The sequence below is a fragment of the Carassius auratus genome, chromosome 6 (assembly GCF_003368295.1).
Source record: "Carassius auratus strain Wakin chromosome 6, ASM336829v1, whole genome shotgun sequence".
Lineage (NCBI taxonomy): Eukaryota > Metazoa > Chordata > Actinopteri > Cypriniformes > Cyprinidae > Carassius > Carassius auratus.
The window spans coordinates 300,001-365,000 of NC_039248.1; the positions used below are offsets into that span (position 1 = coordinate 300,001).

The 65,000-nt window shown below is 39.1% G+C and overlaps 4 protein-coding genes across 4 annotated transcripts in view; all 4 read left to right on the forward strand.

Annotated features, from left to right (window-relative positions):
- The window catches only part of chchd6b (coiled-coil-helix-coiled-coil-helix domain containing 6b), a 17,322-nt gene extending 14,400 nt beyond the window's left edge, over positions 1-2,922 (forward strand). Inside the window, exon 8 of the mRNA XM_026256004.1 lies at positions 2,556-2,922. Within this exon, the coding sequence (XP_026111789.1) occupies positions 2,556-2,576 (21 nt within the window). The 3' untranslated portion in view covers positions 2,577-2,922. The remainder of the gene's footprint in view (positions 1-2,555) is intronic.
- A 14,490-nt stretch (positions 2,923-17,412) lies between these two features.
- On the forward strand, positions 17,413-34,227 carry LOC113105140 (plexin-A1-like). Its single transcript, XM_026266295.1, has 3 exons — positions 17,413-18,599; positions 33,943-34,125; positions 34,207-34,227. Exons 1-3 carry the CDS (start codon positions 17,424-17,426, stop codon positions 34,225-34,227), a joined length of 1,380 nt encoding a protein of 459 aa, XP_026122080.1. The 5' UTR covers positions 17,413-17,423.
- A 9,976-nt stretch (positions 34,228-44,203) lies between these two features.
- LOC113089412 (plexin-A1-like) lies at positions 44,204-48,273 on the forward strand. The gene is made up of 3 exons (XM_026256006.1): positions 44,204-44,514; positions 45,697-45,797; positions 48,120-48,273. The coding sequence occupies exons 1-3, from the start codon at positions 44,299-44,301 to the stop codon at positions 48,256-48,258; spliced, it is 456 nt and encodes a 151-aa protein (XP_026111791.1). The 5' UTR covers positions 44,204-44,298; the 3' UTR covers positions 48,259-48,273.
- A 2,921-nt stretch (positions 48,274-51,194) lies between these two features.
- Positions 51,195-65,000, forward strand: part of LOC113105141 (MICOS complex subunit mic25a-like) — a 22,097-nt gene continuing 8,291 nt past the window's right edge. The window contains exons 1-2 of the mRNA XM_026266296.1: positions 51,195-51,206; positions 63,011-63,094. Of these exons, the coding sequence (XP_026122081.1) occupies positions 51,195-51,206; positions 63,011-63,094 (96 nt within the window). The remainder of the gene's footprint in view (positions 51,207-63,010; positions 63,095-65,000) is intronic.

A 65,000-nucleotide genomic window follows, 5' to 3' on the forward strand; every position in this document is an offset into this window, starting at 1 on the left:
GTTGCAGTTTCCAGGGCGGTAGGTGATTGGTGAAGTTGAATCTGGTGAAGAACAGCGCCCACCAGCCCTGCCGGGGATTCAGTCTTTGGGTTTGGAGATTTTTATGATCTGTGATGACAGTAAAGGGGTGGTTAGCTCCCTCCAGCCAATGTTTCCATTCATCCAGAGCGCGCGCTTGATCGCTAACAGCTCCCTGTTCCCGATGTCGTTATTCTGCTCCGCTGGTGTCAGTTTCCTGGAAAAGTAAGTGCAAGGCTGGAGACCGAAAATGGAGACTCTGGATTTGAGTGCGAAAGATGGGAGCCATGCAGAAAGCTTCCTTCAGAGCTTTAAAGGCTTCGTGGGTGGTGAAAGTCCAGGACAGGGACTTGGGCTTACCTCGAAGTAGAGAGGTCATTGGCGCAGTTTGTAGACTGAAATATTGAATAAAGCCTCAATAAAAGTTAGCAAATCCTAAGAACCTCTGGAGTTTCTTCACGGACTGTGGAACTGGCCACTCCTTGATGGCGGTTACTTTCCCCTGGTCCATCTGGATACCTTCTGGGCTGATGTTATAGCTTCAGAAAGAGATGGTGTTGTCGTAGCTTCTGTAGGACCTGCGTCACGTGATAGCGATGTTCGGCCAGGTTCCGGGAATATATTAGGATATCGGCCATGTATACTATGAATGACTTGTGGAGGAATTCCCGAAACACCTTGTTCATGAATCCTTGGAAGACAGAGGGGGCGTTGGCGAGTCCATATGGAATAACGCAGTATTCGTAGTGTCCAGAAGGGGTGATGAAGGCCGTCTTCCATTCATCGCCTTGACATATGCAAACGAGGTTATAGGTGCTGCGCAGGTCCAGCTTGGAGAGGGTGTGGGCTCCACGGAGTTCCTCGAGGGCGGCAGGGACCCCCGTCCAGTTATGACTTGGTATCTCATAATTTAGACTTTTTATGTCATAATTCTCCAAAGATTTTTTGTTCTTATGTGGGAGAAGTCCCAGACTCCGAACCAGAGACTGGCACCACTTTTCCTTTATGGAGCAACAGCTGCAGAAAAACCAGCTTACTTGTTTGCTTTTTTGCACCATATTTTTGTTGTTGTTTGATATGCATCATGTCAGACTGTACCACTTTACTGTGGTAAAACCACACACACAACCTCACACAAGAGATTACTCTTTTATCCAGATATATCCGGCTGTTTAAGATTGTGATTCCAGATCAGGTTCATATGCAGACTGTCAGTGTTAGAGATCTTGCTGCGCTGGTGATTGAAAGAGCACTGATAACAAAGGAAACACGTGTCAGGACGATCCTGAGATCATGAAAGCATCTGGCATTTCTGCAGCTGTGTGATTGATTCAGACGATGAAGATGACAGCCATTGTTTCCTCCAGAGCTGTTCTCTAGACCGAGATGTTCATATCTCTGAGCAGACAGTAGACGTCTGCTGACCTTCATATTTGTAAGACTTTCACGCTGAAGCAGCTGATACCCGAAGCTGAAGATGACACATGAACGCCTCGTTCTGGAAATTTCCTATTGATTGCCATCAGACACAAAGACTGTAACCAGAAGAGAAATGCCACATTAATCAAGTCTCTTTATTGTCATTATGTCATTCACCATCTTTTCTAGTCTGTGCCACCTCTTCCTGTCTGCCACTTCCTGTTTGCACTTTTTTCCCATTTATTCCAGAATATCTGAATGTTGTTTCATCAGATCAATGAATCTGCAGCTCGGGTCATTAATGTGCAGCAAACACATTTAAACTCAGACGCTGGCTTTACTGTTCAAATCATCTTTCTCTGAGAGATCCATGTAGTGTATAATGTAGTTTACTGCATTAATTTAGCGTGAATATACAGTGGAGGTCAAAACCATTAGAACACTAGTGTTTCAGCAACTAAAAAATTGGTTTTAAATCAGTTTCTATCTTTCGCTGTAGTGTGCCAGTTGAAAATATCAGATTACATTTCCAAACATTTATTTTGCCATTAATAGTAATAAAAGTTAAATAAATGAATTAAAGGGGTTAGTCTTTCTATCCTAAATGAATTAAATCTAAATCTGTTTCAGAGTGTACTCACAAACAGTTCATGATCTGGTGTATTCTGCAGCTCGGTTCTCTCTAAATAAATCTCTGTAAAAGTTTGACGTACCTTTGACAAAACATGCACCAGACCATCTTTACAACATTTGTAAAGTGCAGTTTTACATCAAAATAAAATGTTTAAAAATGAAGGAATTAAGACCGCAATAATTAATCATATTAGTTCATATTGTCAAAAAAATATATATTTTTAATTTATTTTTTTATTGCAAAGCCCCACAAATAAGTAAAGCAAACTTATATTAACTGTGCAGCCCATGTTTCAGGAAAAGATAACAGGAAAAGCAGAGATGATATAATCATCAGTTTTTGTGTATGTGTGTGTGTGTGTGTGTGCTGCTTATAGAGTAACTAAAGTCAGGAGGTGAACGACACACGAGTGCTGCATCTGATGAAGGAGGTTTATTACGGAAAGCAGCTCTTGTTGACGTGACTGTTTGTTCATTCTCTGCAGAACTTGGTGAACCACGGATGAAGATGATGATGATGGTGCTGAAGAAGAGGAACAGCATTAGAGGACGACTGTGTGTGTGTGTGTGTGTTGAGCTGATCTTCATTTACTGTGAGCAGATAAAGTCTCTTCAGCGTCTGTTTCTCTCTTCAGTCTCTCATTACTCTGTCAGCTTTCAGTGACTGTGAAGAGTGTTCTTCAGTCTGAAGCTCGATCTGCTCTGATGAATATGATTAAACTCAACCATAACGGAGATAATAAACATCTTTGTCCACTGCTGTGTGCTTTGAGAACATGTATTTTCACTGAACATAAAGCACTATTTCACTGTAGTTGATGCATTTTTGAAAAAATATGAATCTCTAATATTTCAGTATAGTTTATGCATTTCTGAACATAAATCGAATATTTAGTGTAGTTTATGCATTTTTAAATCACTAATATATCAGTATATACATTTTAAACAAATCTCTAATATTTAAGTGTACTTCATGCATTTTTAAATCATATTTCAGTACAGTTGATGCATTTTTGAACATATACATCTCTTAATATTTATGCATTTTTAACAAAAAATTCTGTAATGTTTCAGTATAATTAATTAATTTTTGTAAGTAATATTTGCTTTGGCTATGAGATAATAAAAGATCTCCAGGAATTGGCATTAAGATCATTTCTAAGATCAATCTTTGCATCAGATTTATGTTAAAAAATCTGATGTTTTCTCTCTCCATCAGTTGATTTTTATACTTTGACTCACTTTTTCTGGCCCGGACAAACACAGGTGTGAGTTTTGTGTGTTCTGTGATTACTGAGTGTTTGATGAAGTCCTGCGAGAGCTGGTTCCTCAGGGATCAGGAACAGATCTCTGGATGCATTGTGTCTCTGTGCTTGTAGTTCTGGTCCCGCTGGTGGAGACGGATGGAGTTAACTGGGATCTGGCGTTCTCGATGTGTCGTACTGATCTCCATCACTGCGTGTGAAACACAGAAGGAGAGTTAAACACTGATTCATACGTGCAGCTGCAGAAATACAGTTTACTCGTGTGACTGAACATACGACTGTGCTTTATGATGTTTGCTGAGCCCATATTAAAATAAAACCGGGATATGAAACTGTTGTCTTGTTTGAAGTAGAATATTAAATGATATGAAGATGGTCAGACTTCAGGGTCAGAAACACTCAATAAAAGAAAGATCAGACTCTTTCTCAGGAATTGCTGCCATTTGTGTCACGTGACCAGGAAGAAATCCATATTTTCATTGTTTACACTCAATATTTCAAATCTGTTATTAAAATTACATGAGTTCCGTTTTTTTGGCAAAAAAGTATAAAAATATTATGATTACAAGGATTTCTAAACTATTCAGTCAGCTGACCTTCTAAAATATTTATTTAATTTTTATTAAAGATTTTTCATTTTAGGTACATTTTTTTTAAAAAAAGTCTAAGACTGTACTGATGGATCACTAATGTGAATGATATACTGCATATTAAAGGGATAGTTCACCCAAAAATTAAAATTATGTAATTAATAACTCACCCTCATGTCGTTCCAAATCTGTAAGACCTCCTTTTATCTTCGGAACACAGTTTAAGATATTTTAGATTTAGTCCGAGAGCTCTCAGTCCCTCCATTGAAGCTGTGTGTACGGTATACTGTCCATGTCCGGAAAGGTAAGAAAAACATCATCAAAGTAGTCCATGTGACATCAGAGGGTCCATTAGAATATTTTGAAGCATCGAAAATATATTTTGGTCCAAAAATAGCAAAAACTACAACTTTATTCAGCATTGTCTTCTCTTCCGTGTCTGTTGTGAGAGAGTTCAAATCAAAGCAGTCTGGATATCCAGTTCGTGAACGAATCATTCGATGTAACCGGATCTTCTTGAACCAGTTCACCAAATCGAACTGAATCGTTTAAAACGGTTTGCGTCTCCATTAACTTTTTAAATGTGGCTGACACTCCCTCTGAGTTCAAACAAACCAATATCCTTGAGTAATTCATTTACTCAAACAGTACACTGACTGAACTGCTGTGAAGAGAGAACTGAAGATGAACACCGAGCCGAGCCAGATAATGAACAATAGACTGACTCATTTTCGAGTCAAGAACCGGTTGCATCGGTTTTTGAAACACCAGTAGTTCTTTCGGACAGTTTGATGCAATAAACTGGTTGAAGAAAACGGTTCACCGGTTCTTTTGCACTCGCCGCAATGGATTCATTGGCGATGATTGCCCTTACTTGCTTGATTCAAGCCTTCGGTTTACCCGCACCCATAACACTAGCACAGAATCAGTTCAGAATCAATCAACAAAGGAATCAGTTGTGTGTCGGTCTGCTTCATACTGAATCACACATGCGCAGTATCATCAGCTCCCCGGTTCACGAATCGGACGCGTCTGACAGAAACGGTTCTTGACTCGAGAACAGTCTTTCGTTCATTATCTTACTCGGCTCGGTGTTCATTATGTTTACATGGACAAAGGCATTCCTATTTTAAAATGACTAAGACAATACTCTGATTAAGAATCTACCACGTAAACAGAGATTTTTGACTAACTTAATCTGGCTAAAGTCATACTCAAAGTAAACACAATTCGATTAATTTAGAGTATTCCTATTTTAGTCACATTATCGAAGTACAGTATAGACATGTACACGCTTTAATCACACTATTACCATCGAGGAGGACATTTCACAGCATTTTGAATAAAGAATATTCTAAAAGCAACTAAAGTAAACGCCTTTGTTATAATTTTGCCTTATTTAGAATAAGATACAAGCAGTTAGATCACCGATGTTCATGTCAACGTAGTTTTTGTTTTATGTGACATTTAGGCCTCAGAAAATCTGAACAGATGGAAGTGAAAAACAGTCGATATCACAGCAGTCCAGGGTACACAGAAACATGTCACAAACATTGTCAAATCCAGTGATCATGACGTTCCCTCGGCAGTGTTCAAGTCCCAGCTGTGTGCTCGTTCTCGTGGTGTTAAACATCTGGGGATTTGTGAGCTGAAGTGACAGAGTTCACACAAACAAACAAACAACTACAGAGCAGCAGATTTTGCAGAACTGCAGGAAAAGGGTGGCAAAAAAAAGGATTTTTGTGCATAATTTACAAACTTCAATATGTGTTATTTTATAGGTTTGATGAGGTTAGTTTTAAAAATAAAAAAGGAAAACCTTTACTTTACAAATGTAATGTACAGTAATTGTAATACTGTTGTGTTAGATTTTGTTTCAGCTGTATATTTTGCTGCATTGTATATTGCATTTTATGTTTTACTACACTGTCAATGTTGGGATAATTTCTCTGCATCAAATTCCTCCAGTTGTACTTGAACTGATTTGGGAAATAACTTCAGCTTCACAAGAAAGTCAGACGCCGCGAGGTGGCGCTCTAGAGCAGCATCCGTGCGCGCACCTCGCCAGTAATTGATCGTTTCCAGCTCAGTCAGTCCTCGCGCTGCTCAGATCGAGGCTGCTCTTCTTCTGAACGCGGCTCGCGCCACGGAACGGGATATTCTGGTGAGTTTGGGAATTTAACTATGACTAGGACATGCCATCCAAAGATCACTCTAACGTGTAAGTGCCGTACACGAATTACCTGAACAGTCTTTTTTAAAATGGTTAAAAATGTGGGTATAAATCTTCATGGCAGTAGAAAGCAGGATATTGTAGCCCTTAGATCTTGGTTCAAACCCGTATTTTTTTTGGATGTCCGTGGATGTATCCACCCGTCTCCCCCCCACGTTGTCTCTCGTTGGCTACAATCGTACCTAGAAGCGCGTGTTGGGCTTTAAAACTCATCAGATATCACCGGTAGAGTCATTAATGTCCTGATAACTGTATTAATTTTGATGACAATTGTGGAAGTACATGAGGGTGGTTTAGAGTAAGAATAACTAAGGTGTGATAACTTGTTGATGTGAGTGCGATAATTCCAAAGAATGCCCAAAAGATAAACTAAAATCTCTGTTATTTTTGCTGCTTCAGGGACACTGTCCCTGGATAGTGTTCAAATATGAGAGTGTCCTGGCTGGTTGAGGTGCCAAAAGGCAGGGGTGGTAAAAGTACTCAAAAGTTATACTCAAGTAAAAGTAAATGTATCTAAATAAAAAAATGACTCCAGTAAAAGTAGAAAGTCTTCCACTCAAACATCACTTGAGTAAAAGTAAAAAAGTATCCGATTTAAAACATACTTAAGTACCGGAAGTAAAAAGTAAATATTCAAATTAACTGTAAATATCAATAATTAAGCAGGTCAGTTGTTTTGGGAGTGATATGCAGTGTTTTAATTGAACAAATGATGAGATTAGATACTTAAGAATTTGTTAGATTTACAATCAAAAGAGACAATGAAGAACCTTATCGCAGTAGGGATTGAACTTTCAATAGACATGTTCCATAACATCATAGCTGCATCAAACAGAAGATGTGCAAGATACAAGGTAAGACTGTTTCAGAATATCAATGAGGAAGAACCACCTCTTTAAAGAGTTAGTTCTCCCAAAAATAAAAATTCTGTCATTCGCATTTTAGGGGCTAAATATTACGTTATTGGTATTGTCGCTTCGACCTGCGGACATGAAAAACAACCACAGACTTGGCAACACTGGTTGGCATATACTACACAGAGCCGAAATCACTGACAATCTACACAAAAACGATTTTTTTTCTCGATTTTGAAAGCGATTTTGTGTTAGTTGTCGGTGGACTACGGCTCTGTGTAGTAACTGCCACTCCACCTGAACCAGTGTTGCTAACCCAATCCCAATAACTTGATATTTAGCGCCTAAAATGTGAATTTTACCAAGGCAACCCTTCCAATAAACGTATATTTGAACCACGGGACGCATTTTTTTTTTATCAGGGAACCTCCTGGAAGCGCGATTGGACTAGTTTTGAGAAGCAACTGGGCAGGATTTGTTGTGAAAACCTGGCAACCCTGATCTGAACGCATGTGCTGGAGATATACTTCTAATTACAGGAGCATCTTTACTGATGAGATGAGCATGAAAATCGCATTCGACACAGCCCTACTGAAATTTCATTCACCCGTGGCAGGCAAAGAAGACATCTCAGCCAATCAGAATCTCCCTTGACTTCAGTGAATTCAAACATCTCCTTGAGATATGTCCATGGGTGATCCCTGTCGGGAACCTCGGGATCATTGCGGGCAGCAAGAGCTGCACTATCACCTATTTTAGCGGTCATCTTCCACCTCCAACTAACTGCTGCGTGAGCGTATGTTGGCAAAGAACTCGCGAAGTCGCACATTCTTTTTTTCAAAAGAAAACTAAATTTTTCATTGGTTTGTAAAATCAGTGTAATAAATACTTGAAGCGGGCATGGGGAAATGTATCGGAGTAAAAAGTAAACTTTGTCTTTAATAAAGTAGTGGAGTAAGAGTGAAAGTAGATGCAAATAAAACATACTCAAGTAAAGTACAGATCCCCGAAAAAAATACTTAAGTAAAGTAGCAAAGTATTTTTACTTCGTTACTTACCACCACTGCCAAAAGGACCTGACAGTCAGTGACAACGCTAATACCCATCTTTTCAACAACATCATATGTTTACAAATAGTGATTTGGAGTGAATAGAAACAATTGCAGCAGCATATGATAGAGGGAATAATTAAAATAATTAATTTAGTACAATATCTGCATTGATACATGTAACAGAATACATAGGCATACTGTTTTAATTATTATTATGCCTAATAGTAAAGATATATTTATGTTGAAATGTAGATATATATATATACAGTACAGACCAAAAGTTTGGAAACATTACTTTTTTTAATGTTTTTGAAAGAAGTTTCTTCTGCTCATCAAGCCTGCATTTATTTGATCAAAAATACAGAAAAAACAGTAATATTGTGAAATATTATTACAACTTAAAATGATAGTTTTCTATTTTAATATACTTAAAAAATAAAATATTGCTGGAAACAGTTCTGCTGTCTAATATATTTAATGAATAAAAGGTTAAAAAGAACTGCATATTCAAAATAAAAACAAAATTCTAATAATATATATTCTAATAATATATTTTCTTTACTATCACTTTTTATCAATTTAACACATCCTTGCTGAATAAAAGTATTGATTTTATTTTAAAAAAAAGAAAGAAAATGACCCCAAATTACTGACCAGTAGTGCATATTGTTATTACAAAATATTTATATTTTAAAAACATAGCTTCTTTTTTTAACGTTTAATAAATAATTAAATAACGTTTGTGTCGATGGCACTGTTTCACCAGTAGGTGGCGACAAGAAACTTAAAAATGTATTTGTCAATGAATTAACTTTTCATTCAAGAGAATCGTTCAAAAACAATGTTTTTTAAAGTCTCTTCTGCTCACCAAACCTGCATTTATTTGATCCAAAGTTTTTGTATTTTAAAGTGTAATGTATTCCTGTGATGCACAGCTGAAGTTTTAGCACCATTACTATAGTCTTCGTTGTCACATGATCTTCAGAAATTATTTTAAAATCCTGATTTGCTGTTCAAAAAACATTATTATTATTATTATTATTATTATTATTATTATTATTATTGAAAACAGATGAGTAGATTTTTTTCAGGTTTCTTTGACAGAAAGTTCGGTGAACAAAATTTATGTGAAATAGAAATCATGTTATAAATGTTTTTGTCACACTTGATCAATTTAAAGAATCCTTGCAAAATAAAAGCATTAATTTATATACTTGTGATAATGATAATAGTAATAATAATAAATGTTCTTTAGCAGTAAATCAGCATATTATTCTGATTTCTGAAGATCATGTGACACTGAAGACTGGAGGAATGATGCTGAAAATACAACTTTGACCACAGAAATAAATTACATTTTAAAATATATTCCAACAGAAAGCAGTTTTATTGTAAAAATTTATCACAGCATTACTTTTGCTTATATATAAGTGTATATTAAAATGTTTAATAATTCAATCAGATTAATTAATCTCTTTTAAATAGACTGCAGCAATAATATTTTGTCGCACATTATTTTATTTAGTTCAGAATCGTGGCAGAATCGTGATCTCTATATGTGACCAAAAAAATTGTGATTCTCAATTTATCCAGAATCGTGCAGCCCATTTGCATTTATTTATAAAGACTTACAACTAAATATTAAGATTCACCAGCACCTAAACTAATTAATTAATACTAGTACTTACCTTTTCTTTTCTTGTCTATCATATTATATTAAAAACATCTGGCTATGTGTTCTGTACTAGACTAACTGAGACTTGTCATGGCACTTGTAAACTGTTGTTGTTCTCTTGTTGGTCTGATTGCTTCTATTTTTCTCATTTGTAAGTCGCTTTGGATAAAAGCGTCTGCTTAATGATAGAAAATGTAAAATGTAAAAAAAATGTATTCAGAATTCTAATTGTATATTCAGATTTGCATTTATATATTCAAACTATTCTCTGTGCTTGACTGAAGAGATTGGATCTGCACATTTTTCAGATAACGCATCAAGAACCGGGTTGACTGGGCACTCAGTTCCACTGGTACTTGAAAAAACCTGGTACCTTAACGTTACATTTTTTTTTTGACAATGCTAATTCAGACATGTGACGTGATATATTCAGAATAATAACTATATTCACAATTTACAATTACATATTCAGGCTTATAACTAATTTTTGTATAATTATTTCCTGTTTGGCACCTCATAATACACAGACAACACATCTACTCTGAGCGAGAACACAACATCTGTCCAGTAGACAGAGGGAGATGGAGAAGTGAATGTTTATTAAACTGTAATTTATTTCTGTGATATGCAGCTGTATTTTCAACATCATTCCTCCAGTCTTCAGTGTCACATGATCTCCAGAAATCAGTCTAATATGCTGATTTATTATCAGTGCTGAAATCTGTTGTGCTGCTTAATGATTTTTTTTTGGAACCTGTGATACCTTTTTTTTTTTTTTTTTGGATTGTTTGAATAAAGTTAAAAACGATATATAGTAGTGTTGTCAAGGTACCAAAATTTCAGTATTCGATACCGCTACCAGTGAAAATCCATGGTTCTCGGTACCAATTTTGGTACCAAGGCAAAACACAAAAATATGCTAATTAAAAAAAAAATAACTTTTTAGCACTAAAAATAAAACCAATGCCATTCTTTATACTTCTTTACAATTGTGTTTAAAGTTTTTCTATACTTATTTACAATTGTGTTTAAAATTTTTCTACAAGTTATATAATTATGAAAAACAGTAAACAAGTTTCACCCAAATTTAACTTGTCTTTTAATTTTTAAAATTTAAACACTTTTTATTTTTGGTAAATAAAGGGGATTTGCTATTAAAATTAAAACTTTGAAGAAATATTGTGATTTATTTCTTTAAAAAATAAAGTTTTATAAATGTTTTCAACAGTAGTAGCAGTATCACATACATTCTGCTAAATAATAGTAATATTTCTAGCACAATGCCTTTATGTAAAAGTTAACTTTTAGGCCTAATAAATGCATGTTTGTCATTTTAACTAAACTTAAGACTGGTGATGATTCTTGATATTTTTAGTCATTGATGGTTTCTGTAAAAAAATAGTAATACTTATAGTATTAATATAGTAGTAATAATATAGTATTTTACTATCATTATTAGGTGGCCTACTATAATACGGCTACCAAACTGCTCCATAATTCCATTTCAGCACTGCATTCACGCTAGCCCGTGCTCGCAAGGATGATTTGAGCCTGTAGGCAGTGAAGAAGTCTGAATCCACAAACAGACGTACATTGTCTGCAGATACAAGGTATTTCATTGCACTTTAACAGGTAATCTGATATGTGCAATATTTTAAACGAGCCTCACTAATGAGGTTTAATGCCACAGTTACGTTAGAATGCATCTCATTCTTGTTTCTCTGGCGGTGCGTCGGTCTCATCTTGAGTGCATCTGAAGTATATATTTTTTAGACTATTGGTGATTCCATAGGCTCTCTTTTGTTCACCTGCATGGTTTAAAACGGCAAACAGTCATGCCATGACAAGAACAGAATCTCTATCTTACTTCACCCAAGCACGATTACATCGTCGATCGTTGATCGATCTCACAAGCTGACCAGATGACGAATTTACAAGGACCATATCGCAGATTCATAGCACTTATTTGGGGTACACTGGCACAGGAAATTCGATTTATTTTTTTGTATGCTTAATTTTCGAATACAATGACTGCACCAAGATTTTCTGACTTGTTATCGGAAGCAGCTCATTGGATTTGTTGAACAAAATTGTTCTTAGTATTGAACCCCCTGTCAGGTGCTGCAAGAGTGCTCGCAGTTGAGCCAACCTTTGCCTTTTCCGTTCAACTACCAGCAAAGCTTGCTCATCTAACATCGCGAGTATTAAACTCCTATCAGATGCTGCAAAGAGCTTTCCCAGTAAAGCAATCTTGGCCTTTCTGTCTTGCATCAGTGAGGCTACCCGTTCGATGCAGTGAGTATTGAGCTCCCATCGGATATCGGTAAAAGCTTCCTGGCTGACTTTTTCTTCTCCAATCCAACCATACTAGTCCATCTTCGAATATCTCCTCCTTAGAAATTCTCAGATGCAATTCTCCCATGAACCTCTATTTTAGACAAAAAAAAAAAAAAACTCCTTCACTGTCTGGCCAAATACTGGCTATTCAACTTTACCTTTCCGTCTTACGTTCGGAGAGGCTTTCCCGTTTGATGTCGTGAATATTTACCTCCCATCAGACGTCAGCGACAGCCTCACTTCTAGACAACATTACTTTTTCCTTTCTACGGTCGGCGAGGCTTACCCATTCAATGCCGTGAGTATTGAGCTCCCGTCGGACGTCGGCGAGAGTCTCCCAGCTAGACAACTTTTTTAATCCTTTGGTCAAAAAAGGCTAACCCATCCGATGCTGTCAGTATTGAGCTGCCATGGGATGCTGGCGCGAGCCTCCAGGCCAAACACCCTTACCTTTTCCTCCCATGGTCAGCGAGGCTTACCCGTTTGATGCCTTGAGGATTGAGCTCCCATCGGACGGCTGCGAAAGCCTCCTGGCAACACAAGTTTACCCTTTCCGTCTTGCATCCGGAGAGGCTTACACGTTCGATGTTCTGAGTCCTGATCTCCCATTGGATGCTGCGAGAGCCCGCGCAGTCGGGTTTTCCTGTTCTTGCTCTCCAGCCGGCGAGGCTTACCCGGGAGGAGCACGTCAGATACTCCGCCTAATTAGCACAGGTGGAGCCACTTAAGATAATCAACCTTAGGGTATAAATACAGCTGACTTAGCCTACCTGTCTCCATTGACTGTTTATCAGCATCCCCCCTCCACCCCATCTCCTCCACTAGAGTTCATTTTACACTTTTATATACTGGGGGGGGGGGGGGGGGGTTACTCTAGGTAAGGGCCATTCCCGAGCTCGGAGCCCTTCCCCGGACAGCACACCAAATATGCATTATATAGAGGGAGAGTGATGAGTGACAGCTGCTGCTGATGTCAATTAACGGAGACGCCCACAAGCTAATCAGTGCAGAAGCGAAACACAGACTTCACCACAAAGTGGAAAACCCAGAGATCACGATTGGTATTCACCCCCTCCCGGAACGGTGCGTCCTCGCACCACAAGAGGAATACCAGCGGGGGGAGGGTGGGTGTTCAGGAGGCGGACATGGGGCAGGCAATGGAGAGGACCCAGGATGGAGTAGGAGGGAGGAGCCAGGGGGGGAGCCCGGAGCAGGAAGAGCCAGATGGTGCACCAGAGACCAGCCCGGATGGAGATCCAAGGTGGAGTCGACGGCGGGAGGAGCCATGGTGGAGGAGAAGCCGACGATATATATATATATTTATATATATGCTGTAGTCTGCACTTTGAATTCCCAAAGCAGGCAATATTTGCCATGTCACAAATATATATGCATATACACACACACACACACACCAACACACACACACGTTTGGTTTTGTGAAAAGTGGGGAAATCCCATAGGCGTGATGGTTTTTATACAGTAAAAACTGTATATTCTATGGCCCTACACCTAACCCTAACCCTCCCAGGAAACTTTGTGCATTTTTACTTAATCAAAAAATTTTATAAGCTTTTTGAAAATTGGGGACATGGGTTATGTCCTCATAAGTCACCCTCTCCTTGTAAAACCTGTGTCATACCCATGTCATTATACAGAGTTGTGTCCTGATTTGGCACAAAAACAAGAGCACTGTCACACACACACAAGCTGGACCACTTGCTCACACATGCACATACACGCGCACACACACACACACTAGTCAACATTTGAAGTGGATCAAAACCTTTCATCGGAATTGTCCCAAAACCAAAAGGACTTCTTGTCTTAGCACAACTGTGAACTTTTTTGATCCATTTCAAATGTTGACTGCTATATATTTATACATTTATATAATATTTTATTTATTTATTAGAGGTGCTCCAATCAGATGCCGATTACAGAAAGCAGTGGCATATCAAATCTGCAAATCCGATCACTGATAACGATCTTTTTTTATCATGTAGAATTTTTTTTTTGTGATGATCCAATCAAGATTTTTCAGGGCCTGAATTTCATTTTTGGAAATTAATTCTTCTCTCAGGTGACTCTTGTGAGAGCATTTTTTTTTTCATTTGAGGGGTGAAGGGGGCCATTTTTTTCAAAAATATATATTTATTTCACCTAAATGTTTGATCATGCATTTTGAAATTGTATTTTGGTTTTTACAATCATGTAATTGTTGCACAATGGCTTACACAGCACGACCCGGATTTTGTGAGCTGTATGTGAGGTTAACACATACTGTTTACAGTGCGTATTGTGACGAGCGTCCTCGGAGGAATCAGCGTCACCCTGGCAACCAATGGAAAACACCTGCACGTCCTCACCACCGGCTGATCGGTCACAGCTGCTCCCCATCAGCCTGCGCTCTCTTAAGCAGCACACACTGCACTCAGAAGACGGTCTCGAAATGAATGCAATGCTGGTCTAATCCCTCTCTCATTTCTCCGCAGAAAGCAGCGAGTGACCGACAGCCCACCCACTTTGGAGCACGTCAGGACACCAACTTTCACTTTGGTTGGAACCGAAGAGCACGCAGAACACACGGGAAGCACCAGCCACTAGGAAGTGGCTCACCTCACTCCACCAGGCACCCTACACTGTTAAATAAATCCACCCTCCAGGGCATTTAATTCACGAACCCTTGTCGAGTGATTCTTCACCCTGTAACAAGTGGTGGAGAATGCGGGCAAAGTAGTGAAGGATTACCGACAAGATCACCGCCCCAACTTCTAATTTTTTTTTCTCTCTTTCCTTGTTTGTGTCACCAGCACCACGGAAGGCGGCGCACGCGTCCCCGCGATGGAAGGCATCTTACAACGCCTCGTTGAAGTGAGTATCCGCCAGCAGCAGATAGTGGAACACCTCGCCACACGCCTGGGCAGGACGGAGGATGAACTCCCCGCCGTCCGGGACACTGTAGCCCAGCGTGTTCCGCTACATGAAACTCTTGCACAAGCCACCTGCCTCTTACCAAAAATGACAGCTGATGACGATGTGGAGGTCTTCCTGCAGGTCTTCGAGAACACCGCCCACCGTGAGGAATGGCCCGAGGAGGAATGAGCACGTGCGCCGGCACCCCTCAGAGATCCTGACTGACCAGGGAACTCCGTTAATGGCGGACCTCTGCAGGCTGCTGCGGGTGAAGCAGTTGAGGACCACAGTCTATCACCCCCAGACAGATGGGCTTGTAGAGAGATTTAACCAAACCCTCAAGCAAATGCTCAGACGCATGGCGGCGGAGGACAAGCAGGATTGTGACCTCATGATCCCCTACATTTTCTTTGGAATCCGCAAAGTTCCTCAGGCCTCAATTGGCTTCACCCCCTTCGAGCTACTGTTCGGCCGTCAACCCCGTGGCCTCTTGGAATTGGCCCTGGAAGCGTGGGAGCAGCAGCCTGTACCATCATCGAGCACGTCCGACAAATTAGGGAACGGATCAACCGAGTGATGCCGTTAGTCCGGGAACACCTCACCAGGGCCCAGCAAGTGCAGCAACATCACTACAACCAGGCAGCCCAACCACGTGAGTTCCAACCCGGAGACCGCGTCATGGTCCTGGTCCCCAGCTCTGCCTGCAAGTTCCTGGCCTCCTGGAAAGGACCCTACTCAGTGGTGGAAAGGATTGGGCCAGTCACATACCACCTGAGACAGTCGGGACGACCAAGTAGCTGCCCTGAGCCTCACCGAGCCCATGGTTGTGGATGTCAACCCCCACCTCTCGGCTGCCCAGAAGATGGAGCTAAAGCACCTGGTCAGTCAGTTCCAGGATGTGTTCTCCTCCCAGCCTGAGCAGACGAACGTGCTTCAGCACCACATTAAGACACCCCCAGGAGTCGTCATCAGGCAACGGCCATACAAGGCCCCGGACAAAGACCCAGGTACAAGCCTTCTTGGGGTTGGCGGGCTATTACCGATGTTTTATCCCCAACTTCTCCTCTTTAGCCACCCCCTTGACAGACCTGACCAGGAAGGGGCAGCCGGAGAAAGTATTCTGGACTCCATCAGCGGACGAGGCTTTCGCCCAGTTCAAAGTGGTTCTCACGTCCTCACCTGTGCTCTGCGTCCTGCTGCAGATGGATGCCTCCGACATAGGACTGGGAGCGGTACTCTCCCAAATTACACTATTAAATAAATCCACCCTCCGAGGCATTTAATTCACGAACCCTTGTCGAGTGATTCTTTACCCTGTGACAGCAGCAGTCCATGTGTGGTACAGACATGCACAGACAGTACTTTCACACAGGAGTCTGCTAATGATCCATGGCTGTTTACCAAAAACACAACGTTTATCCATTATTTTGATTTTAAATCAAAACATTGTTACTTAAAATGCTTTTTCAAAGTTGTGATTCTTTATTTACTCAGTACAGTAATACAATCTTTGATCCATTATTCAGTGCTTTTAACTTTTGCATTTACTTTTAGATTTATAATTTGCTAAAAAAACATTTAAACTACTTATGTTATCACAAACATTCTAAATTATAACTTACCACTGACAAAAAATGTCTGCAAAAGAAAAAGCTATACTGCCTTTTCATTTGCATTTAAATCTTTATTACAAGCAATCCTGCGGTTCATAAAGAAGTTTAATGAAGAACTTTAAATACTCTGTTTTTCGAGATTCGAGTGCAACTGTTATAGATGATATCTCTAGAAAATCTACAAAGTATGCATTCTGTGTGAACGGCTATGTTTCAGTTTTGATGTAAACAAGATCTTCTCCACATTAATGTTCTCTTTTTCTGCAATATTTTGAAAGAACACTGCAATTGCATCTCGTGCGTCACTGATAAAGGCCAAGGCCCGCCTGCAGGGAATTTTTGAGACCGCCCATACAACAGTGCATGCACAAGGTGAATGATGAGCTCGTCCACCTTTTGAAAGCTGTGTGGACGTTGCTGGGTGCAAGATGGAACAGAACACGGGATATAAAGTATACCCAGGCGGGGCCTTAAAGCATCTTCCTTAATGAAGACCTAAACTTCGAATGCGACTTTTTTCTACGTTAGACTGAAAAATGAGGCCCATTGTCTTTACTCTCTTTCTTCTCTGTTTGACTTTGTGAAATGATTCATAATGAATTGTATATGTTCCATTTGCACTCATAATGTGTTTTTTTTTTTTTTTTTTGCCCTGCAGGAGACCCAGATGAGGAATTGAAGTGGATGCTAAAGGGGATGACTATTTTGTGAGAAGGCAAGGAAGCGTTGAATCCGTAAACCCTGTGCTGCCTCCCTTCTTTGTTTGTTGAGTTTGTTTAAAAGCAACCAATTGAAAACTTGTGAGGGCCAGCGCAGATATGTGGCCTCAGCAGGGGCCGCAATGCTTTGTAAGCCCAAGGACTGCAGTTCTCCTTGGGCTTCTGACTGTCTGCATCTCCCCTCACCTTTCTGAAGGATCCTCAGAGCCATTTAGGTCCTTCTCACCTTCTGAATGGGGTCTAACGCATTTAGCCATCCATAACAAGACAGGGGATGTGTATGTTGGTGCGGTAAACTGGATCTACAAGCTTTCTAGTAACTTGACCAAGTTGAGGAGTCATATGACGGGTCCCGTAGTGGACAACGAGAAATGCTATCCACCTCCAAGTGTACAGTTATGCCCCCATGACCTTTCCCCAAATAGTAATGTGAACAAGCTGCTACTAATAGACTATTCCCAAAACCGACTCATTGCTTGTGGAAGCACCTTGCAAGGCATCTGTCAGTTTCTGCGCCTGGATGATCTTTTCAAGCTTGGTGAGCCACACCAACGTAAGGAACACTACCTCTCCAGCGTCATTGAGTCGGGAACCATGTCTGGGTTCATCATCTCTGAGGGTCAAATCAGCAAGCTATTTATTGGAACTCCCATTGATGGTAAATCAGAATACTTCCCAACTCTTTCGAGCCGTAAGTTGATGGCCAATGTGGAGGATGCTGGCATGTTCAGCTTTGCCTACCAGGATGAGTTTGTCTCATCCCAGCTGAAGATCCACTCGGATACGCTGTCCATATTCCCGACGTTCGACATCTACTACATATACAGCTTTAGCAGTGAACAGTTTGTCTACTTCTTGACCTTGCAGCTGGATACCCAACTTACTTCTCCTGATGCCAGTGAGGAACCGTTTTTTACCTCGAAGATCGTACGACTTTGTATCGATGATCCCGAGTTCTACTCCTACGTAGAGTTCCCAATCGGATGCACCAAAGACGGCGTAGAGTATCGACTGATCCAGGATGCCTACTTGGCCAAACCCGGAAAGCAACTTGCAAACTCTTTAGGAGTGTCCGAGCAAGAGGACATATTGTTTACAGTCTTCTCTCAAGGCCAGAAGAACCGGGCCAAACCCCCAAAAGAGTCAGCACTCTGCCTGTTCACGCTGACGAAAATAAAAGAGAAGATTAAGGAAAGAATTCAGTCGTGCTATAGAGGAGAGGGCAAGCTGTCTTTGCCCTGGCTGCTCAACAAGGAGCTACCATGCATCAACTCGGTAAGTCCACTCTCTGATAGCAGGCCATTAAGACACACTGCATGGCTACAACGATTGATTTCTTGGGTTGGAAGAATGGGTGTGCTTAAGTAATGTCCCCTGCCAGAGTTCAACATAGAGTTCAAATAGCAGAAGATGGGCACAGAACAATAAAAAACTCAGACCTTTACAGTTTTTAGCTGTATATTATATTATAAAGAATTTAACTGCTGATATCTTTTTTAAATAATTTTTAATCTAATTTCTTGGTAAGTAACACAGTACTGTAAAATAAAATAAAATAAGTTTCATGTAACCTAAAATGTGCAAATCAAATATAAAATATAGCTGCAAGCAAAGATGGCAGCCCGGTTATAATTATAATTAACATTATAATTATTGTTCATATAAATTAATATAATTAATGACATTTATTAATGTGATTCTCTCTCTCAATCTGTCCCCTCTCTCTCTCTCTCTCCCACACACACACACACAAAGAACAATACATGGACACATTTTTATACACTTTTTAATAAAGTTTTAGTTTTTAACATTAAAAGTAAATACATCGAGTTTGGACATGAACATGAATATTTTAAATGATAGGATTAATAAATGATCTGAAAAATAGATTGTTCATTAGTTCATGTTAGTTAATGCCTTAACTAATGTAAACCAAAGAGAGCTTATTTTAAATTGATGCCAACACCTTTCATGATCATGATTTTTGAAAAAAAAATGTTATGGTCTGAAATAATTTTATAAATCTATAGTACCAGTAAAATTCATATTAACTTTTTAAAATAAATATTTGTCTATAGATTTTTATAAATTATTTAAATGCTCTATAAGCATTTATACAATAATTATTTAATTATGAAAAATGAATTTGGGTGGTCATCCTTGCTATTACAGTCTTCCACTTTTCACTAGGTTTCTGATAGTTTTAATTTTCAAATGGCCCCTGAGAATGTTTAATTTTGTGAAATTATTTGGCTAGACCAGAAAGTTTGACTACCATTGGTCTGAATTTATCAGACTGTGTTTAAAAAGTGCAGTCCACGTGTTTACATATGTTTATTACAGTGACTTTGAATTACTTAAAGTAGAGTGGTAAAGCAACAGATTTGTTTATACATATTTCTGCAATCTACTTTAGTTTTTGTGATTTGCTACTGACTTTTATATTAATGTTTACACCAGGCTTATTTGTCAGTGCTTTTTCATAATTATTACATGCTTAAAAGGTTGGAATTTCAACAAATACATCAATATACTACTGTGTTTGTAGTTTATTAAAAATGTAATTCCTATCAATTCATGCATCACTGTCATGAACAAGACTCCAGTGGTTCTTCCCGCTTACCACCAGAGGGATCTCTTGCCTGAGTAGTGATCTTCATTCTGGACTAGACACATACACACATGCCCACATAGGTGACTTTATAAGCAACTCCCAGTTCCTTCCTCGTTACGAAGTTTTGTATTGCCCCGGTGTACACTTCTGAGCATTTTCTATTGTGTTTGCTGGTGTTTGACTTTGCCTGTTTACCACATTTTGGAATAAAGCTGCAGATGGATTCTCACTCTGTTGATGCTTCGTTACAGAAGACTTCAACAATCCAGCAGCTCTGGCTCAACTTTCCACAGAAGTTTCAGCTCAGGCAAATCAATTTGCTGCTCATCAGCAGCAGCTAACTCGACTAACAGTGCTTTCGGAGGAGCTAGTGAGTGCACTTCTGAGTATTTATCTGTCAACTTCGCAGTTGACGCTTAGCCAGCCAAGCGTGAACACATCACCTTCTCTCATTCCTTCGATGAATCCTCGCCTGGCTCTCCCCGATAAATTCAATGGAAACCCCATGAAGTGCAAGGGATTTCAACCACAATGCTCTCTGTTCGTTAACCAGCAGCCAGCGATTTATACCAGGGAAATCAGTAAAATTTCATTCATATGCTCTTTACTGACCTATAAAGCTTTGGATTGGGCCACGGCAGTTGTAAAGGAGGATGGATCAACTTTCCCCTTATTCAGCACTTTCCTCCAATGTTTCTGGGAAATATTCAACCATCCTGAGGGAGGTAGAAGTGCGGATGAACAGTTACTTGCTTTATGTCAGGGCAGAAACACCGCAGTTGGGTATGCCTTATCACTTTGCACTCTCGCCGCTCAAATGGATTGGGTTGAGAGTAGTTGTTTTTGGCAGCCTGTTTTAATTTTAGTTTTAGTCTAATCTTTTTGTCATTTAGTCTTTGACCGGCCATCTGTCCTTTTCTCTGTGTCTATGCTGATTTATACCCGATGCGTCTCCAAGTTCCCGAGTGGGTCTTGAGGAAGTGTGACCTGATGGAGCCCCAGAAGTTAGACACAGGAAACAAAAATACTGTAAAATAATAATTATAATAACGTGACTTAAGACAAAAACTTAAAAAAAAAAAAAAAAAAGTTTTTTGGACTCAACTCTTAAAGGCAAATCCTTAGCTGAGAGCCAGACCCTTTGTCCAATTCTGAAGTATGGGGTCACCCTTCTTCTCCTGTCAGCATATTTCTTGTAGCGAGTTGAAGCACTTTTCAAGGCCAAGTGAGCCATTTTCCATGTCTTTCTGCACCGTTCAACAAACGTTTTAGCATTAGGGACTCCAACCTTTATTTCTTGACTGAAGAACAATGGTGTCTCAAATCCAAATTGACACTTGAATGGGGATAATCCAGTGGAGGAGCTGCGTAAGGTGTTGTGTGCCAGCTCTACCCATACCAGGAACCGACTCCAAGAGGATAGCTGATGGGATGTGAAGCAGTGAAGGTATTTCTCCAACTCCTGATTCACCCATTCTGTTTGGCCATTTGACTGAGGGTGGAAACCTGAAGAGAGACTGACAGAAGAGCCAAATAGAGACCAGAATGCCTTCCAATAACGAGACATGTCCACAGGAATTCCATGGATCCTTACAACATTTTGATGAACAATGTCAGCAGTTTCTTTAGCAGAAGGAAGTTTAGGTAACGGAATAAAATGTGCAGCTTTAGAGAAGCGGTCCACCACCACCAGTACAATAGTGTTACCTTCAAATACTGGCAAACCCGTGATAAAATCCATGTATACATGAGACCAGGGACGCTGAGGGATTGGCAATTGGTGCAGAAAACCGTCAGGGCGCTGATTAGAAGACTTCTGTTGAGCACAGACTGGGCAGGCTTGTACAAAAGATCGGACCTCTCTTGACAACTCTGGCCACCAAACCGTCATTGAAAAAAATCCAATGTCCTCTCTACTTCTGGATGTCCAGCAAGGGAGGAGGCATGACCCCACTGAAGGACCTCAGATCTTGCTTCCTTGGAAACAAACAAGCATCCTGCTGAAACCTCATCAGGAATTTGCACGCCATGTAGCGCCTCACGTACAGTATCTTCGATGGACCGGAAGAAAGGTGCCAGAATGCAGTCTCTGGGAATGATGAATTCTGGGAAACGGTCTTTCTGGGAGCAATCATACTACCATGATAAGGCAGCAGCCTTTACATTCTTTGATCCAAGTCTGTAAGAGATCACAAAATTGAAATGGGTAAAAAAGAGGGCCTACCTAGCCTGACGAGGGTTAAGGCGCTTAGCCTACTGTAGATAGGACAGGTTCTTGTGGTCTGTCCACACAATGAAACCCCTCTAGCCAGTGGCGCCACTCTTCTAGTGCTAGCTTCACAGCTAGGAGTTCTCGGTTACCCACATCGTAATTTCTTTCTGCTGAAGACAGGCTTCTGGAAAAGAAAGAACATGGATGAACTTTGTTATCTGTAACAGATCTCTGAGAGAGCACTGCTCCTACTCCCACTTCAGACACATCCACTTCAACAATAAAAGGTAATTCAGGGTCTGGGTGTACCAAGACTGAGGCAGAAGAAAACTGTTTCTTTAACCTTTCAAAAGACTTCAGAGCTTCAGCAGTCCAGTGAATACGAGTGGGTTAACCCTTTGTAAGAGCAGAAATGGGTGCTGCGATTGTGCTGAAGTTACGAATAAACCTTCTGTAGAAATTGGCAAAGCCAAGAAATCTCTGTACCTGCTTCAGTGTTTTGGGCTGGGGCCAGTCTGTGATGGCAGATACCTTCTTTAATTCCATCTGGATGCCTTCTTGAAAGACAACATAGCCTAGGAATGAGACTTGAGACACATGAAACTCTCACTTTTCAAGCTTTACAAAAAGAAGATTCTCAAGTAGCTTCTTCTGAACCTGTTGGACAAGGTGAATATGTTCCTGTAGAGAGTTTGAGAAGATTAATATGTCATCTAGATAGACAAACACAAAATGATTCAACATCTCCCACAGGACATCATTAATGAAGGCTTGAAACACAGCTGGGGCATTAGCTAATCCAAAGGGCATGACTTGGTATTCCCAGTGGCCAGTTGGAGTACTGAAGGCTGTTTTCCATTCGTCACCCTTCCTAATACGTACCAAGTTGTATGCACTCCGCAGATCTAATTTTTTTTTTTAAATCTTAGCTTTCTGAAGCAGTTCAAAAGCAATTGACATGAGTTGGAGAGGGTAACGATTCTTAATAGTTATTTTATTGAGCCCACGGTGGTCTATGCAAAGCTTAAGGCTACCATCTTTCTTAGGGACAAAAAAGAAACCAGCAACTGGCTGGTGATGTTGATGGGCGAATTAAACCAGTCCTTAAAGCATCCTGAATATATTCATTCATGGACTTAGTTTCTGGAGCAGAGAGGGAATATAGATGACCTCTAGGAGGGAGTGTGCCAGGGAGAAGGTCAAAAGCACAATCATATGGTCTGTGAGGTGATAGTTTGATAGCGCATTGTTTGCTAAACACTTTTCAATAGCTGCCAGAATTTCTTTATTTCCAGCCACAAAGGAAGCAGGAGAAGTGCAGGAGTCCTTACATGCTGAACCCCAGTCAAGAAGAGTTCCCGAGGTCCAGGAAAATTGAGGGTTGTGAAGCCGCAACCAAGGGTAACGAAGGATAAGGGGTTCTCTGGAAGACTCAATCAGATGAAATGAGATTGTTTCATGATGGTTAGCTTCAATGGTTAAACACAGAGGAACTGTTCTTAATCTGATAATTCCAGACCCAATAGGTCTGCCATCCAGGGCTTCAACTTTCCAGGATACAGGACAAGACTCATAGGGGATACACATCTTCTTTGCCAGTTCAATGTCCAAAAAATTGTCAGCTGCACCAGAATCCACAAATGCCTTAAATTATATTATCTTCTCTTTTGCATCCCCCCCAAGTAAGGGTAGCTGACAACAGTAAACGGGAGTGAGGAATGTTAAACTGGACAGTTCCACTCACTAAGGACCCCACACACCCTAGCGAGCCTTGGCTTTTAACGCTAATTCAGGGCAGGAAGAGCGCATGTGGCCAGAACCTCCACAGTAGAAACAACTCTCTCATGCATCTCTCTCTCTCTCTTTAGGTGATAGGTGAGTCCTGCCCAGCTGCATTGGTTCTTCCTCTGTCTATTGGTTAAGATGAACAATTTCTGGAACATTTGTAGGTGATAACATGGGCATGACTTTGGGAAAGCAACGTTCTCTTTTCCTCTCACGAATACGGTTATCAATGCGGATGGCCAAGGTTATGAGTTCCTCCAGACTTGAACCCCAGTCTCTACTGGCTAATTCATCCTTTACATCTTCAGAAAGGCCACAATAGAAGGTTGAGAGAAGAGCCTCTGAATCCCATTTACTCTCAGAAGCCAGAGTACTGAACTCAATGGCATATCCACAGATTGATGCCCCTGGCGTAGGTCAAGCAACTTTCTTGCTGCCTCACGGCCACTGACTCGATGGTCGAACACCTGTTGGAGAGTCTCTGTGAACACCTTTAGATCTGAGCAAATGGGGGACTGTTGTCTCCAAAGAGGTGAGGCCCAATCCAGGACACGATCACACAACAAGGATATTATATGTGCAATCTTAGCCTTCTCACAAGCAAAGGGTTGGAGTTCAAAAATCAGAGAGACTTGAGTCAGGAAACCCTTACAGGTACCGGGCTTCCCGTCATAGCACTGAGGGGCTGGGATCTTGGGTTCCTGGGAAATTGGTGCAGCTATTGGTGGGGGATCTGGGGCCGGTGCTGCCACAGGTTCTCAAGGCAAGTGGGCTTGTAGTTGTTGCAGCAGCTGTCAGCCTCAGTAACTGTGATTCATGTGTTCCAAGCAATACTCCCTGTTTGCTAAGGGCTCCATGAATCTGTTCAGCCTCTGCTGGGTCCATCATTTTGCTGGCTCAGTCTTGCTGTCACAACCAGGGCTAGAACCCAGGATGTGTTGCTGGTAGCCCAATGCTCTAGCCACTACACCACAGAGCAGTGTAGACCCAAATTGCAGAGAACCACACAAGGCTTCAATAAACATAAAAATTAACATCAGAAGCAGGGCTGAAGAAGGTAAAGATCCACAAGGCAAAAGGTAAAAAAAACATACAGCTTTCAAATAAGAAGGTCAGAGTTCTGAGTAAAAAGTCTCACAAAGAAATCCAAACATAGGCCAAAGAATCTGTCTGAACATTTAGACTTTTAAGAGGCACCGAAATGAGGCACCGAAATCTGTGTTCTGGTTCGTTCTTTACGTTTCCAGGGTTTCAAGAGGCAAGAGGCATTTATTTGTAATTTGCATAGTTAACACTGGGGAAAACTGGGCATTGAAATGCTTGGTAATAACACATACAGGCAATAACAATAAGACATACAGTGGCAATAACAAGACATAAGACATAGACGTACGTTGAGAGCACTGAGGTTCTTGAGTGAGAGTGCCCATAGACAGAAAGACATGGACAGAGCATTATATGCCCACAATCGGTTGTATTATAGTAACAGGTACAATAAAGGTAGTCAGTGTTAAGAGTTATAGTGTTCATAAGTAGTCCTGAGGTAATATTATGATTGCTGGGGTAGAACTGTGTCTAAAATGTCATTGTAGAGTGACGCAGAGCTACATGAAGGAAAATTAATGTGGCAGTGCAGATGCAATAAATAAACTTAAGAGCAGCACACATTCAGATGTATTCCTGAGTAGAGCAATGTCCAAGAAATCATTATAGAGTGTCACAGAGTAACATGAAGGAATATAATAAAGTGGCAGTGCAAGTACAATGAAAGTAAACATAAGAGCAGCATATATTCTGTTTTTAGATGGAGGACAACTGATTGTTCAAGGGTTAGTTCAGCCAAAAAGGAAAATTATGTAATTTATGACTCATCCTTATGTCGTTCCAAACCCGTAAGATCTTCAGAACACAGTTTAAGATATTTTAGATTTAGTCCGAGAGCCTTCTGTCCCTCCATTGAAGCTGTGTGTAGGGTATACTGTCCATGTCCAGAAAGGTAAGAAAAACATCATCAAAGTAGTCCATGTGACATCAGAGGGTCAGTTAGAATTTGTTGAAGCATCGAAAATACATTTTGGTCCAAAAATAGCAAAAACTACGACTTTATTCAGCATTGTCTTCTCTTATGGATGTGAGCGTGTTCACTGCAGTGTAGTAATATCGGGTTCACAAGTGAATCACTCAATGTAACCGGATCTTCTTGAAATGAAAAGGCAGCAGTTTGTGCTCTTAATTTGGCCTGCACCTCACCGTTGACCCATGGTTTCTACTTTGGAAATGATTTAACATTAATGGATGGGATGATGTCCTCTGTGCATTTGTTAATGTAGCCTATCACAGAGTCTTTGTATTCCTCTATGTTGTCTCCTGCTGCATCTTGGAACATCTGCCAGTCTGTGGATTCAAAGCAGTCCTGCAGTGTGGAGATGGCCTCTTCACTCCTTTGTAAACTGTTTTAGAAACCAGTTTTTCCTGTTTGAGGCATTGTCTGTAGGCTGGTAACAGCATTATGCTAATGTAGTCACCTTTGCCGAATGCTGGACGGGGGAGGGGTTTGTAATTGTCCTTTAGTGTTGAATAGCAGTGATCTAATGTCTGATCCCCTCGTGTGGGGAAATTTATGTGCTGGTATATTTTAGGAAGAACTTTCCTCATATACCCTGTTAAAATCTCCAACAACGATGAAAACAGAGTCAGGATGAGGAATTTCTAATCCATTTATGGTGCTGTACAGTTCGTCCAATGCTTTAGTTTTGTCCATGTGAGGCGGGATGTAGACCACTGTAAGAATGATTGAATTAAAGTCCCGCGGGAGGTAGAAGGGGCACACTTTAATGGAGAGCAGTTCGATGTCAGGGGAGCAGTGTGTAGATAAAACTGTAACATCAGTGCCCCAGTCAGTGTTAATCATAAAGCACACGCCTCCACCTCTGCTCTTACCGGAGTTTAGCGATCTATCATGACGAAAAATGGAGAATCCAGGCGGACTCTCTTGGGTTTCGGTACCCAACCCTAGTGACGATGTAGTTACACTCAGGTGCTGCTCACACACAGCTTACGCACAGCTAACGCTTGCAGTGTGAAACAGGAAACAGGTGTAGGTTACTTTTTGGCGGGTGTGCTTATGCTGCCGTGGTCTTGTTCATTTTGTAGGGCAAAATATCTCTCTCACACGGGAACCTTGAGTGGAGCGTGGCGGATGTTAAAAAGAAAACCGATTTTCATTCAAACAAATCGATGCAAACTACACATTTGAGTTAATCAATAAAAATCTATTTATCGCCCAGCCCTAGTTGATCTTTAAATAGAGCAGCTACACCTCCACTTCTCCTAACAGTCCTGCAGACACACATGAATAGGGCCACATGATTAATCGTATTTTAATCTTGATAACGATATCCACCTTTCTCGAATAATTAAAAATTATCTTTATGAACCACAGAATTACTTGTTATAAAGATTTAAATGCAAAAGAAAAGGCAGAAGAGCTGACTGTTTCTGTCGGTGGTAAGTTTTAATTTAAAAGGTTTGTGATAACTTAAGTAGTTTAAATGTTTTGCTTTAGCAAATTATAAATCGGTTGTAAATTAGCTCAAAAGGGAAAATGTATATAATTTATGATTTAATTACAATCGTTTATATGAGATGCCAGTATTAACTGTAGCAGAATTAAATTGCCATCATCCAATCTGTTCGTCCAGTGACCATTTTGCATAATATCATATAAACTCTAAGAAAGGATATTTTCTAGGCCACAGAAATTACATTCATACAGTGTTAATGCATTAGGGCATGTTACGAGGATCAAAATCGTAATCAATTTGTGTTATGTCTCTGATGAAATTGTTTTTACTAGGGGTTAAAGGAGGTAACATTAAGTTGCATATTAAAGAAATGAGGCAGGGAAAGAGGTGGCAATGGAATACATGACACAACTGCACTACAAGAAATATTTATTTCCCTCAAGGAACAACAAGTTAAACAGACAAGACAAAAGGAGAGAAGGGAAGTTAAAGTGGCGCTTAAATCATAAAATTAAATATAAGCCCCACTAACTAACTAACTTCCCAAACCCCTAAACTAATAAAGAAAGAAAAGAAAAGTCTTCAACACAAAAGCGTCATAAACTACACTAATTGCACTAAAGCCAGAACATACAAAAACAAGTGCACACAACTAAACTAGTGTTTCTAATACATCCAAAATCACTACGTGCAGATATGTAGGTCCACGTGACTTACTAAACTCTTCCACTCCTTCCTTGTCTTCCAAACCATCAACAAGCTGACAACACATCAGATCAGAAAGCAGCAAAACAACAAACTCACACAATAGTCTCAGCAGAAAATTTCCTTCCCACTTTTCTTCTTCTTCTTCTTTCGTTTTATTGGCAACCGCACTTAACAGTGCATTATTGCCATCATCCAGTAGCTTAGATCAGAAACATTCCTATCTCTTAACATTTCTAAGCAACCCCCCCCCCCAAAAAAAATAAAAAAAAATAAAAGTAAATAAAACCCACTGGCGCTGCGTGTTCAGCTCCTCCAGCTTCCACCCCACTTCCCTTTAACTCCCACTTCCCATCCGCAACCTTATTTACCTCCAGATTTACTTACACTGTCTCACACTATACTTCATCCGCATCTTCTACCTCTCTCTATAATCCTATATACATATTAATCCTACAATCTATTCATTAAACCAGTATTATTCAAAAACTGAAACAACACATTAACCATACTATTTCCTATATCCAAGTCTAATATATTCTTTAATGTTAACTCTTTCCCTTCATTCTTCCATAATTCTTCTCTTAGCACTTCTCTTTCTTCATCATAACCATTACAATTAATAAACACATGTTCCACAGTTTCACTTTGTCCACATTTCTCACACAATCCCGTTGGATGCTTAGATATTAAATGTAATGTTTTATTCAAACCAGTATGTCCCACCCTTAGTCTTGTAATTATACTTTCCTCCCTTCTATTTCTCCCTCTTTTCCTACCTTTTCCCACTTTCTTTTGTATTGCATATAAATGTCTACCTTTACTCTCATTATCCCAATATTGTTGCCACTTTTTAATCATTTCCTCCTTTATTACTGATTTGATTTCTTTTAAACTATGTGATAACTCAATTTCTACCCTATCTTCATCTACTACTTGTTTGGCTAATTTATCTGCTTCCTCATTGCCTTTAATTCCCACATGAGCTGGGACCCACATAAACTGTACTTCTATTTTAATTTGTTTCAACTCAAAGAGATTTTGAAGAATTTCCATGATTAAATCTGGCCTTGATTCAGATTTTTGATTATAGATACTAACTATTGCTGAATAAGAATCTGAACATATGACTGCATTTTTTATTTTCCTTTCCTTAATTATTTGTACTCCTAGCAAAATAGCCATCAACTCACCTGTATATATTGACAACTGGTCACTAATTCTAGCTTTTTTCTTCACCATTAACTTTGGCACATTGACTGCCACTCCTACTCTCCTTCCTTTTTTGGAAGCATCTGTGTAAATCTGTATACTATCTCCATATGTTATTCTTAAATACTCATTTGCTCTCATTACTTCCATCCCATTATTTCCTTCACTCTGTCTTATCTCCAGTAATGTTAAATCTACTACTGGCTGAGGAATAATCCATATAGGAGTATTCGGATATATTACTCTTGGTACACATCTATAATTATTTATCCCCATCTCCTTAATATCTTCTTCTACCACCCACCTTCCCACTCTTTCACAGATGTCCTCCTTTTAAACCTCTTGGATGGGAGCATGATTGGCAAAGGAAACGATGTTAATGATGATTGACAGCAAAGATATCCAATAGAATCCAAGGAAGGTGGTACCTGAGAGCATGAGAGTGAAAATGGAGAAAAGAGAAAAAAAAAAATACAGCACAAAAGATCGCAGACCATAACACTCCCCCACTTAAGAGTAAACCTTTTGTAAAAAGTTTAAACTCTAGAAAGAGTGTCGAGAGTGTGGCGAACACATTATCAGCCCCCTTCTTATGTCTTATCTCAATATTATAACTCTGGAGCAACAAAGACCAACGAGTCAATCTTTGATTATGATTGTACATTTTAGAAAGAAACACTAGTGGACTATGATCGGAATACACAACAGCTGGAAGTATGCTAGAACCAACGTAAACTTCAAAATGTTGTAGAGCAAGTATTAAAGCTAGAGTTTCTTTCTCGACCGTAGAATAGTTTAACTGGTTTTTAAATGCAAAAGAAAAGACAGAAGAGCTGACTGTTTCTGTCAGTGGTAAGTTTTAATTTAAAAGGTTTGTGATAACTTAAGAAAAGTAGTTTAAATGTTTTGCTTTAGCAAATTATAAATCGGTTGTAAATTAGCTCAAAAGGGAAAATGTATATAATTTAATTATGATTTAATTACAATTGTTTATATGAGATGCCAGTATTAACTGTAGCAGAATTAAATTGCCATCATCCAATCTGTTCGTCCAGTGAACATTTAGCATAATTTCATATAAACTCTAAGAAAGGATATTTTCTAGGCCACAGAAAATACTTTCATACAGTGTTAATGCATTAGGGCATGTTACGAGGATCAAAATCGTAATCAATTTGCAAAGCAGAATCAGAAACTCATGTAATTTGTGCACAAGAGTTTGATTAACTAAACACTAACACAAACTAGCCTAACATACCAACAACCAAACAATCACTCATACAGGGGAAAAGGGCAAATGAGATTTATAACGGGGGCCGTTTATACCAGGGTCTATAGCTTATACTAAACCTCTGTTTCTTCTGTTTTTAATTTTAAATTTGGCATAACAATTTTTTTTGACAGCCCTAGAAAATATACTTCTGTAGAAGCCAAAACAGGGATATGATCAGAAAAGTCTTAAGTCTGTAAGTTTTACAGTGTAATTTATAAAGTAGCCATGTAAAATCATCCGTTATCTGAGTTAATGTGAGACTCTTATTGGGCGATTAAAAATAAAATATCGCTGTTAATATATTCTAAAAGTTGGGTTTGAAGCTGGGTCTATACTACGAAAGCTATGATGACTTTCACTTTTATATTTTAGCATGGATGTATACCTAGCCGAATTGCACTGTAGGGGGCGAGAACGAGTCTTCACGCCTGTGTCTATGCCTACTGTGAAATTACCACATTGAATGAAGAAGCTTCCCGATGGAAACCTCGACAGGACTTACATCTGTTTCACACATACTCCGTCTGCAGTGTGTATGTAGTCCGTTTACGTTACATATGTGGTGCAGAAGCAGCACGGGACACAGGACGCGTTTGCAGTCCACTAATGTTATTGATCTGTGCCTGTTAAGGTCCACAGACACAACATTTGTTCATTATTTTATATTTCAAATCATGTAAAAAAAAAAATCCTTTTCAGCATTGTGACTCTTATATATTAATTCATTGTGAAATTATTGCATTTCCATGTCAATGCATGTTCATTTTTACCGCAAACAATGCGCTGTCACTTTAATTCATCACGTGCAGCACAGCAAAAATAGACTCGTTAAGTAAACGATCGCTGTACTGCTGCAGACGCACCGCTCCTGGAACACACTGATGGACCGCAATCGCTTGAACGCTGGAATCAATGCTGGTCAATGCTCTTGCTGTTGCTCTCCTATACTGGAGACGCAAGCAGAAAAAGAAGACATGTGTGGGTGAAATACTACCTGGCAGAGATGAACCAATACGGGGAGTTTCATTCGTTCTAATCTCTCTGCCATTTTAGTTCTACCCACTTCTGATGCTTTTCGATGCTTTTCAGCAGTGTAGTATGACGTCCACTGGGGGCATATTGCGTATTACGGAGCTGATTTCAACTGCCAGTGTGAAGGCGGTGTTAACATGGGTGTGTAAAAAAAAATACGCAACGCAGGTGTAAGGTTGTTTGCACTTTCTGCAATGTGGAATTAGTTTACTGTAGGAGTTCTTCCAGTCTCAAGTACCACCTAAACGCAAAGCATCCCTTAGCTAATGCGGAAGATGCCGGGCCAAGCACTGATGTAGCGCAGTACATCTACAAGTACATCTTATTGAACATAATTTATTTTCATCACCAATTATCACATGTATGTATGTTGTGTGTATGGAGGTTGATGGCTAATTTCGCTGGTACTTGTGACTAGTGACAGTAAAGGGCTACTATTACTAATACAGTAGAACAGCTTTCTCAAGCAGTTTGTAGTGAATTTTGGAAACAGGAGATGGTCTAAAGCGCCACCTGGCTTGATAAAGCCGTTCTCAAATACTTCCTTTTAGTCATTATTTGGTAGCACACATATTCTGAATGCCTTCGGCAAAATTCAGATGAGCCATCTAAATCTAGATTAATTCCAAGATTACAGTGAGATTAATTTAGATAAAAAAAAAATCTATCTATGTCCAGCACTAATTATTTTACAGATCTCCTTGATACATTTCTGGACCTTGATCATGTAAGGACCCTTGCTGTCTATGAAGTGTCTGAGAGCTTTCAGATTACATCACAATTATCTTAATTTGTGTTCCAAAGATGAATGGAGTCCTTATGGGTTTGGAATGACGTGATTTACATTTTTTTGGTGTACTAACCCTTTAAATGATTCAGTTCCTTGATTTGTTTTATGGGATGAGTAATTCATTAATTCCAAACACAATACTTGACTAATGTGACCTTCTAAAAAATAATTGAAAATGCCAGAAATAGTGAAAAAAAAGACTATGCATACATGTACACTTGTTCAAATGTTTTGGCTCAATACCTTTTTTTTGTTCAGGATGGGGTTAAGTTGATCAAAAGTGACAGTAAAGATATTTTAATGTCACAGAAGTTCCATATTACAAATAAATGCTATTCTTTATTCATAAGTGAATCCCGAAAAATAAAGTGCATCACTGTTTCTACAAAAATATTTGGCAGCACAATTTTCAACATTTATAATAATCAAAAATGTTTCTTGAGCAGCAAATCAGTATATTAGAATGATTTCTGAAGATCATGTGACACTGAAGACTGGAGTAATGATGCTGCTTTGATCATAGCAAAACATTTTAACAGATTTTCACAATAGAAAACATTTTAAATGGTAATATTTCAAAATATAACTAATGATGAAAAAAATGTATTGTGAGCGAAAGAGATTTCTTTCAAAAACTTTTTAAAAATCATACCTACCTCTAACATTTAAACATTAGTGTAAATATCATCTAACAGACACTTTTAAATGTATTTTCTGTTTGGAAACAGTAAATTAGTTTAAGTATTGTAAATATGTATTAGCCTTTCCCCAATCTCTAACTTTCATGTACTTATGTCCCCTTTCCAGGGTTTCCTGCAATACAGTGACCTTGCATTTCCATTGTATGTCATCCATTTGATAAATAACCTTACTGCTGTGTGTGTGTGTGTGTGTGTGTGTGTGTGTGTGTGTTACGACCTCTGGCTCAAGGGAAGCAACAAAAGACAAGGGACACACGCAAACCAAATATTTAACTCAAGAAAATGTTTATTTCCCACTAAATTAAAGTAATATTAAATAATAAAGTGAAAACAATTAAATAAAATCACAATGTATCTGTATTCATCAGCAATGTCAGTGTGTAAAGCAGAGTGCATGGTTGGAAGTGTAATACAATGTTGAGGCATAAAATGCAGAACAAATCAAACAAAACAGAGTCAAAACCAAACAAGATCACAGTTCCGTTATCCCCAAAGTTCCTCTTTGGCTCAAGTGGAGAGGTCTTTTTAAAAGGAGCGCCTGAAGCACTGGTCACAGGTGTCTCCAATAGACTGCCGATTTGTGGGAACAAGTACCAAGCTACAATATCCAAGACCAACAGCAGAGGTCTTCACAATGTCTGTGTGTGTTTGTGTATGACGTCCACTAATATTGTTTTTAGGAAAACTCGCCCTAACAGTCTTTCTTACCCGCCCATTGACCTTTAGGTGGAGTCCCTTTCTCTTACCCTCCCTCCGTTTGTCTCTTCCAGCCTCTCCGGATCGATGATAACTTCTGCGGGAAGGTGCTTAACCAGCCTCTAGGGGGCACCAGCACTATTGAGGGCATCCCGCTCTTCATAGACAAAGACGACGGAATGACTTCGGTAGCTGCTTACGATTACCGCGGAAACACTGTGGTTTTTGCAGGAACACGCAACGGCCGAATGAAAAAGGTAAGAGTCGTAGAGTTTCACATCTTGTGGTTTTTTGATACTCTGTGTTCATTATTGGTATGTTCTGGGTTTTTATTTTAGATAATCTATTTGTTTGGTTGACTCGGCACATTGCGGAAATCAAGAAAATGGTAGTTTGGAGAGGTTTATTATGCAATCTTGGTGTTTTGTGTTAATTTTTTCAATTAAGTTCAAGTTTATTTGTATAGCGCTTTTTACTATACAAATCATTGCAAAGCTACTTGCAATGGCAACAGAAAAATTAAGTTTCTGCAATATTTCGTTGTAGCTTATCATTGGTGACTGTCACCGTGACTGTACGTAAAAATCAATTAAAGACACAATCAAACAAACGATGAACACTATTAACAGCGATTTTTATTTGATGCAGTCAAACTTATAGCAAAAATGTGTTAGTTCTGTATGTTGTTTCAGGGTTAGCATCATCTGAGGTCCTCTGAGGGGTTGTCATCATCTCTTCTCAGGTGTTCTGGATCCAGACTGAAGCTTGTGTAATTCCTGTCTGTGGCAAAACAGAGAAACAAATAGCGACAACCAAGTAAATGTATATGTTTAACACAAGCTAAAAAATAATAATGCGAATTTAATAAAATATAACTGCAGTCCAAACCTATGAGATGCATTATTTGAATGCTTGAAAGCATTACAATAATCTAACCTTGAGGTCATAAACTCATGGATTAGCATTTCTGCATTTGACATTGAGAGCAAAGGTTGTAATTTACAGTAGATATATTTTTGAGATGGAAAAATTCAGTTTTACAAATGCTAGAAACATTACTTTCTAAGGAAAGATTGCGATCAAATAGCACACATAGGTTTCTAACTGATGACGAAGAATTGACAGAGCAGCCATCAAGTCTTAGACAGCGTTCTAGGTTACTACAAGCAGAGTTTTTAGGTCCTATAATTAACACCTCTTTTTTTTCATAAATGAGCAGTAAAAAATTACTTGTCATTCAGTTTTTTATATCGACTATGCATTCCTTTAGTTTTTCAAATTGGTAGTCACTCCTATCTTCTTTCTCTGCTAATGTCTCCTCTGCTAAAAGGACATACTACCATAACAAAATTAACAATTCATCTAACTCTCGCATGCTTTTTAAAACATTTTCCTCACTTCTTTGTCCTCCTCCTCCTCCTCCTGCTTCATCTCTAATAGCTGACGACTTTGCAACGTTTTTCATTAATAAAATGAAACACATTAGTGCACAATTTTCCACACCACAATCAGTCAAGCTCATATCACCAGCAAACTTACACTCATTTACATCCTTCTCTTCACTCTCTGAGGCAGAAGTGTCAAAACTCATCCTTTCTAATCACCCTACAACTTGCCCGCTTGATCCAATTCCATCTCATCTCCTTCAAGCCATTTCTCCTGAAGTTGTACCTGCACTCACTCACATCATCAACACTTCCCTCCAAACTGGTGTTTTTCCCTCATCATTTAGACAGGCACGTATAACTCCACTACTTGAGAAACCCAACCTCAACCCATCTCTTTTAGAGAACTACAGACCAGTTTCCCTTCTTCCTTTTATTGCAAAAACACTTTGTTTGAACGAGCTGTTCAAACAAGTCTCTACATTTCGCACACACAACAATCTCCTTGACAGCAACCAATCTGGCTTCAGAAGTGGACATTCAACTGAGACGGCCTTGCTCTCAGTTGTTGAAGCTCTAAGACTGGCAAGAGCAGAATCCAAATCTTCAGTACTTATCCTGCTTGATCTGTCCGCTGCTTTTGACACGGTTAACCACCAGATCCTCCTATCAACGCTACTGGCGAAAGGCATCTCAGGAACAACGCTTCAATGGTTTGAGTCTTACTTATCAGATAGGTCCTTCAAAGTATCTTGGAGAGGTGAGGTGTCCAAGTCTCAACATCTAACTACTGGGGTGCCTCAGGGCTCAGTTCTTGGACCACTTCTCTGTCTACATGGCATCATTAGGTTCTGTCATTCAAAAACATGGCTTTTCATACCACTGCTATGCTGATGACACTCAACTCTACCTCTCATTCCATCCTGATGATCCGACGGTAGCTATTCGCATCTCAGTTTGTCTAACAGACATTTCTTCCTGGATGAAGAAATCACCTTCAACTCAACCTTGCCAAGACAGAACTGCTTGTGATTCCAGCAAACCCATCGTTCCATCACAATTTCACCAGCAAGTTAGGCACATCAACCATAACTCCTTCAAAAACAGCTAGAAGCCTTGGAGTTATGATTGATGATCAGCTGACTTTCTCAGACCACATTGCTAAAACTGTCCGATCCTGCAGATTTGCTTTATTCAACATCAAGAAGATCAAGCCCTTTCTTTCGGAACATGCTGCACAACTTCTTGTTCAAGCTCTTGTACTGTCCAGGCTGGACTATTGTAATGCTCTCTTGGCAGGTCTTCCAGCCAATTCTATCAAACCTTTACAATTAATTCAGAACGCGGCAGCAAGATTAATTTTTAATGAGCCAAAAAGAATACACGTCACACCTCTGTTTATCAATTTGCACTGGCTTCCAATAGCTGCTCGCATAAAATTCAAGGCATTGATGTTTGCCTACAAAACTACCACTGGCTCTGCACCCATTTACCTACATTTGTTACTTCAGACTTATGTGCCCTCTAGAAGCTTGCGTTCTGCAAGTGAACGTCGCTTGATTGTGCCATCCCAAAGAAGCACAAAGTCACTTTTACGGACTTTTAAATTAAATGTTCCCTTCTGGTGGAATGACCTCCCCAACTCAATCCGAGCAGCTGAGTCCTTAGCCATCTTCAAGAATCGGCTTAAAACACATCTCTTCCATCTTTATTTGACCCTCTAACTTTAACACTCACTATTCTAATTCTATTCTTTAAAAAATCTAACTACCTTTCTAATCTTTTTGTATTCTATTTTCTTTTCATTTATTATGCAATTGTATATGTATGTGTGTGTGTATGTGTAAAGACCTCTAACTAGCTTGCTCTATTCTTTTATTTTTTTATTCTATCTGTTTTCTTTTTATTTATTATATTAGTTAAAATCCCATGCTATGTGTACTGTGTTAACCTAACTGAGACTTGTTATAGCACTTATATATCATTGCTCTTTTTGTTGTTTTTGATTGCTTCCACTGTCTTCATCTGTAAGTCGCTTCGGATAAAAGCGTCTGCTAAATGAATAAATGTAAATGTAAATGTATGTTTTGCCGGTCCGCAAATAAATATAGAGCTGAGTATCATCAGCATTACAGTGAAAGCTAACACCATGTTTCCTGATGATATCTCCCAAGGGTAACTTTCTAGTCTATGCAAAAGAAAGTTGTGGTCAATAGTGTCGAACGCAGCACTAAGATCCAATAGCACTAATAGAGAGATAAACCCACGATCAGATGATAAGAGCAGATCATTTGTAACTCTAAGGAGAGCAGTCTCTGTACTATGATACGGTCTAAATCCTGACTGGAAATCCTCACAGATACCATTTTTCTCTGAGAAGGAATATAATTGTGAGGAATTTTTCTAGTATCTTGGAGAGACCAATAAAAAATAAAAATAAAAATTTGTGAATTGTTGGCCTTCTGGAAAGTATGTTAATTTGATGTACATGTACTCAGTACTTGGTAGGGGCTCATTTTGCTTTTAATTACTGCCTCAATTCAGCGTGGCATGGAGGTGATCAGTTTGTGGCACTGCTGAGGTGGTCTGGAAGCCCGAGTTTCTTTGACAGTGGCCTTCAGCTCATCTGCATTGTTTGGTCTCTTGTTTCTCATCTTCCTCTTGACAATACCTCACAGATTCTCTCTGGGGTTCAGGTCTGGAGAGTTTTGCTGGCCAGTCAAGCACACCAACACCATGGTCATTTAACCAACTTGGGCTATGAGCTTCTCCACCCTTCCTGTAGACTCTAGGACCTTGGTTTCCAAATGAAATACAAAACTTTCTCTCATCTGAAAAGAGGACTTTGGACCCCTGGCAACAATTCAGTTATTCTTCTCCTTAGCCCAAGGTAAGACGCATCGGACGTTGTCTGACACCTTTGTGTGTGGTGGCTCTTGATGTCTTGACCCAAACCTCAGTCCATTCCTTGTGAAGTTCACTCAAATTCTTGAATAGTTTCTGCTTGACAATCCTCATAAGGCTGCGGTTCTCTCGGTTGATTGTGCATCTTTTTTCCCTTCCACTCATGCTTGGATACAGCACTCTGTGAACAGCCAGCTCTTTGGCAATGAATGTTTGTGGCTTACTGTGACGATCATTGCCCAGAGAGACACGGGGAGAGCGAGAGATCCAATTGCAGGTAATTTATTAAGGGAAAATCCAAATCGTCGTCAAAAACACTCCAAAGGTCAAAACCAAAAATCAGTCAAAAAACAAATGAACAAATAAACAAAAGAGGGAACAGGAAAGGAAAAGGAACGGGAACTCTGAGGAAGAGAAGACAAGGAGGAATCTCGGAAGACGAGAAGGCTGAACATACGAACAGAAAGGACTCCATACAAACAACAGGAAAAGACTGGTATTTAAAGGGAGGCTAATGACAATAAAGTGACTGCACATGGTGCAATTAACAGGAGTGCAATTACTGTGATGACTTGACAAGACTAGAGGAATTCTAGTGCCTACGGTGAAGTGCCTAAGGGGAAGTGAGCCCACTAGTGGACACCCAGGGAAACAGAGACTACACAGTGTGACACTTACCCTCCTTGTGAAGGGTATCAATGATTGTCTTCTGGACAACTGTCAGATCAGCAGTCTTCCCCATGATTGTGTAGCCTAGTGAACCAAACTGAGAGACCATTTTGAAGGCTCAGGAAACCTTTGCAGGTGTTTTGAGTTGGTTAGCTGATTGGCATGTCACCATATTCTAATTTGTTGAGAGTGAATTGGTGGGTGTTTGTTTAATGTGAGCCAAAATTTACATCACAATTAAAAGTACCAAAGACTTAAACTACTTCAGTCTGTGTGCATTGAATTTAATACAGTTGTTTCACAATCGGAGTTGAATGACTGAAATTAACTTTTCAATGACATTCTAATTTGAGATTCACCTGTATGACAGATCCTTGTGGCACTCTTCTTTTTTTACTGGTGAGAAATGAAATGACTCCCCATTTAAATAAACAAAATTGTAGCGATCGGTGAACGATCTGTGAGTATGTCATGATCTATGGTGTCGAACACAGCACTAAGATCAGGTAAATATAGCAATGAGATGCAGCCTTGATCTGACGTAAGCAGCAAGTCATTTGTAATTTTAACAAGTGCAGTTACTGTACTATGGTGGGGCTTTTTGCACGAAGGAGCACAATTGACCCAGCTTGAATGGTTTTGGGAAGTGACCTAAAGATAACGTCAAGTTAATAATATTGACAAGCGGTTCTTCGGCTACAGGAAAAATACTCTTTCAGTAATTTAGTGGGTATAAGATCTAATAAACATGTTGTTGGTTTAGATACAGTGATAAGTTTATTTAGCACTTCCTGTCCTATGGTTGTAAAGCCCTGCAGTTTATCTTTGGGTGCGATGGATGAAACTGAAGTGTTAGACGCTGTAGAATCTACATTGGCTATTGTATTTCTAATGTTATCTATTTTATCAGTGAAGAAATTCATAAAGTCATTACTTTTAAATTGTGAGGAAATATTTAAATCAGGTTGCATCTGGTTATTTGTTAATCTAGCCACTGTGCTAAATAAAAACCTTGGATTGGTTATTTTCTATAAGTTTGTGGATATGCTCTGCCCTAGCAGTTTTTAGGGCCTGTTTTTAGCTGGACATACTGTTTTTCCAGGCAATTCTAAAAACGTCCAGGTTAGTTTTTCTCCATTTGCGTTCAAGACTATGAGTTTCTTTCTTGAGAGAGTGAGTATTACTGTTATACCATGGCACAGTTACATTTTGCTCTAAGCTTTTAATGTATTAGAGAAAATAGTGCTATTCGGGGAACAGAAACGGTCTTAAAAGATTGTACAGCACAAGTACTTCTATCATTTAAGTGGGTAGAACAAAAGCCATCATAGCAGTTATTTGAGAATTGTCTTACTAGTCATATGGTTAACACTTTTTAGAATGCTGTTTATTACTTACTGCATAGCTAATTAGGAATTAATGAAGAACTAACAGGTGATTATTCATTATCACTCAACTCTTTACTAGGGGTGGAAAGGTTCAACTTTTTCATGGTTCGGTTTGTCTCGCGGTTTTGGTACGGTTCGGTGTGTGCTATGTTTATGGAAAAACTATTCTTAAAAAAAAATATTCTTAAAAAAAAAACTACAAGCAACAGCACAAATACAATGGAGTAAAGTGTAACAGAAATGAGTCGAACCAGACAAATTAAAGAGTCTATCAAAGCAATGTTTGAAACACGAGAGCCAAATTCCTCAGGAAGTCATAAATCAGTTCTAGTGCCACAAGAACCAAGCAAGATGACCAACCAACTTGTTCACACAACAGCTTTCAACATTAACACCACTAGAACAATTATTTACAATTTCAATTCAAAGAAGAGAAATTTGGTGCCAAATGTGTTGTTCGTAATGGAAATGCAACGCTGGACATCACATGTAAACCCATGAGATCAAGTTAAACACTTCCATTGACTTCCCCCACCCAGCAGAACCAGACTGAAATTCCTAAGGGGGGGAAGGGCTTTAAACCTCTGTCTTCACAGAACATCCCTTTGTCAGAGAATGGCAAAGAAACTGCTTTTGTACATATTTATGGACCAGAATGAACTCAAAAAGACTTATAAATGAATCAGTCGATCGCTTCACTCCATATTCATTTATGTGTAACCCACACATTTGACTATCATGTTATAATCACTTATTGTGTATGTTTTTTTTTTATAACTATGGGATAGCTGAAGGATACATAGTCATGTCTGGTATGTGTGTGGTTGAATTTTCTTGTTTGATATTGTCCTGACAATCATTTATTTGTAAAATATATCATAACCTGGTAATAGGAATCATGTCCAAAATTAGACCCTGCAAGGCAGGAAAATTCGGACCACATGCTTGGTAAGATAAACAAATGATTTATGATACCCCCGAGCCAAGACAATATCTGATTGGTCAAGACAACATTTGAGGTGTGGCCAACAGGCCACTTTAAATACCTAGGACACCATAAAATATTGCTTTTAGTCTGCTTTTAGTCTCAAGCTATGCTGCGGCTTTTAGTCACTAGCTATGCTGCTGCTATTAGTCATTTTAGCCTGCTCTTAGCTTTTAGCTTGTAGCTTTGCTACCTAGCTTTAGCTTTTAGCTTCTAGCCATGCTGTTTAGTCATCACTGTTCTTTGAGCGTGGTTGCAGCGTGCTTCAGCCTGCACGCCTGCTTCTACTTAGCCACGATGAGAAGGAACACAACCTAGTCTCGTCAAACTTTATTTATTTTCTTTTCCGGTTGAGAGTTTCGTGTTCTGAGTTAAGTTTTGTAACGTCGAGTCTCCGACGCCTGACCGCGGGTGCCCGTTCAACTTCAACCAGCGCACACGACTCTGCACTTTCAGCCAACGCCCAACAACCACGGGCTTCCCAAGACGTCACTTCAGCCACTACTGAACTTCCAGCCAATCAGCGACACCGGGATACCCCTTTCAACGGGAGTCCCTTTCACAGGAAACGAAGGCAATGTATCCCCAGATATTTGTTGTACTGGTGTATCTAATATAATTTTAACCCCATTGAGGAACTCAATGCGAGCGTTAATTAAGTGATTGATCGTTGCTCATGTCTATGCAATTTAACGTATTGCTGTAAACTTGGGATTCCATATTTCCATTCTCTTAAACTCATCTTTCCCTAACTTTATATCTTCCTGCAACTTGTGTGAATGTGTGAGTGCGTGCGTTTATGTGTTAGATTAGTTTATATGTCTTAGATTTATCTAATAAAGCCTTATTCATATTGAAAAGAGAAGTATCTTGTGTTTTGTGCTTACAAGTTAATGTCTTAAACTGTCGATATTAGTATCCAGCGCAGATTTGATGTTAAACGGCTCGTTCACTGAATCGCAGGGCGTCTCAGTGACCAGCCGTGAAACAGTGATTCTGTTCAAATTCCCTTTTAAAATCTTAAATGATTCCCTTTGAGCTAAATTGACCTGTTTCCGTTACAAAAGATACAAAAAAATAAACGGTGATTTTCAGTATTTTTTAGGTAGGTCTAGCATTAGTTTTTAGCTACATAAATGTAACAAATTAATCAAATGTAAAACATTAAAGATTGAAATCTGAATCTCTCATCTGAAAAGAGGACTTTGGACCACCGGGCAACAGTCCAGTTCTTCTCCTTAACCCAGGTAAGATGCCTGATGTTTTCTGTGGTTCAGGAGTGGCTTAACAAGAGGAATACGACAACTGTAGCCAAATTCCTGCACATGCAGAATGAAAGCAGAAGTTGTAAATCTAGCCAATGCAGCAAAGCAGACATGGGACCGGGTCAATTCCGTTCAAGCAGCTGCACGATAGGAGGACAGTCACAAACTTAAGAAATCAGTTGGCCATCTCACCATTGAAGACAGGAGCAGGTGAAATAACATACGACTGGTGGGGTTGCCAGAAGGGGCGAAGGGCTTTGATGCAGCTGGGTTCCTCAGAGCTAATCTTTCCAATTGGATCCCTTCACTGAAAGTCAGTGACATCGAGATTGACCGTGCTAACTGCCCCAAAGAGGACAATAACCAGGTGGCCATGGACACTTAATTTCACTAAATTTCTTTTTGAAAACTTGCCCCTGTCCTGTACGTTTGTCCGCTAACTGGTCACGCATCACATTTGTTTTTTGTTTATGCAGACCTACACTTTTGATAATGTGCTTTGTGCTTTGTCTTTTGTACATAGTTGTTTGTCAATCCTTTTTCTTTCTTTTTTTTCTTTTTCTTTGCCCTTCAACAGACATCATTACTTTTATTTATTTTGCTTTTCTTTTAAAAACATTATGAATCTAGGTGGATTGGTATCTAGGATACATACTAACATTTACATGTCACTGGCAGTATGGCATTGCTTTTGTTTTTCTTCAGATAGACATAATCTTGACATTGTGAGCACACAATGCAGTTTCTGAATATCTCATCATTGAATGCAAATGACCTAAATTTTCCTATTAAGCGTATCCATATATTCAAATATTTCCACCATAAATCGCTTTCCTGTGCCCTGATACAAGAGTCCCATTTAAAACAGTGCAATGTGGCACACTTTCAAAACAAGTATTGCAAACTGGCAGTCTTCTCTCAAGCTCGTAATAAGACTAAGCAGGTGCTTATCTTAGTCGATGGGGGGTTACATTTAACTATTGAACATTTTGGGAATGATGATTGTTTTTATACGATATAAAATGCATAATGACAGGTTAGCATTGTTCTCCATTTACTGCCAGAATGAGGGTGCATTTTTCACAAATATTTCAAATGTTACTTGAGCTGATCAATTGTCCTTTAGTGATGGGTGGTGATTTTAATGCAATTTTAAATCCTGCACTGGATAAATCTCACCCTGATACTACAGCTAACCCATTCTCTTAAGTTATTGAATACATTTATCACAGAACTTAATGTTATCAATCTTCGGAGAATTTAAAAACTGATCTCAAACTTTTAAACAGTAGTGTGGGAAATATCATTGCAATTTAAATTGTTTCCTATTGTTATATATATATATTTTTAAATGCAGTTCATTCCTATGGTGGAAAGTAACCTTTTTTATTCATATTCTGCTTATTATCTTCAAATTGAATCTATTCGATGATCCCTTTAAATTGAGTTTTTTTTGCTAAATGTTCGTTCATTCTTGTCTCTGCTTGTAAAAGTCGAGTGCTAATTGGCACAGAGTTTGCAGTTTGAATGAATCACATTGACTAATAATGGTAATACTTTGACATTTGATGGAGAGCCAGTAGTTTTGATGACCTTTGTGAAGACTTCAGATGAGTGTCAGTCAGTGTGTGAAGCGAGGTGTGTTTCTAAGTGGATTGTGTGAGCGTCTGTCTGATTCAGTTCGTGGCTGATGTATCTGATCCTCTTGTATTCGTGCGATGTTGGCATCGATCGCTCGGTTCTCTCCTGAGACGCAGACACAGATGATTAGATTCACAGTGATGGTTGTCCTGACGCTCTGGTGTCATTACTGTAATGATGTCTGTGTTTTCACATGATCCAAGCGTCTGGTCTGGTGTTATGGGATATTAATGAGATGTTAATGGTCTTGCTGTGGCTTGTGTTTTGTCAGATTCTGGTTAATTCGGTGAGTCCGTCGCGGCCGGCGCTGCTGTACGAGAGCGTCCCGGTGAGCGAGGGCAGTCCGGTGCTGCGGGACACACTCTTCAGCCCAGACCTGCAGTTCATCTACACACTCACCGACAGACAGGTGAGCACACACACTTCACACACTTCACAGCGCTGGCTTCAGTCACAAATGATCTGGACAGGATGATTTATAATACGGTATTCTAATTGATGGACAATATGTGCTTACTCTCCATGAGAATGTCAATGCAGAAAATAAAAATGAAAATAGGATGCATGTTATGTATAATCCACTGATTCCAGCTGGGGTTATGCTGCACGAAGGGTCTATAAAAGCTTGTAATGGAACGACAAGTTCTGCCACCACTCCACATCAGTGCACACTGATCCACAGTAAAAAAAATATGCATTTTTATTAATTGAAAGCTGGGTATCTGAACGTGTCATGCTGACATGATGTGAAAAATAGAATACACACACAACTCTGTATAGCTATATTTGTGAGGACATTAATTGACACAATGCAATCTCTAGCTTCTTACCCTTGCCTCACTCAAGCCCTTACCCTAGACCTAACCTTTACCCAATTATAACCTGACCCTAAAACCAAGTCTTCACACTCAAACAGTCCTTTAAAGGGCTCTCAGAAAGTGAGAACTGGCCAAAATGTCCTCACTTCGAAGGACTAAAACTCAAATCGGCCCTCATAAAGATAGCTGTAAAAGTGCGCGCGCACACACACACAAACACACACATGCACACACACACGCGTTATCCTGTTTTCAGCAGAAGGGCTCCAGGTTTCCTGTCAATCAAATGCTGATCTTTGTGGTAACTGTCAGATTCTGATCTTTGTGGTAACTGTCAGAAGCTGATTCTGCGTTTTCCATATGCACATGCACACACACACACACACACACACACACACACATGTTTGTTTTTGTGTAAAGTGTGTTCATCCCATAGGTTTAATGGTTTTTATACTGTACAAACTGTATATTCTATGGCCCTACACCAACCCTACCCATAACCCTAACCCTCACAGGAAACTTTGTGCATTTTTACTTTCTCAAAAAAACTCATTCTGTATGATTTATAAGTGTTTTGAAAAATGGGGACATGGGTTATGTCCTCATAAGTCACCCTCTCCTTGTAATACCGGTGTCATACCCATGTCATTATACAGAGATGTGTCCTGATATGTCACAAAAACATGCCCACACATGTTCTGTGTGACTGCAGTGTTTCTCAGATTGACTGTGTGTGTGTGTGTGTGTGTGTGTGTGTGTGTGTGTGTGTGCAGGTGACGCGTGTGCCGGTGGAGCGCTGCTCTCAGTACAGCAGCTGCTCTAAATGTCTGAGCTCCAGAGACCCTCACTGCGGCTGGTGTGTCCTTAGCCACATGTAAGCAAATACACACACACACACACACACACACACACACACAGGTATCCTCACAACACACATTTACTTTAACCAATCTGAACTTTGGATGAAATTTGACATTTTGACATTTGAATATAACACTATAAAGCCTGCTGCATCAGATTTGAAATACAAGATTCTAAGACCTCTATATCAGGGCTGCTGCTGGCCAAATGGGTGTCCTAAGCAGAATAGAATTGTTGTGCCCCCTCCCTCAAAAAACAAAAACAAAAAAACAAGTGAATATTTGAATTTTATAGTCAATATTAAAAAAGGGTTTGACCATCATGTAAGTGTAAAAACAGCAATTATCAGGCCTTTTGGTGCCCTTTGCAGGTATTTGTTATAATGTAAATTGTTTATTTTGGATTACATTATGTATTTTAACAGTGTTATTCAAGGAAACCATATGATTATTTTTAATTAACCAATCATCTTGTTGTTTTATAAAATAAATTTTAAGTCGTGTAAACGAGAATATTAAGTCTTATGTGTTGTTGGTGGTGGTGAAATTATTACCAACATTAAAACACGTTACTAACATCACAGTCAAAAAAGTTTCACATGATTATGAAAAGCTACCTGAAAGTGATGCACAGGCTTCATCTTGGGCTTTCTTATTTTTCTTTTCTCTGTGCTAAACTGTGCTGATGTCTTTTCCCTGATATATATATAGAATCAGAATGAGCTTTATTACCAGGTATGTTTACACAAATACGAGGAATTTGTTTTCGTGACAGAAGCTCCGCAGTACAACATTATGACAGCGACAGAACAAAAAACACAATAAGGAATATAAAATACAAAAAAATACAATATACAAATTGACAATGTATGGCAGGTATATTACAATGAGCATTTATGTATGAACAGGTATATTATGTGCAAAAAATTTAAGTGTACGCTAAATGTGTTAGATAAATAAGTGTATGTATATATAAATATAAATAGTGTAGTGTGTTATTATCAGCTGTTCATGAGATGGATTGCCTGAGGGAAGAAACTGTTCCTGTGTCTGGTCGTTCTGGTGTTCAGAGCTCTGTAAAAGCTCTGTTGAAACAGTTCACCAAATCGAACTGAATCGTTTGAAACGGTTCGCGTCTCCAATGCGCATTAATCCACAAATGACTTAAGCTGTTCACTTTTTTAATGTGGCTGACACTCCCTCTGAGTTCAAACAAACCAATATCCCGGAGTAATGCATGCACTCAAACAGTACACTGACTGAACTGCTGTGAAGAGAGAACTGAAGATGAACACCGAGCCGAGCCAGATAATGACTCGTTCACGAGTCAAGAACCGTTTCTGTCAGACGCGTCCGATTCGTGAACCGAGGAGCTGATGATACTGCGCATGTGTGATTCAGTATGAAGCAGACCGACACACAGAGTGTCTGAACCGAACCGTAAGGCTGAACACTGAGGTCACAGTGATGATTATATGCACCTGTCAAAGTTTTTGTGATTTCTGCATCATTAAAACATGTTTAATTCCCTGTAAAGAACTGAACTAGTTGCATCCTGAAGAGATCCACCAAACAGAGAAGTCACTGTTACCATGGTGATGGCAAATAGGGACCACCTACTTAAAGTATTGCAAATAACTGAAATAAGTAAATAACTAAATGTAGTAACTAAATGTACTTTTTTCTTATTTATTAATACATATTAATAGTTATATTTGTTTTATAATTTTATGATAATATATTTATACGTTGCAATATATCGACAGTTATGCAAATGTCCCCCCAAACTGTCATTATAAAAAATTTACTTTTATATAATGGATTATATTTCTTTTTTCTAATTATTCTTATTTACAAGAAATTATCTAATTATGCAAAGATAATACTTTTTAAATCTAAATGCAAACAAAAATTATCTAAATTTAATACATCTAATTAATTTAATCTAAATTAAATCATGTAGATTTATTCCTTTGATTTTCAAATCTGTATTATCAGCATCATATTGATGAAAATACAGCTGCACATCACAGAAATAAATTACACTTTAAAAGACACTCAGATAGAAAAAAAGTTATTTTCAATATATTGCATGATCTGTTTGTCACTGTCGATATTTCAAATTGTTGTCAAATTGTGTCTGTTCGGTTCATGGCTTGTTGCTCTTTATCGAAGAATGTTTCTTAAATCCCTGGAGAAGACAAATGTTTAGCCCATAAGCAGCTCGTCCCTCACAGTTTACACACTTTTTATTGTTGATTATACTAAAGTTTAATAATACTCAAGGGTGTTGAAGGAGTTTTGTAGATATGTAAGTTTATTCTCTCTGTCCTCAGTTGTTCTCGCCGCGATCGCTGTGAGAGAGCTGACGAGCCGCAGAGATTCACCTCCAGAGTGGATCAGTGTGTGGAGCTCACGGTCCAGCCCAACAACATCTCCGTCACCGTGGCCGAAGTCCAGATCTGTCTGAGTTAGAGCAGTAATGATATTGAAATGGTCTCCTCACCGGCCTTCACAAGAAGACCATTAGACAGCTGCAGCTCATCCAGAACGCTGTTGCCAGGATTCTGACTAACCAGAAAATCTGAGCACATCACCCCAGTCCTCAGGTCCTTACACTGGCTTCCAGTTATCTGTTATGCTGTGCATTTATTGAATGAGCACTGTACAATCTGTCTGAACCGATTGCATTGTATTTTATGTATAATCATTTTCTATTCTTAACGGTTTTAATTAATTTTAAATAAAAAAAAATATATGTTTTTATTAAATTCCTTGTTTTTATTGTGATAACTTTTTAGGATTGTTTTAATTGCTTTTATGTAAAATGCTTTTAATTACCATTGTGTATGAAATATGCTATGCAAATAAAATTGCCTTGCTTTGCATTGTCTTTCCATGCTTCTTCATTGATGTTGAGGAGGGGTACAGTATGCATCATCTCTTCTCAGCTGTTTGGTCATCTCAGATCCTCTTAAGAGCTGGATCCAGACGGGAGCTTGTGTAATTCTTAGTAACCTCGGGATGCAAGTCCTGTGGCAGAAACAGAGAAACAAATAGCTGCTGTTCCAACCAAGCAAAAATTATGTGTTCAACCCAGGCAAAAAATTTAAATGTGCATTTGATCAGATATAACTGCAGTACAAGTTATGAGATACATTATTTGAATGCTTGGCAAAAGAGATGTTTTTAATCTAGATTTAAACAGAGAGATTATGTCTGAACACCAAACATTATCAGGAAGGCTATTCCAGAGTTTGCGAGCCAAATGTGAAAAAGCTGTACCTCCTTTAGTGGACTTTGCCATCCTAGGTGGGTCAGTATCACTGTATGGTTCCTTTTGGTGTCCTGTACATAACTCATTCGCCATGATAACATAAAAATAACTTTGAAAGGTGTTATGTAAGGCTAAGTTTTTATATTTATAACAAAAGCATTACTTGGTTCTTTATATAAATATTTTTTTAATTTTATGGGGAATCTGACTGTGACAAGTGGGGCAAGGCCAGTGGAGTGATTGGGAAATTAGCGACACCTGCTCCGCTCACCGGTCTCGTCTGTTAAAAAATAAAGAATATTGTACAAAAATGAAAATATTGAGACTATAAATAGTTTTTGCAGTAAATGGGATTTTGTAAAATATAGAATTAGAGAAATTTCCATAAAGTTTGGTAAGAAGATTGCCTTGAAAAAAAAGAAGAAGAATGTAACCTGTTCCAAGTAATTAGTAAATACTGTGATAAGGCAGAATTAAACATGGTAGATAAAGACGATGTGGTGCGTTTGTGAGATTGCTCGCAAAGTAATTCAGTAATTTAGAGAAGAGAAGACAGGAATAGGGAAATAAGGCAATATCAAGTTTACTAATAAATGGAGCAGAGTGTGAGGATAATAAAACTGTTGAGAAGACAGTTTTCACATTTATAATAATCTCTACACTTCTGCATATTCCCAACTAGATTCCTCAAATGTTCTAAATAATATTAAAGACTTCATACCCAAGATTGATGTTACATGTAAAGAAATTTGTGAGTCAGATTTAAGAATTGAAAAACTGGATGATGCGAGTTTGAGATTATCATCCCCCCAGTACCGATGGGCTAACAGTAGAATTTTATAGATTATTTTGGAAAGATGCAAGACATTTGTTATTTAAGGCAATTCAAGAATGCATAGCAGGTTTTTCAAGATGGCGGCTTGAAGGAAGGCTGTGTGTAGTTGAGCGGTAGTGTCTTTTTTAAGCTTCCTACTATTACAACCCGAATATTATAATTTTAGCACGCTCATGTCTTGTGTTTGCCATTATGAGTATAAATAACTACTTTCTGAGGCAAACAGAGAGCATGCCACGTAAGAAAACGCCTATTACCAACAGTTCTGACGAGGCCGATGAGCGAGCCGACGTTGCTAATGCTAATACGAGCTCGCCCGGGTCTCCGCTTTCTGACGCGGTTGCGGAGATTACAGCCAATATCTCTAAGCTCATTGATGAAAAAATGGACCCGATATCGCAGCTGTTACAACTACATCGTTCTGAACTAGACGAGCATAATAAGCGGATCACTGAAGCGGAAACGAGGATATCTGCAATGGAAGATGTGGTAACCCCGATCAAGGCTAAACTGCAGTCCCTCGAGAAACTCGTACAGGACATGGGAGAACGGGCTGAAGACCTTGAAAACAGAGGAAGGAGGAAGAATATCCGTATTGTTGGATTACCTGAGGGCGTGGAGGGTGACAACCCGACGCGGTTTTTCGAATCATGGCTTCCTAAGACTCTCTGTATTGCTTCGAAAGCGGGTCGAATAAAGCTAGAAAGAGCGCATCGATCACTCGCCCCCAAACCTTCTTCTACTCAGCGACCGCGACCCATCTTAGTGAGGTTCCACAACTTTCAAGACAAACAGCGAGTGTTAAATGCTGCGCGGGAGCTGGGGATAAAAGGCTCTCCTTTGAAATTTGGAGACAGCACTGTGATGTTTTTTCAGGACTTTTCTGCGTCTGTCCTTCGCAAGCGCAGGATGTTCGACGAAGTTAAGAAACGGCTAAAATCCCTAGGCGCGGAATATAGGCAGATTTACCCTGCCCTCCTCAAGGTGAACATCGGTGGCTCGGTGAAAGTGTTTCATGAGCCGGCCGCTGTCGAGGCGTTCCTAAATTCTCTGGATGCGGAGCCTGTTGGTAACACTTGATTGCCCAATGTAACGTTACATGGTATGCGTTAAAGACTATCATACACTGGTGCGGGTTTAAATATTGAACATTTAATTGAGGCATTGAAACGTGTGCTTACTGAATTGTTTATTAAGTGGTGTGGTCACTGATGGTGGCACTACCGCTTGACGTTCTGGTTGGATATTTCCTCGTTTCCTTTCGTCGTTAGGGGACCTCTTTTCACTGGGACTCACGTTATGCAACGGGAGGTAAAGTGTGTAATTGCGTTAGTGTTCAGTAATTCCTGTTCAAGTTCTTTGTATATGTTAATTTCTTTTTATTTTTTATTTTTTTTTGGCTTACCACTTTTCTGTTTGGCTGACATCTACATCGTCCAAATTGTACATTTAGATTACATTATGTACGATATACAATTGGAATGCTGAAGCTTAAAGTGTGTACGTGGAATGTTAATGGTATTCATACACCTATTAAGAGAAGAAAAGTTTTAACTTTTTTAAAAAAGGAGGGGGTACAAATTGCGTTACTACAGGAGACCCATTTGAATGATCAGGAACATGCTAAGCTATCACAGGGGGGGTTTGGCCAGGTCTTTTTCTCATCTTTCACCTCGAGGAGTAGAGGCGTTGTTATTTTAGTTAAGAGAGGTATACCATTCCAATTAACAGAAGTTGTCAAGGACACAAGGGGGCGCTATTTAATTATGAAAGGGGTATTATATGGGGAGGAAATTGCTTTTCTGAACATTTATTGGCCCCCTGGCCACCCAGGTGATTTTCTGACTACAGCGTTTGCCAAATTAGCAGAGTGGGGAGTTAAGACACTGTTTATTGGGGGAGATTTTAACTGTCATTTATGCCCCATTATAGATAAATTCCCAACAGGTAAATCATTATTATCAACCCAGGCTAAAACTGTTAGGGCTCTCTGTGAAGACTTTGACTATATAGATATTTGGAGGGCCTGCCACCCTGCAGAACAGGAGTATACTTTTTTCTCTAGAGCCCACAGCAGTTATACTAGGATAGATTATTTATTTTCTCCCAAAAATATGTTGCAGCATGTATTGTCTTGCCATATAGGTAATATTTCTATATCCGACCATGCAGCAGTTTTTGCTGAATATTCCTTCGGGAACCAAGATATTAAATCTAATAGTTGGAGATTTCACCCATTCATTTTGGCTGATCATAATTTTATATCATATTTTACAGAGGAGTTTAACTCTTTCATGTCTATTAACTCTGCCTCAACCGAAGATCCATCTTTACTTTGGGAAACAGCCAAAGCTTTTTCTAGAGGCCTTATTATATCATACACACTAAGTAAAAGACGTAGACAAGCCAAACAAAAAGAGATCTTAGAATCGAAGCTAAAGGATGCTGAGAGATTATATATTAAAAAACCAACCCCTGGTAAGATTAAGGAAATTTCAGCACTAAGATCTGCCTTAGATTCTCTTTTAACAAAACAAGCGGAAGTTAAAATTCGTTTTGCCAAACAGAAACTATATGAACATGGGGATAAAGTGGGGAAATACTTAGCATTCTTAACAAAGAAAAAATCGGACTCTCAGTCTATTCTGTCCATTGTGGCTAGTAGCGGTAAACGTTTTCTAGACAGCTTATCTATTAATAATACATTTAAAGAATGGTTTGAGAATTTATATAGGTCAGAATTAGATGGAGATACAACACAATCCACAGAGCTTTTCTTCTCCACCCTCAACCTACCCAGTTTATCAGAAGATCAGACCACTTCCCTTAATGCTCCTATATCTAAAAATGAAGTTCTAGAAGCCATAAAGAGTTTGCAGTCTGGGAAAGCACCTGGCCCAGATGGGCTTAGTACTGAATTTTATAAAGAGTTTAGAGATTTATTAGTTGACCCCTTACTAAATATGCTCAATGACTCGTTTGTGAAAGGTCATTTGCCACGATCCATGAGAGAAGCGAATATATCCTTAATTTTGAAAAAAGGTAAACAAGCGGAGGATTGTTCGTCATACCGACCTATTTCACTACTTAATGTAGATCTGAAGATTCTTTCTAAAATATTAGCAACACGGTTAGAATGCCTTCTCCCCACTCTAATAAAGGATGACCAAACAGGCTTTATTGTAGGACGCAACTCTGTCAATAACATGCGTCGCCTGTTGAATGTGATACAGTTTGCTAAGCAGCAGTCAGTAGATGGTCTTGTGATCTCGCTAGATGCGGAGAAGGCATTCGATCGCATCGAATGGCCTTACTTATTTCATACGTTACATAAATTTGGTCTTGGTGAACACTTTATTAAGTGGGTCAAGTTATTGTATAGTGAACCTCTTAGTGCCGTGCTGACAAATGGATGCCGCTCCTCTACATTCAAGGTTGGGAGGGGGACGAGGCAAGGCTGCCCTCTATCTCCTCTTTTATTTGCTTTGATAATTGAACCGTTGGCAGAAGCAGTAAGAACAAATAGTGAAATTTGTGGGTTAACAATAGCAAATAATCAACATAAGATTGCCCTATATGCCGATGATATTTTGATATTCATGGTGAATCCTGATACCTCTACTCCAGCTCTTCTAGACACAATTGACAAATTTGGTACTTTTTCAGGATATAAAATTAATTATGATAAGTCAATGGCAATGCCTATAGGCAGCTTAAAACAAGTACCCCAAACATTACCATCCTTCCCATTTAGATGGGCCCCCGAGGGTTTAATATATTTGGGCATTAATGTTACCCCCTCCTTTGAACAGATGTATAAAGTAAACTTTCCTCCACTTTTTGATCGCATTCGGTTAGACTTAGAAAGGTGGAATGTTCTTCCTGTTTCTTGGTTGGGACGGATCTCCCTCCTGAAGATGAATATTCTTCCAAGATTACTTTACCCCATTCAAATGATTCCAATAAATTTTACACACAAAACTATTAAGAAATTAAATGGTTGGTTTAGTTCCTTTATATGGGCTAAAAAAAGAGCACGTATAAAACTTTCAACTTTAATGCTTCCATCTTCAGTGGGAGGTCTTGACCTTCCGGATATACGGAGATATCAGTTAAGTGTTCACTTGCGTTATATTTCTGACTGGGTACATAGAGGGTCCAGAACAGTGTGGTTTGATATTGAAAGTTCACTCAGTAAACTTCCTTTAATAAATCTGCTTTTTCTTAAAAAGTTTAAGTCCTTGAAAGTCGCTTGTAGTAATCCCATCACAATTAATGCTGTCAAGGCATGGAAAGTTATCAGGCGTTTGGAGGGTCGACCCCAACTTACCTCAACTTTTACTCCTATTTGTGATAACTATGACTTCCTGCCGGGGACTGTAGACCAAAATTTTAAAGTTTGGGCACATAAAGGTCTCAATACTTTACACGATCTATTCGAAGGGGACACTTTAATGTCATTTGACCAATTAACCACCAAGTACAGCATTCCACGACAGGACTTTTTTCGTTATTTACAGTTGAGAGACTTTGTAAAGAAGGACACTACTCTGCTTACAAATCGGGACATTTCAGCTGTGGAGAGACAGCTTTTTTCACAAATGAACAGTTCTACAAGTTCTTTTAATAAGGTTCTCAAGGATTGTGGATCTTCAAATACGGACTTATTGAAGAGGACATGGGAAAGGACACTTGATATACAAATCACAGATGATCAATGGGAGGAAGCATGGAAGAATGCAGGGACCCTAAGCATATGTAACAGAGTAAAAGCAATGCAGTTGAAAATTTTGCACAGAGCTCACATTTCTCCTTCGCGGAGGCACAAGTTTAAAAAAGACTGCTCACCAATGTGCCCGAAATGTAAAACAGAGGAAGGAGATCTTATTCACTGTTTCTGGTCTTGTAAGGAGATTCAGAAGTTCTGGGTTATGGTTGAACAAGAACTTAATGCTATCTTATCTATTAATATTGGCTACTGTCCAAAACACATGTTGCTTGGAATATATGATGACATGGTTATAGATAAACATAAAAAGACACTTTGCAAGTTCCTTACATTCTGTGCAAGAAAATGTATTCTCTTGAACTGGTTAGTTGATAAAGCCCCTTCTAGGTCACTATGGCACAGGGTTATATTGGAATACGTTTCATTAGATTATCTAACCTGTGCATCTTATAATAAAGATGTCCTATTTTATAGAAGGTGGGATCCATTTCTGACATATATGGGCTTAGATATATCCTCTATTCTTATTAGAGGGTTTGTTTGATGAGGTTTAAATGTGTGGCACATTGGTGCAAAAAAAAAAAAAGATATATTGTTTGTATGATTATACCATTCTCTATTTCATTTATTTCTTAAACTGATTTATTGTGGTAAGCCATATTATTACTATTTTATTTAATTTTTCTTTTTCTTTTATTATCATTTTGTTCAATTGATGTAATTTTTTTTTTTTTTTGGTCGATTCAAATCTCGTTTTGTAATGTTTAAAAATTAATAAATATATTTCACAAAAAAAAAAAAAAAAAGAATGCATAGCAAAGAATGGCTTGATTACAATAGTAATTATTCCTAAGCATGGCAAAGACAAAAGATTGTTAGATAATTTAAAACCCTAAACACTGATTATAAATTATTATCAGGAATTTTTGCAGCTAGAATGAAAAATCCTACTCCAGACAATAAATGAGACCCAATCATGACTTCCTCTCTTCAAGAACTATTCATAATAACATCTGATTGCTACTAGATTTTATTGATTACAGTCATACATTTATAGACCAGGGTTTCACTGTATATTTCGATTTCTACAAAGCTTTCAATTCGGTAGAAAATGCATTTATTTTAGAAACTTTAAATAATTTTGGATTAGGACAGGAATTCACAAATTTAATTAGCCTAGTTTCTCAACAGCTGTGTATCCTTAGAGCATGGCACATGTTCACGATTTGCAGTCAAGAGGGATATTAGACAGGGCTGCAAAAGCTCACCTTTATTATTTATATTGGTTGCTGAACTACTCTCTATCATTATTAGAATCTGATGGATTTAACATTATATGGGAAAACACATCATAATAAGTAAGTTTGCAGACGGCCCAGTTAATTGAGAATATACAGGTTAAAACAGAAGTCAAATATATGGGCATCGTGGTCACCAGACGTAAGAAATAAGGGAAAAAGAAAACATTCTTAAAAATATTGATAAATGTAAAAGCTGGCATGATTAATAGTGTTGAAGATGGTGGCATGAATGTCTTCGATTTCTCTGTGATGAATGGTGTACTTAAAATGAAATGTTTGAAGTCCTTTGTTTGTCACAGAGATTAATTTTGGTTTAGCATCCCGAATGCAATTTTTAAAAAGATGGGTGGAAATGAGTTTCTATTGCATTGTGACTATGATTTATTTAAATGATCTGTAAAATGATCTAATTTCCACCAGCAAGTTCTTCTGTACTGGAACCTAATGTTTAAACACAACTTTACACCACATAATACACCTTTGTGGAACAACAGATATATTCTGAGTTATAGGAAATCATTGTTTTTAGGTACTTGGATGGAAAAAGGTATATGGGCAGTAAGCCATTTAATGGATAATTTTGGTAGTTTGTTGTATTACAATGACTTTTGTGATAAATTTAGTTTCAATTAGAGAATACAATAAGTATATATGTGATAAATGCAGGGAAATAGTTAGGCTGACAGAGAAGATTTCAGAATTAGAGACACGCATCCAAACTTTAATTGAGGACAGTAAGAATGTTAGGGCTCTAGATACGGCTTTGGATGTGTCTAGGTCTGGGATTCCTGTACATTGTTCTGTTCCAGCAACAGAGTCCCTGCAGCAGGGCAACTGGGTGACGGTGAGGCAGCGTAGTCGTGGGTCAACACACAGCTCTTCTGTTCCAATCAAAACATTAAACAGGTTCTCCCCACTCAGTGATGCACCCACTGAGAAACCTGATGAAAGTTCTCTAGTTATTGGCGTTTCTATTGTACGGAACGTGAATATAGAGACACCAGCCACCATAGTCAAATGTTTACTGGGAGCCAGAGCGCCTGACATCTTGGCAAATTTAAAAGTGCTGGCTAATGCTAAACGTAAATACAGTAAGATTGTTATTCATGCTGCCGCTAATGATGTTCGACTTCGCCAGTCGCAGATCACTAAAAATAACTTTAAAGAGGTGTGTGAACTTGCAAGCACGATGTCAGACGCTGTAATATGCTCTGGTCCCCTCCCTGCTTACCGTGGTGACGAGATGCATAGCAGATTGTCATCACTCAATGGCTGGATGTCTAAGTGGTGCCCACAGAATAACATAGGTTTCATAGACAATTGGACGAGCTTTTGGGGCAGACCTGACCTGTTTAAAAGAGATGGTCTTCATCCCTCCTGGGGTGGCGCCACTCTTCTGTCTAGAAATATGGAAAATAGTCTTAGTGTTTATACTTGACTAACTGGGGCCCAGGTCAGGAAGCAGACAGACTGGCTAAACCGACCGTCTGCTAGCTGCCTCCTGTCACAGAGGTCAGTTAATTCTCAGCACATAGAGACTCTTTCACCTAGATATCACACTATAGAGACTGTGTCTGTTCCCCGAACTAGAAAATACAAAAAACGTCCAAACCAAGTTAAGGCTAACAATTTAATTGAGGTTCAACAAATAAAAAAAACAAATGCAATATGGATAAACAAATGATAAAGCTTGGCTTATTGAATATCAGATCCATTTCTACGAAAACACTTTTTGTAAATAATATGATAACTGATCACAATATAGATGTGCTCTGTTTGACAGAAACTTGGCTAAAACCTGATGATTACATTATTTTAAATGAGTTCACCCCCCAAGATTACTGTTATAAACATGAGCCGCGTCCAAAAGGTAAAGGGGGAGGAGTTGCTTCAATTTATAACAACGTTTTCAGGATTTCTCAGAGGGCAGGCTTCAAGTATAACTTGTTTGAAGTAATGGTGCTTTATACAACATTATCCAGAGAAACAAATGTTAATAGTAAATCCCCTGTGATGTTTGTACTGGCTACTGTATACAGGCCACCAGGGCACCATACAGACTTTATTAAAGAGTTGGGTGATTTTACATCCGAGTTAGTTCTGGCTGCAGATAAAGTTTTAATAGTTGGTGATTTTAATATCCATGTCGATAATGAAAAAGATGCATTGGGATCAGCATTTATAGACATTCTGAACTCTATTGGTGTTAGACAGCGTTTCAGGACCTACTCATTGTCGAAATCATACTCTAGATTTAATACTGTCACATGGAATTGATGTTGATAGTGTTGAAATTATTCAGCCAAGTGATGATATCTCAGATCATTATTTAGTTCTGTGCAAACTTCATATAGCCAAAATTGTAAATTCTACTTCTTGTTACAAGTATCGAAGAACCATCACTTCTACCACAAAAGACTGCTTTTTAAGTTATCTTCCTGATGTATCCAAATTCCTTAGCATATCCAAAACCTCAGAACAACTTGATGATGTAACAGAAACTATGGACTCTCTCTTTTCTAGCACTTTAAATACAGTTGCTCCTTTACGCTTAAGGAAGGTTAAAGAAAACAGTTTGACACCATGGTATAATGAGCATACTCGCACCCTAAAGAGAGCAGCCCGAAAAATGGAGCGCAGCTAGAGGAAAACAAAACTAGAGGTATTTCGTATTGCTTGGCGGGAAAGTAGCATATCCTACAAAAAAACATTAAAAACTGCTAGATCTGATTACTTTTCTTCTCTTTTAGAAGAAAACAAACATAACCCCAGGTATTTATTCAATACAGTGGCTAAATTAACGAAAAATAAAGCCTCAACAAGTGTTGACATTTCCCAACACCACAACAGTAATGACTTTATGAACTACTTTACTTCTAAAATCGATACTATTAGAGATAAAATTGCAACCATTCAGCCGTCAGCTACAGTATCACATCAGACAGTGCACTATAGACCCCCTGAGGAACAGTTCCACTCATTCTCTACTATAGGAGAGGAAGAATTGTATAAACTTGTTAAATCATCTATAAACCAACAACATGTACAGTCTTGTTCAAAATAATAGCAGTACAATGTGACTAACCAGAATAATCAAGGTTTTTAGTATATTTTTTATTGCTACGTGGCAAACAAGTTACCAGTAGGTTCAGTAGATTGTCAGAAAACAAACAAGACCCAGCATTCATGATATGCACGCTCTTAAGGCTGTGCAATTGGGCAATTAGTTGAAAGGGGTGTGTTCAAAAAAATAGCAGTGTCTACCTTTGACTGTACAAACTCAAAACTATTTTGTACAAACATTTTTTTTTCTGGGATTTAGCAATCCTGTGAATCACTAAACTAATATTTAGTTGTATGACCACAGTTTTTTAAAACTGCTTTACATCTGTGTGGCATGGAGTCAACCAACTTGTGGCACCTCTCAGCTGTTATTCCACTCCATGATTCTTTAACAACATTCCACAATTCATTCACATTTCTTGGTTTTGCTTCAGAAACAGCATTTTTGATATCACCCCACAAGTTCTCAATTGGATTAAGGTCTGGAGATTGGGCTGGCCACTCCATAACATTAATTTTGTTGGTTTGGAACCAAGACTTTGCCCGTTTACTAGTGTGTTTTGGGTCATTGTCTTGTTGAAACAACCATTTCAAGGGCATGTCCTCTTCAGCATAGGGCAACATGACCTCTTCAAGTATTTTAACATATGCAAACTGATCCATGATCCCTGGTATGCGATAAATAGGCCCAACACCATAGTAGGAGAAACATGCCCATATCATGATGCTTGCACCTCCATGCTTCACTGTCTTCACTGTGTACTGTGGCTTGAATTCAGAGTTTGGGGGTCGTCTCACAAACTGCCTGTGGCCCTTGGACCCAAAAAGAACAATTTTACTCTCATCAGTCCACAAAATGTTCCTCCATTTCTCTTTAGGCCAGTTGATGTGTTCTTTGGCAAATTGTAACCTCTTCTGCACATGCCTTTTTTTTAACAGAGGGACTTTGCGGGGGATTCTTGAAAATAGATTAGCTTCACACAGACGTCTTCTAACTGCCACAGTACTTACAGGTAACTCCAGACTGTCTTTGATCATCCTGGAGGTGATCATTGGCTGAGCCTTTGCCATTCTGGTTATTCTTCTATCCATTTTGATGGTTGTCTTCCGTTTTCTTCCACGTCTCTCTGGTTTTGCTCTCCATTTTAAGGCATTGGAGATCATTTTAGCTGAACAGCCTATCATTTTTTGCACCTCTTTATAGGTTTTCCTCTCTCTAATCAACTTTTTAATCAAAGTACGCTGTTCTTCTGAACAATGTCTTGAACGACCCATTTTCCTCAGCTTTCAAATGCATGTTCAACAAGTGTTGGCTTCATCCTTAAATAGGGGCCACCTGATTCACACCTGTTTCTTCACAAAATTGATGACCTCAGTGATTGAATGCCACACTGCTATTTTTTTGAACACACCCCTTTCAACTAATTCAACTAATTGCCCAATTGCACAGCCTTAAGAGCGTGCATATCATGAATGCTGGGTCTCATTTGTTTTCTGAGAATCTACTGAACCTACTGGTAACTTGTTTGCCACGTAGCAATAAAAAAATATACGAAAAACCTTGATTATTCTGGTTAGTCACATTGTACTGCTATTATTTTGAACAAGACTGTATGTTAGACCCTATTCCATCTAAGCTCCTAAAATAGGTGCTTTCAGAAGTCATATATCCTCTTCTGACTATTATTAATTCCTCATTGTCATTAGGATATGTCCCCAAAACCTTCAAACTGGCTGTTATTAAGCCTCTCATAAAAAACCCACAACTTGACCCCAAAGAACTAGTTAATTATAGACCAATCTCGAATCTCCCTTTTCTGTTCAAGATACTAGAAAAGGTGGTATCCTCACAATTATATTCCTTCTTAGAGAAAATGGTATATGTGAGGATTTCCAGTCAGGATTTAGACCGTATCATAGTACTGAGACTGCTCTCCTTAGAGTTACAAATGATCTGCTCTTATCATCTGATCGTGGGTGTATCTCTCTTTTCATTCTATTGGATCTTAGTGCTGCGTTAGACACAATTGACCACAGCATTCTTTTGCATAGACTTGAACACTTTGTTGGCATCAGTGGAAGTGCATTAGCATGGTTTAAATCGTACTTATATGACCACCATCAGTTCGTAGCAGTGAATGAAGATGTATCATATCAATCACAAGTGCAGTATGGAGTACCTCAAGGCTCAGTACTAGGGACGCTACTCTTCACGCTTTATATGTTACCCTTGGGAGATATCATCAGGAAACATGGTGTTAGCTTTCACTGTTATGCTGATGATACTCAGCTCTATATTTCCTCGTAGCCCGGTGAAACACAGCAATTTGAAAAACTAATGGAATGCATAGTCGATATAAAAAATTGGATGAAGATTAATTTCTTACTGCTAAATTCAGAAAAAAAGTGTTAATTATAGGGCCTAAAAACTCTGCTTGTAATAACCTAGAACGCTGTCTAAGACTTGATGGTTGGTCTGTCAATTCTTCATCATCAGTTAGGAACCTAGGTGTGCTACTTGATCGCAATCTTTCCTTAGAAAGCCACGTTTGTAGCATTTGTAAAACTGCATTTTTCCATCTCAAAAGTATATCTAAATTACGGCCTATGCTCTCAATGTCAAATGCAGAAATGTTAATCCATGCATTTATGACTTCAAGGTTAGACTATTGTAATGCTTTATTGGGTGGTTGTTCTGCACGCTTGGTAAACAAACTACAGCTAGTCCAAAATGCAGCAGCAAGAGTTCTTACTAGAACCAGGAAGTATGACCATATTAGCCCGGTCCTGTCCACACTGCACTGGCTCCCTATCAAACATCGTATAGATTTTAAAATATTGCTTATTACTTATAAAGCCCTGAATGGTTTAGCATCTCAGTATTTGAATTAGCTCCTTTTACATTATACTCCTCTACATCCACTACGTTCTCAAAACTCAGGCAATTTGATAATACCTAGAATATCAAAATCAACTGCGGGCGGCAGGTCCTTTTCCTATTTGGCGCCTAAACTCTGGAATAACCTACCTAACATTGTTCGGGAGGCAGACACACTCTTGCAGTTTAAATCTAGATTAAAGACCCATCTCTTTAACCTGGCATACACATAACAAACTAATATGCTTTTAATATTCAAATCCGTTAAAGGATTTTTAGGCTGCATTAATTAGGTAAACCGGAACTGGAAACACTTCACACTTCAACTACTTGCTACATCATTAGAAGAATGGCATCTACGCTAATATTTGTCTGTTTCTCTCTTGTTCCGAGGTCACCGTGGCCACCAGATCCAGTCTGTATCCAGATCAGAGGGTCACTGCAGTCACCCGGATCCAGTACGTATCCAGACCAGATGGTGCATCAGCACCTAGAAAGGACCTCTACATCCCTGAAAGACAGCGGAGACCAGGACAACTAGAGCCCCAGATACAGATCCCCTGTAAAGACCTTGTCTCAGAGGAGCACCAGGACAAGACCACAGGAAACAGATGATTCTTCTGCACAATCTGACTTTGCTGCAGCCTGGAATTGAACTACTGGTTTCATCTGGTCAGAGGAGAACTGGCCCCCCAACTGAGCCTGGTTTCTCCCAAGGTTTTTTTCTCCATTCTGTCACCGATGGAGTTTCGGTTCCTTGCCGCTGTCGCCTCTGGCTTGCTTAGTTGGGGTCACTTCATCTACAGCGATATCGTTGACTTGATTGCAAATAAATGCACAGACACTATTTAAACTGAACAGAGATGACATCACTGAATTCAATGATGAACTGCCTTTAACTATCATTTTGCATTATTGACACTGTTTTCCAAATGAATGTTGTTCAGTGCTTTGACGCAATGTATTTTGTTTAAAGCACTATATAAATAAAGGTGACTTGACTTGATACATGCATCTGAAGTGTGTCTTTTCGTCCCGTCCCATCATGCTTTGTGTTCTGTGTTACTGTACTTCATGTTAAGTCTGTCATCATCACAGAAACTGAACGCGTGATGTTGAGCAGGTTATTCTGTGTCTCTATCAGGATCGACAGCTGAAGAAGAAAGAAGATGAGCTGAAACATCTGGAACAGTTTTACAAGGAGCAGCTACAACTGATGGAGAAGAAGGTGTGTGATGCACAAACACAAACACACTTTTAGATCTGAAGCATGAATTTGACCCATTGACTTTTTTCAATGCTAGAATAAAGCGTGTCAGTTTTAACAGGTTTTATTATAGTGCTGGTTTGTTTTCTCTGATGTGTTCACAGCAGAGGTGTACGAGTTATATCTACTTCGTTACATGTACTTGAGTAAACATTCGTAAATATACGAGTAAATATCTGAGTGATTTGCGCGTAAAGAGAACTTCCCGAAAACTCTTCTCCTGATTCACAAAAACTTCGTAAACGTCAGATGTGATAGTGAAATGTGTGTGTGTGTTAATGAATTCCAATCAGTCGTAAATGGGACGCGCGTGCACGCTCACTCTCAATTGCCATAAATCCCGCCTATTAAATCCCACTGACAACTATACATGAGCATCATATTATGACACCAAACGAAGGATTTCAACGTCTTCTCAAAGGCGACTGAAAAAGAAACATTTCTCAGCTGCAGAAATTGAAGTTTTATTATCAGAAGTTCATTCAAAACGCCACATTTAATTTTCAAGCGTACTAGTGGCGTATCAGGTCCTAAAAAAGGAAGTTTGGCAGCATATTACAGATCCTATTACTGGCTCTCATAATAAAAGTTAAAAGAAAAACCGTATGTAATTAATATATATACTATTTTTTTCAAAATGCTGTGTAAATATGTACCCGATTAAGGTGAATTAAAATGCAGCCATATTAATGAGCAAAACGTTCAGACGTTAAACGCACTATTTACGCGTGGCTGGGATCACTGTACGTAAATCGACCAATCGTTGTGCGTGAGAAGGTGGGATCTACAGAGAATGGTCAAAGCGATGCAAATACGTGTACATTTTATTGTTGGACTGGAAAGCAGGGGGCAAGGAACTCGACCGGATGTTGAAGTCGGGTGGGGGCTGCCATCTTTTAGCAGAACTTCACTTGAGTTAGCATTCCCATTGACTCCCATTCATTTTGGCGTCACTTTGACAGCGAATAACTTTACATCTGAGGCGTTTAAAGACGCCGTTTGTCCATTATTTATTTCTAAAGATACACGACAATGTATAAAGGGCTCCATTACCTTCTATGTTACATTATGGCCCCGTATAAACAGTTTTTGTAAAAAATAGGCTAACGATTGCGTCATAACCACTCGTCTCTCTGTCGCATTACCGTACAGACAGGAGGAGAAGCTCGCAGGCAATTAACTTAATATGGCGTACTGGCGTTACATTTTAAAATACTATACAAAATAATTAATCAGAATACTTACTCCTGCTCACTCACGCCAAAGAACTCCCCGCTCAAGCTCGCCGTCTCTGCAAGATTAACGATGGCAGTTTGCACGCACAGCCACTTAGAAGATTTACATCTGTCAGACAGGTTGCTGACGTCCTCAAGCTTCGTTTGAGTCTGCGCGTCAGAAACGGAAGTGCTAAAAAACGCTAAAAATGGGCTTCACTTGTCTCAATTGAGTTCCAATGGGGTCGCTGTGTCCATTTCTTTTACTGTTTATGCTGGAAAGCAGCACTGTGCAGACTGATCGGTGTATGACATCAAAGTAACGTGAAAGTGATTCAAAAGCACAAGAAGCCAGTCTGGTCTGTGCAGTACAAACAAAGCCAAAACGTGGATATTTTTGGCAATTTAGTGTTTTGATAATTTTGCGTCCTGCGAAAATGGCACGAATGGCCACCCTAGTCCAGATAGCAAACACATCCAAATCAGCAATCCAAAAGACGAGGTCAAAGGCAGGCAAAAGACATACACTAGCAGAGAATCAGTGACTATGAAAAACGCTTGGTAGAGACAGAGAAAACTGGCAATACTTCGCAACATGATGCACAAACAACATGGCTTATAACAGGTGCAGGCAGGAAGTGATGAGAGAAAAA

What these genes read in the sequence shown, in the direction of transcription:
- LOC113105140 (XM_026266295.1), top strand. Translation starts at nt 17,424, where the DNA reads ATGTGGCCTCAGCAGGGGCCGCAATGCTTTGTAAGCCCAAGGACTGCA. An exon ending in AGCTACCATGCATCAACTCG is followed by an intron (nt 18,600 to 33,942) that starts GTAAGTCCACTC and finishes TGTCTCTTCCAG; the next exon opens with CCTCTCCGGATCGATGATAA. An exon ending in GCAACGGCCGAATGAAAAAG is followed by an intron (nt 34,126 to 34,206) that starts GTAAGAGTCGTA and finishes TTTTTATTTTAG; the next exon opens with ATAATCTATTTGTTTGGTTG.
- LOC113089412 (XM_026256006.1), top strand. Translation starts at nt 44,299, where the DNA reads ATGATCCAAGCGTCTGGTCTGGTGTTATGGGATATTAATGAGATGTTA. An exon ending in ACACACTCACCGACAGACAG is followed by an intron (nt 44,515 to 45,696) that starts GTGAGCACACAC and finishes GTGTGTGTGCAG; the next exon opens with GTGACGCGTGTGCCGGTGGA. An exon ending in TGGTGTGTCCTTAGCCACAT is followed by an intron (nt 45,798 to 48,119) that starts GTAAGCAAATAC and finishes CTCTGTCCTCAG; the next exon opens with TTGTTCTCGCCGCGATCGCT.